At 38.6% G+C, this 72,089-nt stretch overlaps 3 protein-coding genes and 1 pseudogene across 4 annotated transcripts; 1 reads left to right on the top strand and 3 right to left on the bottom strand.

The window, feature by feature from the left end:
- On the bottom strand, window positions 28,078–32,011 carry LOC109231496 (uncharacterized protein ycf39). 2 transcript variants are annotated; one of them, XM_019397157.1, is made up of 8 exons: window positions 31,803–32,011; window positions 31,468–31,709; window positions 31,238–31,336; window positions 30,849–31,043; window positions 30,123–30,215; window positions 29,952–30,047; window positions 29,340–29,480; window positions 28,078–28,457 (listed from the first exon to the last, which is right to left on the bottom strand). In XM_019397157.1, the coding sequence occupies exons 1-8, from the start codon at window positions 31,945–31,947 to the stop codon at window positions 28,281–28,283; spliced, it is 1,188 nt and encodes a 395-aa protein (XP_019252702.1). In that variant the 5' UTR covers window positions 31,948–32,011; the 3' UTR covers window positions 28,078–28,280. The 2 variants fall into 2 exon arrangements, with proteins under 2 accessions (XP_019252702.1, XP_019252708.1); XM_019397163.1 differs by having other exon boundaries at window positions 31,468–31,706.
- On the bottom strand, window positions 33,878–39,400 carry LOC109231490 (uncharacterized protein At1g04910-like). Its single transcript, XM_019397151.1, has 10 exons — window positions 38,652–39,400; window positions 38,467–38,526; window positions 38,271–38,361; window positions 37,989–38,065; window positions 36,905–36,993; window positions 36,616–36,799; window positions 35,848–36,029; window positions 35,384–35,486; window positions 34,962–35,293; window positions 33,878–34,797 (listed from the first exon to the last, which is right to left on the bottom strand). The coding sequence occupies exons 1-10, from the start codon at window positions 38,853–38,855 to the stop codon at window positions 34,410–34,412; spliced, it is 1,710 nt and encodes a 569-aa protein (XP_019252696.1). The 5' UTR covers window positions 38,856–39,400; the 3' UTR covers window positions 33,878–34,409.
- Window positions 57,205–69,968, top strand: LOC109231483 (glycerol-3-phosphate acyltransferase 3-like). The gene is made up of 12 exons (XM_019397146.1): window positions 57,205–57,540; window positions 57,633–57,690; window positions 65,591–65,709; window positions 65,963–66,062; window positions 66,378–66,473; window positions 66,559–66,655; window positions 68,046–68,133; window positions 68,207–68,303; window positions 68,587–68,672; window positions 68,791–68,910; window positions 69,037–69,135; window positions 69,652–69,968. The coding sequence occupies exons 1-12, from the start codon at window positions 57,434–57,436 to the stop codon at window positions 69,698–69,700; spliced, it is 1,116 nt and encodes a 371-aa protein (XP_019252691.1). The 5' UTR covers window positions 57,205–57,433; the 3' UTR covers window positions 69,701–69,968.
- On the bottom strand, window positions 58,841–62,798 carry LOC109232122 (annotated as a pseudogene).

Genomic DNA, 72,089 nt, shown 5'->3' with positions numbered 1-72,089 from the left:
GACTCCAAATGGCCCAAATCTATTCAAAGTAATTGCATAATGTAAATATAACTTCAAGTAACCAATTCAACTAATTAATTCGAAGCTAACACGCAAAATTAAGAAAATTTCCCAAAAATTCTCCGGGCCCACGTCTCGGAATCGGGTAAAAGTTATGGATTATGAACCCCCATTCACTCACGATTCTAACCATACCAAAATTATCCAAATCCAATGTCAAATCCCCAATCAAAACTCGAAAATTAGGCCTAAGAACGTTTCCAAATTTTTTCCCAATTTCTCACCCCAAATCCGAAATTAGATGATGAATTCATGTTTAGATTAATGGGTTATAAGCAAAAAGGAGTTAAGAATCATTACCCGCAAACTCCCTCCGAAAATCTCTCCAAAATTCGTCTCCTACCGAGCTCCCAATTTAATTTTGTGATATGAACTCAAAACCCTCGATTTTGAACTTTATGTTCTGCCCAGACGCGACCTTAATCGCGATCGCGGAAACTCCCACGCGATCACGAAGAGAAACTTCACTGACCCCCAAATTAACCCTATGCGAACGTGATACACCCTACGCGAACTCGATGCTTGCGCTGCTCAGCTCTACGCGATCGTGATTGACCTCACGCGATCGCGAAGAGCAACTTCCACTCCTCAGCTGCCTCACTTCTTCCTCTTCGCGAATGCAGCGTAGCCACGCGTTCGCAATTCAACTTCTACCAATACTACGCATTCGCACTCCATTTCCCGCGATCGCGTTGAACAAAATCCCCCTGCCTCATCTAAGCCTTCGCGATCGCGAGCCTCCTCACGCGATCGCGATGAAGAAAAGTCTGAAACAGAAAACCAGAAAAGTCTGATCCTTCTCCAAGTCCAAAAATGGTCCGTTGAGCATCCGAAACACACCCGAGGCCCCCGGTACCTCAACCAAACATGCCAACCAATCCTAAAACATCATTCAAACTTGTTCCAACCTTTGAAACGCCCAAAACATCAAAACACCAATTTAACAACGAATTCAAGCCTAAGAACTCCAAAACTCACAAATTACGCTTTCGAACAAAAGTCTATCAAACCTCGTCCGAATGACTTGAAATTTTGCAAGAACGTCACATTAAACACTACGGAGCTACTCCAACTTTCGGAATTTCGTTCCGACCCTGATATCAAAATCTCACTATCGAACCGGAAACTTCAAAAATTAAACTTTCGGCATTTCAAGCCTAAATAAGCTACGAACATCCAAAACACCATCCGAACACGCCCCTAAGTCCGAAATCAATCTACGAAATTCCATTTCGAGGCCGTCTTCATACCGCTCCAACTACGGTCCAATTTCTAAAGCTTAAGCTCTCTTTTAGGGATTATGTGTCCCAAAACACTCCGAAACTCAAAACAAATCATCCCGGCAAATCAAAATAGCATAAACAAACACAGGGAAAGCAGTTAAAGGGGGATAGGGGCATTAATTCTTAAAACGACCGGTCGGGTCGTTACATCCTCCCCATCTTAAAACATTCGCTCGTCCTTGAACGAGGATAGAGACATACCTGAAGGGGTGAAAAGATGAGGATAACGGCTACGCATATCCTGCTCGGTCTCCCAGGTCGCCTCCTCGACTGGCTGACCCCGCCATTGAACCTTCACTGATGCAATGTTCTTTGACCTCAACTTCTGAACCTGCATGTCCGATATTGCCACCGGCTCCTCAACATAAGATAGATCCTTGTCCAACTGGACTAAATTAAAATCCAACACGTGCGACGGATCACCGTGATACTTTCGGAGCATCGAAACATGAATACCGGATGAACTCGTACCAAGATGGGAGGTAAGGCAAGCTCATAAGCAACCTCCCCAACACGCCGCAATATCTCAAAGGGACCAATAAACCACGGACTCAATTTCCCTTTCTTCAACACCCTTCATAGGTGAAACCCGAAGCAGAACCCGCTCTCTAACCATATAGGAAACATCACGAACCTTCTGGTCTGCGCAACTCTTCTGTCTGGACTGGGTTGTACGGAGTCGATCCTGAATTACCTTAACCTTCTTCAAAGCATCTTGAACCAAGTCGGTGCCCAATAACCTAGCCTCACCCAGTTCAAACCAACCCACCGGGGATCTACACCGCCTACCATACAAGTCCTCATACGGTGCCAACTGAATGCTGAACTGACAGCTGTTGTTGTAGGCAAACTCCGCCAGTGGCAAGAACTGATCCCAAGAACCTCCAAACTCCATCACACACGCACGAAGCATATCCTCAAGAATCTGAATAGTGCGCTCGGACTGTCCATCCGTCTGGGGGTGAAATGCTATGCTTAACTCCACCCGAGTACCTAACTCATGCTGTACGACCCTCTAGAACCGTGATGTGAACTGAGTACCTCTATCGGAAATGATGGAAACTGGAATACCATGCAGACGAACAATCTCCCGGATATAAACCTCTGCCAACCGCTCCGAACAATAGGTAGTACATACAGGAATGAAATGCGCGGACTTGGTCAGCCGATACACAATCACCCAAATAGCATCGAATTTTCTCAAAGTCCGTGGGAGCCCAACTACGAAGTCCATGGTGATCCGCTCCCACTTCCACTTCGGAATCTCTATCTGCTGAAGCAGCCCACCCCGTCTCTAGTGCTCGTACTTCACCTGCTGACAATTGAGACACCGAGCTACAAACCCAACTATATCTTTCTTCATCCGCCTCCACCAATAATGTTGTCTCTAATCCTGGTACATCTTCGCGGCATCCGGATGAATGAAATACTGCGAACTATGGGCCTCCTCTAGAATCAACTCCCGAATCCCCTCAACATTGGGTACACATACCCGACCCTGCATCCTCAATACCCCGTCATCATCAATAGTCACATATATGGCATCACCCTGTAGAACCTTTTCCTTGAGGACAAGCAAATGAGGGTCATCAAACTGACGCTCTCTGATACGATCAAATAAGGAAGACCGAGAAATCACGCAAGCTAGAACCCGACTAGGATCCGAAAGATCCAATCTCACAAACTGGCTGGCTAAGGCCTGAACATCCATCGCCATGGGCCTCTCCGCTGCTGGTAAATAAGCCAAACTCCCCAAACTCTCCGCCCGGTGACTCAGAGCATCGGCCACCACATTGGCCTTGCCCTGGTGATACAAAATAATGATATCATAGTCCTTCAGCAGCTCTAACCACCTCCTCTGATGCAAATTAAGATCCTTCTGCTTGAACAGATGCTGAAAACTCCGGCGATCAGTATAAATCTCACAAGGCACACCGTACAAATAATGATGCTAGATCTTCAAGGCGTGAACAATGGCAGCTAACTCGAGATCATGGACAGGATAATTCTTCTCTTGTGCCTTCAACTGTCTGGACGCATAGGCAATCACCCTACCGTCCTGCATCAATACCGCTCCAAGGCTAATCCTCGAGGCATCACAATAGACAGTATAAGACCTCGAACCTGTAGGCAATATCAAAACTGGGGCTGTAGTCAAAGCTGTCTTGAGCTTCTGAAAGCTCGCCTCACACTCTTCCGTCCACTGGAACGGAGCACCCTTCTGATTCAGCCTGGTCATAGGTTCTGCAATAGATGAAAACCCCTCAACAAATCGGCGGTAATAACCCGCCAAGCCAAGAAAACTGCGGATCTCTGTAGCTGAGGATGGTCTGGGCCAACTCTGTACTGCTTCCACCTTCTTCGGATCCACCTTTATCCCCTCACTCGACACCACATTACCCAAGAATGCCACGGAATCCAACCAAAACTCACATTTCGAGAACTTTGCATCTAACTTCTTTTCCCTTAAAGTCTGAAGCACTGTCCTCAGGTGCTGCTCATGATCTTCCCGACTCCGGGAGTATACCAAAATATCATCAATAAAGATAATGACGAACGAGTCAAGATATGGCCGGAACACACTATGCATCAAATTCATGAAGGCTGCTGGGGCATTGGTCAGCCCAAATGACATAACAAGTAACTCGTAATGACCATACCGAGTCCTGAAAGTAGCCTTCGGTATATCTGGTTCCCGAATCTTCAACTGATGGTAACCTGAACGCAAGTCAATCTTAGAAAACACTCGTGCACCCTGTAGCTGGTTGAACAAATCATCAATACGAGGCAAAAGATAACGGTTCTTCACTATAACTTTGTTCAACTGCGATAATCAATGAACATACGCATAGAACCATCCTTTTTCTTTACAAACAAGACAGGAGCACCCCAAGGTGATACACAAGGCTGAATAAAACCCTTATCAAGCAATTCTTGTAACCGATCCTTCAACTCCTTCAACTCAGGAGGGGCCATACGATACGGAGGAATAGAAATGGGCTGAGTGCCCGGCAACAGATCAATGCCAATATCAATATCTCTGTCGGGCAGTATGCCCGGAAGATCAGCTGGAAACACATCAGAAAAATCCCGTACTACTGGGACTGAATCAATTGTAGGGGTATCAATACTGACATCTCTCACATAAGCTAGATACGTGTCACACCCCTTCTCAACCATACGCTGAGCCTTAAGGAATGAAATAACTCTACTGGAAGTATGATCTAAGGTACCCCTCCACTCTACTCGTGGTACACCTGGCATAGCCAGCGTCACAATTTTGGCGTGACAATCAAGAATAGCATAATAGGGCGAGAACTAGTCCATGCCCAAGATAACATCAAAATCTACCATGCTGAGCAATAATAAATCGGCTCTGGTCTCAAAACCACTAAGAGCAACCACACATGACCAACAAATGCGGTCCACAATAAGAGAATCTCCCACAAGAGTAGAAACATAAACAGGAGAGCTCAAAGAATCTCGAGATACGCCCAAATATGGGACAAAATAAGAAGACACATAAGAATAAGTGGATCCTGGATCGAATAAAACCGATACATCTCTATGACAAACCAGGACAATACCTGTGACGACAGAATTGGAGGCGACAACCTCGGTACAGGCATAATGGGCATAATATCTGGCATGGCCTCCCCCTCTAGGGCGACCTCTACCTCCCCGACCTCCACCTCTAGCTGGCTTGGCAGGTGGGGTAGCAACTGGTGTTGTAATCATTGCCTGAGAACTCTGCGGGGCACGCTGTGGCTGAGAAGTCTGTGGAGGTGCACCCCTCCTAAGTCTGGGGAAATCCCTCACCATATGGCGTGTGTCACCACACTTAAAATAAGCTCTGGGAGGACGTGGCGGCTGTGACTGGCTCAGGCCAGGTCTGCTGGACTAACCACTGAAAGCACCCCGCGCGGGAGGCGCACTAGATACTGGAGGTGCATAATAAGGCTCCTGAGGCCTAGGAGGAGCTGGAATACCACTGGCTGCTGGAAGAGCTGAATGAATGGGGCGACTCATATAACCCCTACCATGACGAGCTGCAGTTGGAGCACGGGCACCAGAATAATGGCTCGACTCTCTAGACACCTTGTCCTCCCTCTCCTCTCTATCCCGAGCATGCATACCCTCCACTCTCCTGGCAATGCTCACCACCTGCTGATAAGAAATATCCATCTCCAGCTCACGATCCATGCTACACCTGATGTTGGGAATGAGACCCTCAATAAACCGGCGTACCCTCTCGCGAATAGTAGAAACCAAAGCTGATGCATGCCTAGCCAAGCTAGTGAAACAGACAGCATACTCCGAGATAGTCATAGCACCCTGGCGCAAATGCTCAAACTCTATGCGCCATGCGTCCCTAAGGCTCTGAGGAACATACTCTCTCATGAACATATATGAAAGTTGAGTCCAAGTCAGGGAAGCTGCCTCATCCATACTGTCTAACTCATAAGTACGCCACCACTCATAGGCGGCTCCTCGAAGCTGGAAGGTAGTGAAGGAAAGCCCGCTCGATCCTGATATACCCATGGTACGGAGGATACGGTAGCACTCATCTTGAAATCCCAGAGTATCATCTGATGCTAGACCACTGAATACATGAGGCTTGTACTTCTTGAACCTCTCAAGCCTCCGCTGCACATCCTTGAAAGTCGCTGCCCTGTCCTCGGACTGATCTAGGATGCAGGGTGTGCAGGAATATTCTCTGGGACCTGACCAACATGCACTCGTTGCTCAGGAGTGCGGGCGGCAGGATCTGTGCTCCTCCCTCGGCCTGAGATTTTGCTGCAGCAAGGGGAAGCAACCCTGCCTGAGTCATAGTGGTGTACATACTCATGAACTGTGCAAGAGTCTCCTGGAGAGCTGGAGTGGTAGTAACAGTAGGCGTATCAGGTGCCTGGCCTCCTGCTGGAACTGCTGGTGGCTCCTCGGTGGCAGCTCGCGCGGGTGCTCTGGCTGCACCACATGGGCGTCCTCGGCCTCTACCTCGGCCCCGACCTCTGACAGCTCCAGTAGGGAGCGCGGGTGCCTGATCATCTCTAGTAGCACGTGTCCTCACCATCTGTGAGAAAATAGAAGATAGATTTTAGAATTGTGATATCAAAAATCTCGCACGACAAGGAAATCAAATGAAGTGGAATTTTCCTAACAGTTACATAGCCTCTCGTAGATAAGTACAGACTTCTCCGTACCGATCCGCAAGACTCTAATAAACCGGCTTGTGATTCATGACTCCTATGAACCTAGAGCTCTGATACCAACTTGTCACAACCCCAGTTCGCCCTCCATGAACTATCATGACGGCACCTAGCCTGTACTACTAGGTAAGCCTAACAATTGCGGAAAAAGGGAAAACAACAGATAAAACTAATAAAAACTGCGGAATAAACATAATGAAGGTCTAAAATGCCGCTCGGCATATACAAATATAACTCTCGAACTGAACACTTCCCAAAATCCGGAATCTCATGAAATCACAAGGTGTTGAATAATTACAAGTGTCTAACTCCAGAATGTCTAAATAAAAGTAAATATAGAAGGGCTATAACTACAAGAGAGAATGGAGAGGGACTCCTCGGTCTGTGGACGTGGCAGATATACCTCGAAGTCTGTGAAGAATCGCCTCGCCTCAAGGATAGTATGGCCGAGTCGAAGAACCTGGATCTGCACACGGGGAAAACATGTGCAGGAAAGGGCATAAGTACACCACAGCGGTACCCAGTAAGTGCCAAACCTAACCTTGGTCGAGTAGTGACGAGGGAGGTCAGGGCCCTACCGGTCATATACAATAATATATAAGTAAAAGAAGCAGTATTAAAGTAACACAGGGTAATAAGAGTAGCAACAACTATACAGAGACAAAATAATCACAGAAGGAATACAGCTCAACACAAAGATAACAACCGGGGATCTCCCAGGATACCGTCCTGTAGTCCCCAAATGTAAATATCCAGTGGATCTCCCGGGTGTCGTCCCGTAGTCCAACCCATAGTGCGCGGGGATCTACCGGAATCCCGATTCGTAGTCCCAAATGTAAATACCTAATATTGGGGGAATCTACCCGGTGTAGTCCCGTAGTTCCAATATAAATGTGCAGGGGGATCTACCGGAATACAAATCCGTAGTCTCAAAGTGAACAGGCAGGGGGATCTCCCGGGATACCGTCCCGTAGTCCCAAAGTAAACACACAGCAGCAACGCGAGGAATACTCAATTCAATCCAAATATCATACCAAGGTAAAATAGGTATTTCTGACCTAGCATGCTGCACAGAATCAAAATAAGGCTGTTTGAGCAAGTAAAGCAATTAAGTCAATTAGACATGCTTCCCTATGCTAACAGTAGGCTTAAATTGCAAGTAGTATAAACAGGCTAGGAAACACAGTTATAGTTACTTAATGAAAACAGGATTTTCAACAATTAGCACAAGTACGCACTCCTCACCTCACATACAAGGCATTTCAAATATCAACAAAACCAAATCCTAACGGGAGTTCCCCCACACAAGGTTAGGCAAGCCACTTACCTCGAACCAGCTCAATCAACTCAATACCACGTTCTTGCCACGAGTATCCGACTCCAAATGGCCCAAATCTATTCAAAGTAATTGCATAATGTAAATATAACTTCAACTAACTAATTCAACTAATTAATTTGAAGCTAACACGCGAAATTAAGAAAATTGCCCAAAAAGTCCCTCGGGTCCACGTCTCGGAATCGGGTAAAAGTTACGGATTATGAACCCCCATTCACTCACGAGTCTAACCATACCAAAATTATCCAAATTCGATGTCAAATCCCCAATCAAAAATCGAAAGTTAGGCCTAAGAACTTTTCCAGAATTTTACCCAATTTCTCACCCCAAATCCGAAATTAGATGATGAATTCATGTTTAGATTAATGGGTTATAAGACAAAAAGAGTTAAGAATCATTACCTGCAAACTCCCTCCGAAAATCTCTCCAAAATTCGTCTCCTACCGAGCTCCCAATTCAATTTTGTGATATGAACTCAAAACCCGCAATTTTGAACTTTATGTTCTGCCCAGACGCGACTTTAATCGCGATCGCGGAAACTCCCACGCGATCGCGAAGAGAAACTTCACTGACCCCCAAATTAACCCTACGTGAACGCGATACTCCCTTGATGCTTGCGCTGCTCAGCTCTACGCGATCATGATTGACCTCACGCGATCGCGAAGAGCAACTTCCACTCCTCAAGTACCTTACTTCTTCCCCTTCGCAAACGCAGCGTGGCCCACGCGTTCATGATTAAACTTCTACCAATACTACGCGTTCGCACTCCATTTCCCGTGATCTCGTATAACAAAATCCCCCCTCTACCTCATCTAAGCCTTCGCGATCGCGAGCCTCCTCACGCAATCGCAATGAAGAAAAGTCAACAACAGAAAACCAGAAATATCTGATCCTTCTCCAAGTCCAAAAATGGTCCGTTGAGCATCCGAAACACACCCGAGGCCCCTGAGACCTCAACCAGACATGCTAACCAATACTAAAACATCATTCAAACTTGTTCCAACCTTCAGAACGCTCAAAACAACATCAAAACACCAATTTAACATCGGATTCAAGCCTAAGAACTCCAAAACTCTCAAATTACGCTTTTGATCAAAAAGTCTATCAAACCTCGTCCGAATGACTTGAAATTTTTCAAGCACGTCACATTCAACACTACGGAGCTACTCCAACTTACGAAATTTCATTCCGACCCCGATATCAAAATCTCACTATCGAACCGTAAACTTCAAAAATTCAATTTTTGGCATTTCAAGCCTAAATAAGCTACGGACACCAAAACACCATCTGAATATGCCCCTAAGTACGAAATCACCCAACGGAGCTAACGGAACCGACGAAATTCCATTCCGAGGCCGTCTTCATACTGCTCCGACTACGGTCCAATTTCTAAAGCTTAAGCTTTCTTTTAGGGACTAAGTGTCCCAAAACACTCCGAAACTCAAAAAAATTATCCCGGCAAATCAAATTAGCAGAAACAAACACGGGGAAAGCAGTTAATAGGGGATCAGGGCGTTAATTCTTAAAAAGACCGATCGGGTCGTTACAAGGTTAAAGTCTTGTTAAAAATAAGATACTACAAATATAAATATACTAATTAACCTTAAACTAAAGATGAAAATATTTTTCTGTTTTCAAATTGTAATTTTAAGTAAAAATTGACTAAAGCTCAATAAAAATTAAAGTTAAATAAATATTTTAAACACTAAAATAGCTCAAAAAACGTGACAGGTCAAAACTTACGTGCTTACAGCTGCCACACTTTGCTTGGAAACACAAAGTGTTTTTGAGCAAAGAATCAAGTAAGCGCCGTAATTGATTTCTGACCCGACATTTATTCAAAACAAAACAAAGATGGACAAAAGATTGTGACTGAGCCCTGGTATCTAGCTGCCTACATATCCTTGGCTATAAAGGAATCAAACCACATGTAGTTCACAAGTGAATGAAGTGATGGAGTGTGTGAAGAGGATGAGAGAGTCGAGTGAAGTATCGTTCGAGGCTCCGGTCCGTGGTCCTGTTATTACATCAAAATCAAAATCTAAAAGAACTAAACAAGCCTATCAGCTATGAATTACAAGATTCCTATCTATAAGTCTTCTAAAATTTGATATTGAGTCTTGAATGGTTCTTCATGAAGACTTTTAATTTGAACCTTGATGCTTGCTAGCTGCAGGTGCTAGTTCATTCTTCTACGGCTTCTTCTGATAAAAACGGGGAATGCAGTGCTCGTGACATCAGTCATGTCTTGAGCAGTTCACATCTTTCATCTGCTTCTGCATTTTGGATTCACTTCTTTTTTATTTTCTTTTATTCTGGATTGAAACTTCTTCTTTTGGTCATCTCAAACCCTGTGCCTCGAGGTAAAACCTGCTCAGACACCAAAACAAAACAAGCGAACAAAATTTTTCTGCCCTAGTTTTCACTAGGCAAATTTCGTGAGTTATTGGCAAAATTGTAAATCACCTACGCTATTGATGAAGGGTGCGATGGTCAGAATAAAACTAAAGGCTCGACTAGGATGCACGTCTCTTGTGAGATTGAGCTTAAGGAAAACTATAAACTGAGCTTGACTAATCTAAAAATTGACCCTATTCTTCGCGCAGAACCCCTGAACTCAAGAAAAACTAGAAATTAAAACTTAAGGAAACTAGAACTTACCCTATTCTCCAGGTGGGACTCCTGAACTACAGGATTGCTAAAGATTAACAACTTAAGAGAACTAACAACTGACCTTATTCTCTAGGCGGGACCTTAGAACTTAAGGAAAACTAAAGATTAACAACTTAAGGAAAATAAAACTGATCCTATTCTCCATGCGGGACCCCTGAACTCAAGAAAAATTAATGATTACCAACTTAACGAAATTGAAAACTAACCCTATTCTCCAGGCTGACCCCTGAACTTAAGGAAAACTAAAGACTAACAACTTAAGAGAATTAAAAGATGACCCTATTTTTCAGGTGGGACCTCTGAACTTAAGGAAAACTAAAGATTAACGACTTAAGGAAACTAAAACTGACCCTATTCTCCAGGCGGGACCCCTCCAAGAAGAACTAATGATTACCAACTGAACAAAATTGAAAACTAACCCTATTCTCCAGGCGGGACCCCTGAACCCAAGGAGAACTAATGATTACCAACTTAACAAAATTGAAAACTAACACTATTCTCCAGGCTGACCCCTGAACTTAAGGAAAACTAAAGACTAACAACTTAATCGAATTAAAAGTTGACCCTATTTCCAGGCGGGACCCTGAACTTAAGGAAAACTAAAGATAAACGACTTAAGGAAACTAAAACTGACCTTATTATCGAGGTGGGGCCCCTGAACTTAAGGAAAACTAAATATTAACAACTTAAGAAAACTGAAAAACCCTATTTTCTAGGCGGGACCCCTGTACTTAAGGAAAACTAAAGATTAACGACTTAATGGAACTAAAACTGACCCTATTTTCCAGGCGGAACCCTGAACTTAAGGAAAACTAAACACTAACAACTTAAGAGAATTAAAAGCTGACCCTATTTTCCAGGTGGGACCCCTGAACTAAGGAAAACTAAAGACTAAAAACTTAAGGAAACAAAAATTGACCCTATTCTCCAGGCAGGACCCCTGAACTCAAGGAAAACTAAAGACTAACAACTTAAGAAAACTAAAAGCTGACCCTATTTTCCAGGCTGGACCCCTGAACTAAAGACTGAAAACTTAAGAAAACAAAAACTAACCCTATTCTCCAGGGGGGACCCCTGAACTCAAGGAAAACTAAAGACTAACAACACAAGAAAATTAAAAGCTGACCTTATTTTCCAGGTGGGACCCCTGAACTAAAGGAAAACTAAAGACTGAAAACTTAAGGAAACAAAAATTGACCCTATTCTCCGGGCGAGACCCCTAAACTCAAGAAAAACTAAAGACTAACAACAACTAAAGAAAATTAAAGCTGACCCTATTTTCCAGGCGGGACCCCTGAACTTAAGGAAAACTAAAGATTAACAATTTAAAAAAACTAAAACTGACCCTATTCTACAGGCAGGGCTCCTGAACTTAAGGAAAACTAAAGACTCATCTCAACTAGGGTATGCCTAGGAGGTATGGTTCTTTTCAACTAGGAAAATGTCTAAGAGGTTAAAAACTTCTCAAACCCTTTGTGTTGACAAAATTAGGGCACGGCATCTGAAAAATTCAACCTTCCAAGCTTTGATTTGGGCATAGCTTTCATCCCTGTTTCGAACAAAGAAAACTTGTAAATTTAAAATATGGTGGTTGGTTTGTGGCCTTGACCTTGAGGGCGATTGGTCATTCACTTGCCATGATAACTTTGATTTCAACTTGGAAGACTTTGTTATTGACTAACCATTTTTCTGTCAACTCTTATCACAGAAAACACCTCTGACCCGTTCAAGCCGAAATCCGCTATTTGTTACATTGTGTCCATGAATTGACATTTACCGAACCTTTGCATTTCACATGAATCCCAAAGCATGTCAATAGTTATCAACTCAGTGCGCATGCCACTTTTTCAAATTCATCATACGAACCTATTGGAACTTTCAAATCTCGATTCCGAGGTCGTTTATTCAAAAGTCAGATCTTAGTAAATTATTCCAACTTGGAGCTTCCCAAATTAGAGATTTTTTTCCAAATCAACTTCGAACTTCCTGAAATACAATTCCGACCTCACGTATAAGTCATAATACATGAAGAGAAGCTACTCAAGGCCTCAAATAGCTGAATGACGCGCTAGAGCACAAAATAACTGATCGGTTCGTTACAGAAACCCACAGCTGGAAGGAGACTCCTTAAAGGAATGAATTGTAAAGAAACCATTGTTAAAGCAGGCAAATTAAAATTTTAATCGTAGATAAGTTAAAATATTGTATAGGAATAAAAAAAATCCTTAATTAAAGTTTGATAAGAGTTGAGCGGATTGGGTTATGATACAAATTTTAGCTCATCTTGACCCAAATCATCTCACCCAATTATCTTTTGGACGGGTTATTGACTCGACCCATTTTAACCCGTCCAAAATCAGCACCACTCGCCCATTTGACACCCCTACTTATCCTCTTAATTAAACTCCTCTGACCTCAGCTTTACTTAAGACAAATTATCTCCTCTTAATAAAATATCTTTCAAGAAGTTGAAACAAAATCCAAATTCTTTCAAGAAAATTCATTTTGTCCCTGTTCAAATCCTTAGTTATAGTAAATATATTGTCTTTTCAAATAGGCTTCCATTTCTTTCATTAACACCACTGAACAGCTGAGAATCGTCGGCTCTGATACTAAATGTAATGATTCCCATGTTGGAATCGTCATAAATTAAGCAAGGTAAAAGAAACAAAGAAAAAGAAAGCAAACGTTTAAAGAAAAAACTTAGATTTTCATTTCAGATGCTTTTTACAGTGAACCCTAAAAGAATATAAAAGCCTAGCAGTGAACTAACAATTACTGCAAATAAACTAAAAGAGTAGGACTAAAATGTAAAAAGTGGAACCTAAGGTGGTTATCGGGAATAATGAGGCTTGGCCTTCTAACTTCATTTGTTACATTCTATCCCCCTTAAAATAACCTTGTCCTCAAGGTTGAGAATTTGAAACTTGGGAATGGATGATGACTGTGATATTGCACCAACCCAATGATCTTCAGCGATTAGAATACTCCATATCTTTTGAAACTATGGAATGTTTACACTCTTCAAGAGTCTTGTCCCAATGAAAATTATTGCACTTATACTTCCAAAATTCATTCGTCAAAGTCATAGTGTAGGGAAAAAATGACACGAGCAGGGAATGATTAATGTTTTGGTCCAGTATCCACAAACTTCCTGCCAGCTATTGCAGGGTCCACAATCATTGAAAGATAAAAACTTTTGAGAGATTCCTTCACTCCATGGCTTAAAGTAGAGCCATTGATATTTTTCAATATTCCATGAAGGAATGTTTGTTCACATCCTTCCATATATTCTGTCTCAATCATTGAATATAAGGGTCGAATCATCATACTCATAAAAGTAGTTGTTCTTCCATAAGCTGGACCAATCATTTCAATTTCTTCTCAGACAAGTTTTTGCGTTCGTGAATGTATCTCATACCTATTTTTCTGAAGCAACAAGGATGAACCTTATAACACATGATTCTCAGATGGTGCTTTTCATCGGCGTTTCCTCTACCACCAAAATGTTTCATGTGTTTTCTGATGGCCACGGCCAGCACTAAGGTATCCTCTCTTCTTCCCATTCTTCCTAAATCTTGTTGATACTGTTTGTTGATCATTGTATGTAGGATCAGTCGCAACAGCTGTCACTAACACTACAAAACCATTATCCAACTGAACTAAATGGGAGTTACTGTAACAATCTGGCCGGTCGTTTCATGATTTACCGCTCCATTTTCCCCACTTCTGCTTCTTATTGCCTTGTTTAGCTGTATTTTGTGTTATCGGGTTGGTTGGCTCAGGTTCGGAAAGGTTTTGGTAAGGTTTGAGACACTTAGTCTCTTTTGAGTAAGCTTAAGTTGGAAAAGTCAATCGGATATTGACTTATATGAAAGAGGGCTCGGAAGTAAATTCCGATGGTTCCGGTAGCTTCGGAAGATGATTTGGTACTTAGGAGTGTGATCGAAACATGTTTTGGAGGTCCGTAGTAGATTTAGGCTTGAATTAGCGAAATTAGAATTTTGGCGTTTTCCGGTTGATAGGTGAGATTTTTATATAGGGGTCGGAATGGAATTCCAGAAGTTTCAGTAGGTCCGTGGTGTCATTTGGGATGTGTGTGCAAAATATCAGGTCATTCGGACGTGGTTTGATAGACTTTTTGATCAAAAGCGTTATTCGGAAGATTTTTGGAACCTTAAGCTTAAATCCGATATGTTTTGGTTGATTCGATGTTGTTTGAGGTGTTTTGAGGATTGGCATAAGTTTGAATAGTGGTATATGACTTGTTTGTGCTTTTAGTTGAGGTCTTGGGGGCCTCTGGGTGATTTCGGATGGTTGACGAAAGATTTGAGTTTGGTTTTGGCAGCTGAAGATTTCCCATTACTGTCACAACCGCACCTGCGGCTAGGGGACCGCAGGTGCGGGCTCGCAGAAGCGCCCAGATGTTCGCAGACATGGAATTGGCCATGTGGGGCTGGGACCGCAGAAGCGACTGCTCGATCTCACCTGCGACAGCGCAAGTGCGGCTTCTTGATCGCAGATGTGGAAATGGGCGCATTAGTGAAAACCGCAGATGCGGTGCAATTAACCGCAGAAGCGGAGGAAGGGCCGCATGTGTGAAAACCCTGGCTAGAAAGTATATAAACCCTCCTTCGCGATTTTCAGCCTTTCTTCACCATTTTAAATCGATTTTTGGAGCTTTTGGGGGATTTTGAAGAGGGAATCAGAGGGAACTTCGTTGAGGTAAGAATTTTGATCATAAAACACGTTCCTATGGTGTTATTTCATTAATTAGGCTTGAAATTTATGGAAATTTATGGGTAAATATTGAAGAAACTAGGGCTTGAGATTGGAGAGCTTTGAGTAAGGGTTTGAGGGGTCATTTATGGTCGGATTTTAGTACTTTTGATATTTATGAACTCGTGGGGAGATAAGGAGTTTATTAATGTAAATTTTATCGAATTCTGAGACGTGGGCCTGGGTGTCGAGTTTGGTTAATTTTGGGATTTGCGTTGTATTTTGATTACTTTCGAGTGGTCTTTGTTACCTTAGCATATTTTGATGGTTATGTACTGATTTTGGTTAGATTTGAAGCATCCGAAGGCCGATTCGAGAGGCAAAGGCATCGCGGGCTAGAGTTTGGACCGGATAGAGGTAAGTAATGATTGTAAATGCTGTCCTGAGGGTATGAAACCTCGGATTACACATCGTTGTAATATTTGGAGCTGACGCACACGCTAGATGACGAGCGTGGGGTCGTGCACCGTTGGGGATTGTGACTTAGTCCGTCCCGTATGACTGTTTAACCGCATATTTGATTGAAAATTGTTTGCTATCATAATGTTTTGGGCTGAATGCCATATATGGGCCTCGTGCTAACTGTTTGGACCCTTAGGGGATTTTTACTACTATTTCTCACTGTTTGACTTTATGTTTGTACTCAGTCATGCTATTTTCTACTGGTTTCATAACTCAGCCATGTTTACTCTGTTTTGACATCTTAAGTGATATTTCGAGTTGAGCATCATATTTTGCTGTGCCCGAGTGGCTTTTAGAGATTTCTGACTGAGTAGGGCCGAGGGCCTGTGTTGTGAGGTTACTATGGGATCGGGCTGCACGCCGCAGCGGTATTGAGTTAATTCATGATTATGAGGCCGAGGGCCTGAGTTGTACGCCACAAGGTGGCTTGATATGAAGCCGAGAGCCTGTTTTGATTATGCCACGATATGGTTTGATATTACGTTTGGGCCGTAAGGGGCCCCTCCCGGAGTCTGTACACCCCCAGTGAGCGCGGGTACCCAGCGTGATATGTGATATAGGCCCGAGGGGATGATGTTGTTATGTGTTGTTGCCCGAGGGGCTGATCCTGTTGACATTTTTGCCCGAGGGGCTGACTTATGCATCTATCTCTTCTTCCTGTTTTCATTTACTCATGTGAACTATTAAAAGATGTTTTAAAAAGGCTTTGCTGAACTAAGGTGTTTTTCATAAGTTTTCACTGATTTACTGCATTGTATTGGCTTTATACTGCCTCTTTGTAGCATTTTGTTGTGTTTTACGTATTTTTCTTATCGCTCAGCTGCCTTTACTTTTATTACTTACTGAGTTGGCGTACTCACATTACTCCCTGCACCCTGTGTGCAGATACAGGAGCCTCGGGTTCTACTAGCGAGGGTTGATTGCTTCTAGCGGGCTATTCGGAGTTCATTAGGTAGCTGCTCGGCATTAGCAGCCCAGTGTTTCTCCCTCCTATCTTTACTTTCCCTTGTACTAGATTCTGTAATAGACTGTGTATTCCTTTTTCCATACTCTTAGACTTATGTTAGATGCTCATGATTGGTGACACCCCGATGTCGGGCTGTGTTTATTTCCGCGTTTGTTCTATTTCACTTTATTTTGGGATTTATCATCTGTTAATGATTTAAATTGAATTATTATAACTGTTAAAAATGGATTGGGAGTTTGTGTTGGCTAGACTTGTTTCACGATAGGCGCCATCATGACCGGGTCCGATTCAGGGTCGTGACAAATTAGTATCAGAGCCTAGGTTACATAGGTCTCACGAGTCATGAGCAGGTTTAGTAGAGTCTCGCGGATCGGTACAGAGACGTCTGTATTTATCCTCGGGAGGCTGCAGAACCTTTAGGAAAACTTTATATTCTTGAAATTCTAGTCGTGCGAATCTGTTGATCCAAGTACTAAACTTCTGTTATTCTATTCTCTCACAGATGGTGAGGACACGAGCGACCGGTCAGGATGGACGACCACCAGTACCACCAACTGTGGCCACTAGAGGCCAAGGACGCGGTCGAGGCCGTGGTAAGGGCAAGGGTGTAGCCCGCACAACAGCTAGGGCAGCACCTGCAGATCCACCAGCCGCCCCAGTTCAGGATCAGGTCCCAGTTGTGGACGCTCCAGCAGCACCAGCTCAGGCACCAGCCGTGCCCATTGTGATTCCAGGTCTTCAGGAGGCCCTGGCTCAGATTCTATCAGTATGCACTAGCCTAGCTCTGGCGGACTCAGTTACTACAACCGCAGCTACTTCTCAGGCCGAGGGAGGCACTCAGACTCCCGCCGCTCGCACACCTGAGCAGGTCGTGCAGGGACTTCAAACACCGGGGGCACATCCAGCCCAGCCGGTAGCTGCTGTTCAGGACTATGTAGCTACTACTATGCCAGAGGACGAGCAGCGTCGATTGGAGAGGTTTGGTAGACTTCAGCCTCCGACTTTCAGTGGTGCAGAGGGCGAGGATGCCCAGGGTTTCTTGGACAAGTGTCAGAGGATTCTTCATACAGCGAGTATTCTGGAGACCAGCGGGGTCGCTTTCACTACTTTTCAGTTTTCTGGAGCTGCCTTCACTTGATGGGAGGCTTATGAGAGGCGTAGGCCTGTTGGTGCAGCACCCCTTACCTGACAACAGTTCTCCGTTCTCTTTTTAAAGAAGTATGTGGCACAGTCTCGCAGAGAGGAGCTGTATAGGCAGTTTGAGTGGTTGCGTCAGGAGAGATAACTGTGATGCGGTACGAGATGAGGTTCTCAGAGTTAGCTCGTCATGTTGTTTGGTTGGTTCCTACGAAGAGAGAGAGGGTTAGGAGGTTTGTTGATAGCCTTATGTATCAGCTTCGTATTCTCATGACCGGGGAGAGGGTGTCTGGTGCTACTTTTCCGGAGGTTGTTGATATTGCTCGCAATATTGAGTCAGTTCATCGCTAGGAGCGAGATGATAGGGAGGCCAAGAGGCCTCGAGGATCTGGTAGTTATGGTGGTGCTCCTTCAAGAGGCCAGTTTCAGCACGGCAGAGGTCGTCCATTCAGGAATGCTCAGTCAGCTCGCCCAGGTTATCGTGGGGCGTCATCGGGTCATGGTTCTCACAGTTCCCATCAAGGCCATTCATCACTCAGTGCCCTTCCAGCCCAGAGTTCGTCCCGTGCTCCATCAATTTAGGGTTCTTCTATGCCAGGTGCATTTTCCAGTCATTCCAGTGCTCGGGGTTCCCTTCAGTCCCCCTCTCTAGCACCCCTGGAGTTACTATGAGTGTGAAGAGTTGGGTCATATGTGGAGGCGGTATCCTCGTCGTCTTGGGGGTTCATCTCAGCAGAGGAGTCAGCCATCGGCCTCAGCTCCAGTTACTTCACCACCACCCACCCACCCAGCTAGGGGTCGCCCTAGAAGGGGAGGTCGATCAGGTGGCGGTCAGGCTCGTTTCTATACACTTCCAGCTAGACCCGATGCTATTGCTTCAGATGTTGTAATCACAGGTATTGTCTTAGTCTTCCACAGAGATGCCTCTGTATTATTTGATCCTGCTTCCACTTATTCTTATGTGTCATCATACTTTGCTCGTTATTTGGATACGCCCAGTGAGTCTCTTGTTTCATCTGTTCGTGTATCTACTCCGATGGGCAATACTATTATTGTAGACTGTGTGTACCGGTCATATGTGGTGACTATTGGGGGTCTGGAGACCCGACTGGATCAGTTGTTGTTATGTATGGTTGACTTTGATGTGATATTGGGCATGGATTGGCTATCTCCGTGTCATGCTATTTTGGACTGTCATGCGAAGACAGTGACGTTGGCTATGCCGGGTATGCCACGGATTGAGTGGCGAGGTTCGACTGATTATGTTCCCAGTAGGGTAATCTCATTCTTGAAGGCCCAGCGTATGGTTGGGAAGGGTTGTCTTTATTATTTAGCCTTTGTAAGGGATGTCGGTGGAGAGACTCCTAGTACTGATTCTGTTCTTGTTGTGAGGGATTTCCCCGATGTGTTTCCTGCAGACGTGCCGGGCATGCCACCGGATAGGGATATTAATTTTGGTATTGATCTGGTGCCGGGCACTCAGCCCATTTCTATTCCATCGTATCGTATGGCACCCGCGGAGTTGAAGGTGTTAAAGGAGCAGCTTCAGGAACTCCTTGATAAGGGTTTTATTCGGCCTAGTGTGTCGCCTTGGGGTGCGCCTGTTCTATTTGTGAAGAAGAAGGATGGCACGATGAGGATGTGCATTGATTACATAGGTGTTTAACGGGCGGGCTGGGACGGGCTGTACACAAAAAAAATAAACCCGTACGGTTATCGTTCCGGGCTGTTAGCGGGCTGAAATAGCGGGTTGTTAGCGGGTTGTGTTTTTGCGGGTTTTATTGGGCCCGTACAGGTTCGGGCTTAAACGGGTCGGACCAGGCCGGGCTTATTATTTTTTTGTAAATTTTATTTTTCTTATTCAATGTTATTGATACTTAAGTGTTCGCAAACTTTGAAGAATTAAATTGTAATTTATCAATTATTAGGGGTGGGAGGGCTATTTTCTTAACGGGGGAGGCCGAAATGGCCATTTGTGCAAAATATAGTCGCTGCCCAACGGTCATTCTTGAATTTGACCGTTGGAAACGTTCCACAAAATTAAACAAAATTAAAAATTTGTAAGGATAACGGGCTAAACCGGGCTGCAGCCCGTTAAAAACTCATTAACGGGTTAGCGGGTTTCGGTGCTCCGGTATCCAAAATTTGTTCGTCTAAAACCCGCTCCCCGTCCCAGCCTGCCCTAATATGCTACAATAACGGGCTGAATCGGGCTGAACTGGGCTAAAGCGGGTTGAAAACGGGTCAGCCCGGCCCGATTAACAGGTATAATTGATTACAGGCAGTTGAACAAAGTAACAATCAAGAACAACTATCCTTTGCCTCGTATCGATGATTTGTTTGACCAGCTTCAGGGAGCGAGAGTGTTCTCCAAGATTGATCTCCGCTCAGGTTATCACCAGCTGAAGATCAGGGACTCGAATATTCTCAAGACAGCTTTCAGGACCTGATATGGTCATTATGAGTTCCTGGTGATGTCTTTTAGGCTGACCAATGCCTCAGCAGCGTTCATGCATTTGATGAACAGCGTGTTCTGACCATATCTCGACTCGTTTGTCATAGTTTTCATTGATGATATTCTGGTGTATTTGCGTAGTCAGGAGGAGCACGCGGAGCATTTGAGAGTTGTGTTGCAGAGATTGAGGGGAGGAGAAGCTTTATGCAAAGTTCTCCAATTGTGAGTTTTGGCTCGGTTCAGTGGCATTCTTAGGGCACGTGGTGTCCAGTGAGGGTATTCAGGTTGATCCGAAGAAGATAGACGCGGTTCAGAGTTGGCCCAGACTGTCCTCAGCCACAGAGATCGCAGTTTTCTTAGTTTGGCGGGTTATTACCGCCGGTTTGTTCAGGGATTTTCATCTATCGCATCGCCCTTGACCAAGTTGACTCAGAAGGGTGCTCCATTTATGTGGTCGGATGAGTGTGAGGAGAGCTTTTAGAAGCTCAAGACTGCCTTGACCACAGCTCCAGTGTTAGTATTGCCATCAGCTTCAGGTTCTTATACCATGTATTGTGATGCTTCGAGAGTTGGTATTGTGTGTGTGTTGATGCAGAAGGGTAGAGTTATTACTTATGCTTCTCGTCAGTTGAAGCCTCATGAGAAGAACTACCCTGTTCATCATTTGGAGTTGGCTGCTATTGTTCACGCGTTGAAGATTTGGAGGCATTATTTGTATGGTGTGTCCTGTGAGGTATTTACTGGTCATCGTAGCCTCCAGCACTTGTTTAAGCATAAGGATCTCAATTTGAGGCAGCGGAGATGGTTGGAGTTGCTAAAGGATTATGATATTAATTTTTTGTACCATCCGGGGAAGGCCAATGTGGTGGCCGATGCTTTGAGCCGAAAGGCGGTGAGTATGGGGAGTTTGGCATATATTCCGGTTGGGGAGAGACCTCTTTTAGTTGATGTTAAGGCCTTGGCCAATCGGTTCGTGAGGTTGGATATTTCGGAGCCCAGTCGGGTATTGGCTTGTGGATTTCTCGGTCTTCCTTATTTGATCGCATCAGAGAGCGCCAGCACGATGATGCCAGAGATATGACCATTGGTGATGATGGGGTGTTGAGGATGCAGGGCCGGATATGTATGACCAATGTAGATGGGCTTCGGGAGTTGATTCTGGAGGAGGCCCATAGCTCGCGGTATTCCATTCCTCCGGGTGCTACGAAGATGTATTAGAATATGAGACAGCATTATTGGTGGAGGAGAATGAAGAAGGACATTGTGGAATTTGTAGCTCGGTGTCTCGATTGTCAGCAGGTGAAATATGAGCATCAGAGATCGGGTGGCTTGCTTCATCGGATGGGTATTCCAGAGTGGAAGTGGGAGCGGATCACCACGGACTTTGTAGTTGGGCTCCCACGGACTTTGAAGAAGTTCAATGCTATTTGGGTGATTGTGGATCGGTTGGCAGAGATCTATATCGGGAGATTGTTCGTTTTCATGGTGTCCCAGCTTCTATCATTTTAGATAGGGGCACTCAGTTTAATTCACAGTTTTGGAGGTCGGTGCAGCAAGAGTTGTGTACTCGGGTTGAGTTGAGCACGGCTTTTCACCCTCAGACAGACGGGCAGTCCGAGTGCACTATTCAGATATTGGAGGACATGTTGCACGCTTGTGTTATTGATTTTGGAGGGTCATGGGATCAGTTTCTACCGCTCGCAGAGTTTGCTTATAACAACAGTTACTAGTCGAGTATTCAGATGGCTCCATATGAGGCTTTGTATGGGAGGCGGTGTAGATCTCCAGTTGGTTGGTTTGAGCCGGGTGAGGCTAGGCTATTGGGTACAGACTTGGTGCAGGATGCTTTAGACAAGGTGAAGGTGATTCAGGAGAGGCTTCGTACGGCGCAGTCGAGGCAAAAGAGTTATGCTGACAGGAAGGTTCGGGATGTGTCCTACATGGTTGGTGAGAAGGTTCTGTTGAAGGTTTCACCCATGAAGGGTGTTATGAGATTTGGGAAGAAGGGTAAATTGAGTCCTCGGTTCATTGGGCCTTTTGAGGTACTTCGGAGGATTGGGGAGGTGGCTTATGAGGTTGCTTTGCCATCCATCTTGTCGAGTGTGCATCCGATATTTCATGTTTCTATGCTCCGGAAGTATATTAGGGATCCGTCTCATGTTTTGGATTTCAGCACGGTTCAGTTAGATGATGATTTGACTTATGATGTGGAGCCGGTGGCTATTTTGGAGCATCAGATTCGAAAGTTGAGGTCAAAGGATATAGCTTCTGTGAAGGTGCAGTGGAGAGGTCGGCATGTTGAGGAGGCTACCTGGGAGACCGAGCGACAGATGTGGAGTAGATATCCTCACCTATTTGAGGCTTCAGGTATGTTTCTTGACCCATTCGAGAACGAACGTTAGTTGAAGAGGGGGAGGATGTAACGACCCGACCGGTCGTTTCATGAGTTACCGCTCCGTTTTCCCCATTTCTGCTTCTTATCTCCTTGTTTAATTGTATTTTATGTTATCGGTTTGGTTGGCTCAGGTTCAGAAAGGTTTTTGTAAGGTTTGAGACACGTAGTCTCTTTTGAGTATGCTTAAGTTGGAAAAGTCAACCGGATGTTGACTTATGTGAAAGAGGGATTGGATGTAAATTCCGATGGTTCGGATAGCTTCGGGAGATGATTTGGGACTTAGGAGTGTGATCGGGACGTGTTTTGGAGGTCCGTAGTAGATTTAGGCTTGAATTGGCAAAATTTGAATTTTGGCGTTTTCCGGTTGATAGGTGAGATTTTGATATAGGGGTCGGAATGGAATTCCAGAAGTTGCAGTAGGTCTGTGATGTCATTTGGGATGTGTGTGTAAAATTTCAGGTCATTCGGACGTGGTTTGATAGACTTTTTGAACAAAAGCGTAATTCGGAAGATTTTTGGAACCTTAGGCTTGAATCCGGTGTGTTTTCGTTGATTCGATGTTGTTTAAGGTGTTTTGAAGATTGGTATAAGTTTGATAGTGGTATATGACTTGTTTGTGCTTTTGGCTGAGGTCCCGGGGGCCTCGGGGTGATTTCGAATGGTTGACGGAAGATTTGAGTTTGGTTTTGGCAGCTGAAGATTTCCCGTTGATGTCATAACCGCACATGCGGCTAGGGGATCGCAGGTGCGGGCTCGCAGAAGCACCCAGATGGTCGCAGATGCGGAATTGGCCATGTGGAGCTGGGACCGCAGAAGCGGCTGCTCGATCGCACCTGCGGTAGCGCAGGTACGACTTCTTGATCGTAGATGCGAAAATGGACGCATTAGTGAAAACTGCAGATGTGGTGCATTTGACCGCAGAAGCGGAGGAAGGGCCGCAGGTGCGAAAACCCTGGCCCAGAAAGTATATAAACCCTCATTCGCGATTTTCAGCCTTTCTTCACCATTTTAAATCAATTTTTGGAGCTTTTGGGGGATGTTGAAGAGGGAATCAGAGGGAACTCCATTGAGGTAAGAATTTTGATCATAAAACTCGTTCCTATGGTGTTATTTCATTGATTAGGCTTGAAATTTATGGAAATTTGTGGGTAAATATTGAAGAAACTAAGGCTTGATATTGGAGACCTTTGAGCAAGGGTTGGAGGGGTCATTTGTGGTCGGATTTTAGTACTTTTGATATGTATGAACTCGTGGGGAGATAAGAAGTTTATTGATGTAAATTTTATCAAATTCCGAGACGTGGGCTCGGGGGTCGGGTTTGGTTAATTTCGGGACTTGCGTTGTATTGGGAATTGTTCCCTTAGCATATTTTGATGGTTATGTACTGATTTTGGTTAGATTTGGAGCATCCGGAGGCCGATTCGAGGGGTAAAGGCATCACGGGCTAGAGTTTGGACCGGATAGAGGTAAGTAATGATTGTAAATGATGTCCTGAGGGTATGAAACCCCGGATTACACATCGTTGTGCTATTTAGAGGTGATGCACATGCTAGATTACGAGCGTAGGGTCGTGCACCATTGGGAATTGTGACTTAGTCCGTCCCGTATGACTGTTTTACCGCGTATTTGATTGAAAACTATTTACTATCATAATGTTTTGGGTTGAATGCCATATTTGGGCCTCGTGCCAACTGTTTGGACCCTTAGGGGATTTTTACTACTATTCCTCACTATTTGATTTTATATTTGTACTCAATCATGCTATTTTATACTGTTTTCATAACTCAACCATGTTTACTCTGTTTTGACATCTTAAGTGATATTTCGAGCTGAGCATCATATTTTACTGTGCCCGAGTGGTTTTTAGAGATTTCTGACTGAGTAGGGCCGAGGGCCTGTGTTGTGAGGTTACTACGGGATCGGGCTGCACGCCGCAGCGGTATTGAGTTGATTCATGATTATGAGGCCGATGGCCTGAGTTGTACGCCACAAGGTGGCTTGATATGAGGTCGAGAGCCTTTTTTGATTATGCCACGAGATGGCTTGATATTGTGCTTGGGCGGTAAGGGGCCCCTCCCGGAGTCTATACACCCCCACTGAGCAAGGGTACCCAGTGTGATATGTGATATAGCCCGAGGGGCTAATGCTGTTCCGTGTTGTTGCCCGGGGGGCTGATTCTGTTGACATTTTTGCCAGGGGCTAACTTATGCATCTATATCTTCTTCCTATTTTCATTTACTCATGTGAACTATTAAAAGATGTTTTAAAAAGTCTTTGCTGAACTAAGGTGCTTTTCCATAAGTTTTCACTGATTTATTGCATTGTATTGGCTTTATACTGCCTCTTTGTAGCATTTTGCTGTGTTTTACGTGTTTTTCTTATCGCTCAGCTGCCTTTACTTTTATTACTTACTGAGTTGGCATACTCACATTACTCCCTGCACCCTGTGTGCAGATACAGGAGCCTCGGGTCCTGCTAGCGAGGGCTGATTGCTTCCAGCGGGCTATTCGGAGTTCACTAGGTAGCTGCTCGGCGTTTGCAGCCCAGTGTTTCTCCCTCCTATCTTTACTTTCACTTGTACTGGATTCTGTAATAGACTGTGTAGTCCTTTTTCCATACTCTTAGACTTATGTTAGATGCTCATGACTGGTGACACCCCGATGTCAGGCTGTGTTTATTTTCGCGTTTGTTCTGTTTCACTTTATTTTGGGATTTATCATCTGTTAATGATTTAAATTGAATTATTATAACTGTTAAAAATGGATTGGAAGTTTGTTTCGGCTGGCCTTGTTTCACGATAGGCATCATCACGACCTGGTCCGATTTAGGGTCGTGAGAGTTACCATCAAATTGGGAAATATATGTTAAAAAAGACATCTCAAGTGTTTTGTAAGTATTTGGACACCCTTTTTTATCAACAAAAGGTTGACTAATGAAGAAGGATTAGGGGTGGTCTGGGTCAAATTAGAAATAAAAAAAATTTGGGGTCAAATTTAAAATACTAAAAATAAAATATAAAAACCATCTTCTAATCCACGATTTTCCATATTTTCTCTTTCTTCTCTTTTCAAAACAACACTCGATTTCCCCCTAAACTTTTCTAACTTTTCTCTCAAATTCAATCTCCAAACTCAAGAGTACAATAGGGCTTCAAAAATCAGCTCCATTCCGTTCAAGTTTGCTTTGAAGTCGAGATTTCATCATCAAGGTAAGTTTTTTTTTCTTTTTTTATCATATTGATAAACCCTAAACTTGTTATTTCAACCTAAATTAATTTTTGGGGGTGTTTTTGTATCTTCTTGTTGTTGTATAGTTTTTGTGCCTAAATTCTGGAGTTGTTGTGTAGTTGATATTTTTGACCGAAAATTTGATATTTTTATGTTGTTTAATTGTAGTCGTTGATGTGGTTGTTTCACGTGCCCATAAAATTAGTTGTTGTGATATTGAAACAGCTATATTGTTCTATTTTGGGTTTGTGGAAAACTTTTTTGCCCGGATGTTTCAGACTCAGTTGAGCGTTTCATGTTGTTAATGTTGTTGTATGTTGTGAAGTTATTGTAATATTTCTCTGGGTTTGATTAATGATATTTTGAGCTGAGTGTTTGAAACATCTCATTAAGATGTTTGAGGCTTCATATAAGATATTTGAAACATCCGTAAGGATGTTTAACGATCCATGAGATGTTTCACCAAAAGATACATGATTATCACAATGAGATGGTTGATTATTTTAGCGATTAAAAATATCATTGATAGAGACATTCAAATAAAGAAGTTTGGAGAACTATAATACGAACATTGCTAGCTTGCTTTCAAACTCCATCTAACTAGCTAGAAACTTAAATTACTATATCTTGCTTAGCATTTGTAGATGGCAGAAAATTAATTTTACCTCATAAGCTCAATCTTGTATGACCATTCAATGAAGCACCTTTAGAGATATTTGAAATATCTCGGTAAGATGTTTCAAACATCTTAATGAGATGTTTGAAACATCTTATATGAGACTTCACACTGAGATGTTTTACCAAAGAATACTTAAATATTTATAGTTTTATTTTTTTATGTGTTAGGAATAAATTATTTATTTATTTTATTGGTGGTCGTTACTTGTTTGTGTGTGCAGATAAAATGGCAATGGGACGTGTGTCAAAGAGAGGTGAAAGAGGAAAAGATAAATCTCCTTCCAAAAGATCTAGCAAAAGAATTAAGACATCTCAAAAGGATGAGCTACAAGAATCAATTGTAGCTGAAGTGGAAGTCAAATCTCTCCGGGTAGTAGAAGGAGAGAATACTGGAGAAGAAGAAAAAAGAGAACGAAAATGAAGAGGAAATTGAGAAAGAAAATAATGAGGAAACAAAGAATGGACTAGGAGGGAATGCTAGAGAAGCGGAAACAGATAAAGAAGAAGAAGAAGAAGAAGAAGAAGAAGAAGAAGAAGAAGAAGAAGAAGAAGATGATGACTGTAAAGAGATCTTTTTTATTATTAAATTAATTATTCCTTTGCCTTTAATTAATCAACACCTTTAAATCATGTACAGGATGAGATGCCTGAGGATGAGTCTGACACTTGCGAGGTTGAAATCTTAAAGCTTCGATCGGAACTTTCACCCTTAAAGTACAAGACATTTTTAGATGATAATGAGACCTTCAACCTGAAGATCACTATGAGATCTTCATTAAGATTAGCAGGTATGGGTGAGTTTCGAAAGTTGTTGCAGGATGAGGGCCTTGAAAACAAGTTTAGGAGTAGTCCTTTCGGGCACTTTTTGGATTTGCCTGAGAGGCCACTATTTCAAGCATCTATAGTGCATGGCCTTCTACTCCATAGAGTATTGTGTGAGACGACCCAGAGTTATAGTTCGATTATAAAAGTTTACCAGTTTGCTTCGACCTTCGTGAGTACACCATAATGACTGGACTCAACTATGGACATTCTTACACGAATTCGAAGCTTAAAAAGAACCTTCTTGATGGTGAAGAATTGTGAAAACTTATTGCCAAAAGAAAAAGGTCTGTAACTGGTAAAATAGTGCTTGAGTTGATCAAATCTGAATCCAAAAAAAAAAAAAAATACAAGTATGCATTATGCTTGATTTGGTTTGTCCACTGTATTTTATTGGCAAAGGATTCGAATATAATTTGGTTTGTCCACTGTATTTTATTGGCAAAGGATTCGAACTGTGGTGTGTCCGAAACTACAGTCAGATTGGCCTCCACAGAAGAGGCTTTCTACAGTTATCCATGGGGCTGAAATAGTTTCCGGTTGACTATTGATTATTTTATGAAAGATATGAAAGAGTGTCAACAATATAAGGCTGACTCGTATAATCTCTATGGATTTCCATGGGCTTTCATGGTAACTAAATAAATCGTATAACCTTTACAATTCATGAATACACGAGGAACAATCTAGGAAAAAAAGAAAGAAAGATTGCAAGTTCCAAAAGGAGCATGCCTCTGCTGATGTATCCCTGTCACAGTGTATATTAATTTTACAACAACATAAACAAGTATTCCTCTCAAAAGAAAATATCTGTTTGCTTTGATTGAGCCTTAAGGTCTTTCAACTTCTTCAGTATGTTGGTAAAATAATCCTGCAGATATTTCTCCAGTGAACTGACGTCTTTTGCATCCACACCGAGAAGGCTATATGTCTCAGTCATAGGAACTGAGAAGACAGTATCGCTTGTCAAAACCTGGAAATTGCCACCAGACCGAAAACATTAGCTGTCTTTTGCCATCTAACACTCCAGCAAGGGGGAAATGCACAATTTGTACATGAGTTTATCCCGTATTATATTATTTTCTACTGCTTAGACACAGATTAGAAGCTGTTGCATACGAAAACATAAAAAGAACGACATGGTCTTTACTAGTAAAAAGTGCGAGTGTGGCTGTGCTTCAAGTAAATATGAGTAACTTCTCATGGAAACGAGAATTTGGAAAATCACGTAAATCAATCAAAACAAGCACTATACCTCAGTGTGAATTGACTTTGCTAATTAAAGATCAAAAGTTGTTCTGGTAAAATGTCACCATAATCTGAACGATAAACTGTGCAATTAAATCTTTTACTTATTATAATGCAGATTTGTCAAACATGGAAACAAAGTAAAAAAGCAAAAATTCCGTGGCAGCTAAATTGCGAAGGAATGATGGAACAAAGAGAATACAATCTGTATATATGGTTATCTATTCAATGGACACTAAGAATAGCACATTCTAAAATTTCATCCAAACTCCTCATATTTAAAAGCGTTACCTTTTGAGAATAGTAAGAATAGCATATTCTAAGACTTCATCCTTGCCCCGTCACCCCAACTCGGCAGTTGTTAAAAGAGTTACATTTTTCCCTAACTTAAGAGTAGGATGATTTTTTGGAAAGAACATCGCAAACAACTAGAAGAAAGGAAGTGATCTAGTCGAAGAAAAGAGATGATGTAGCAGATACACTGAACAGCCGAAACAAGAAGATAGAATTGATATTCTAGTCGCATCAGACTGCATTTTCTAACGAAGAAACGCTCCTTAACCAAAGATGAAAAAATACAAAATGTAAAGCTAGAAGAAATTTCAACCTCTGAAAATGCCAATCTATCAGCAACATCATTTGTCCACTCAAACAACCGAGTCAGCTGGCGTGTCAATCGCAAAACTGAGACAGGCACTGTAGTCACATTGGCATCTTGGCCGGCAAGTCTCTCGCACAATGTTATCACCTGATTCAATGAGTATTTACTATAAAGAAGGTAATAAACATCAACCAAACAGGAGAAAACGGAGAGAATAACAGAGACAGAAAAAGCAACAAAAAAGTAGTTTACGAAATGAAAAGGAGCTTACTCTAGCCTTTGTGGGAAACTTACTTCAAGAGTTAGGGTATCTAAGTTCAAAATAATTAGTAATGGTTTGACGATGGGAAACGATATTGTGATTTAGAATACGTGGATTGACCTTTTTTCTTATTGTCTAGTATATATAAAAGATCTAGAGTATCTTTAGCAGAAAGCTGATGGCCTAACTCCTAAGGAAGCTTCAAAATGAACTTGGTTTTGAGTTAATTAAGCTTTTGATATTAACAGCATCCGGTGTTGCTTACCCCAATTCCAGAAACAAAAAGTACCACAAAAGACTACATTGTAAATTGCCAAGGAAACTAATAGTAATGCTTAAAATGGAAATCCACTTACCTCTTGGGTTGTCCATGCCCGAGGGCCAGCAAAAGTGAGAAGCTTCCCGTTAATATTCTCATTGCGTAAAGCTATGAATGTCAAGCGAGCAATATCCTGAAAGCAATGTAGTATAGAATTATTCATCAATTACGTTAAATAGGCTCAAAAGAAAGTAAGTGGAAAATTTACTTGGGTGTCCATGTATGCTATTCGAGTGGGAGCATCAGTTCCCCATACAGATTTCTCTTCAAGTATAGGCACTGCATATTGACCGATAAGGCCCTGGAGAAAATGAAAATAACTTTTAAAGTACTAAGACAATGAATAATATGACTAAAGGACAATAGACATGGAAAAGTAAATATCTGTGGAAAGAACACCTTATCGGTTGGATTAAAAACTAATTGTAGCAGTAGCTGTGACTTTTTTCCAATCGGTAAGAGTTAATGAATAAGAACAAAACGAGCACTCCATTATAAAGTTCACAGAGGGCATACCTATGCTCACAGTACCCTAGGTTCTCTTTCTAAGGTACATAGTAGTAGTTCATAACTCAAACGAACCTCTCAACTTTGTCAATAATAAGAACATAACATGACAAGCTTTTCTGCTTTTGCATTATGAATTTCCAGTCGCAACATCTAGTGCTTCAACTAGTATACTGATGGGCTTTTGCACTCTAAGGTGTCCATTTAGGATGCCCTATCATTAAGTCCGTGATTTGTACATCTTTTGAGCTTAAGAAATGCTTCCTATTTTCAATAAGTTTACCAAAATATTTTCATGAATCTAACTTATTGCAATACCTTTAAAGAGTTTTCACATTCAATGATATTTGTTTCAGCATTGTGGTTAAAATGTACAAATATAGGGCATACTTTTAGCATGAGTAATAAAATCATTAGAGGATGATACCTGCATGAAGCCACATAGCCGAATTACGATGTGGTTGAGGCCTGAATCCCGGAGAAACTTCTCTGTACAGTGTTTGATCTCCATAAGGGGAACTTCAGGATGCTTGTCGCAGTTGTGAATGGAGAAAAAGATAAATTTTTGAATGCCCATGGCTTTAGCACATTGTATAAGTGCAACTTTTCCTTCCCAATCTACCTAAAATGAATGGCTAAAGTAAATAAGCTTTATAAGCCACAACAACAATAATGTAAATAAGAGAAAACAGTAGTGGCAGCATGACAATTATCAAGGCAGTTAAATAATCAGAGCAATTTTCATTCTAATGAGAACCTTAAGTATAATTTGAAGTAAATTATTCACCCCCTTTTTTGCCCAGTAGGTATGCTTACAGTCTTTATAGGCTCCTCAGGACGTCCAGTAGCACAATCAATAACTGTATGGATTCCAATCAATGTTGCTGGAATTGTTTCAGGTTTGCTTAAATCCGCCTGTCCAGAAATCAGTTTAGCTTGATAATTACACAATTTTTTTAAAATTAAAGAAACAAGAATAATCTGGAATAACAAGGACAAGAATGAAGGGAGTAGGAGGTTTAGTAGTTGGCAGTATTTGTACTTACATTGACAACAGTGGCGCCCCAATCACGAAGAAAATCAGCAGGAGCAGGCCTAGGCCTGACCAGACATCTAACATCGTACCCCTCGTCCAGTGCTCTTCTAACTACTTGCCTTCCCAATGTACCTGTCGCACCCACAACTAGTATACTAGTCGGCCTCACTGGCGTTCCGGGAGCTAAATTCACCGCAGCTGGAGCAGCCTGAGCGTTGCACACCACCTTAGGTACCGAACAACTTTTGCCTACTGTCACCAAAGAAATTAATAAACCCAAGAAAATTAGTGGGTGATGTTGGAATCATGTTTTGTTAACATCCCAAAAGACTGTAAAATAATTACCTTTGTTGGTGTAGGTGGGAAAATTGAGAGGGGAAAGAGTAGAATCATCAAACATGGTGCGCCATGACAAGGAAGAGAGCTTGCGGGAGGAAAGAGGACTGAGTTTAGTAGGGGTGGTAAGCTGGGCGTAGAGGGTGGAAGCCATTAGAGAGTGAGAAATCAAAGAATGGAGATTTGGGCAAGAATTGTTGCCAACTGTATAACTGATAAATATAGAATGGGAAACAAAGAAGAAGCCACGTCGTTATCTTATTCTTTGGTTATGGATTGAGTGATTATGTATGGTTCCCCGCCTTCCACCTCAGCTTTCCCGGGTTTTAAACTTTAAACCCTCAACCTTCTTCAATTTCACTTTCTACTGCTTACTACCTTCATTCTTTTGATAGTGACATTTCATTACAATGAGAAAATGTTGTTTCGTAACAGCTACGTACATTTTTAGTGCTATTTTAAAGAATTGGAAGTCAACCATTTATTAAGTATAATTTTTTTTTGTTGGGATTAAAATAACATGATGCATACGGGAGCTAACAATACAAAGTTTGATGGACGATAAATCAGAGTATAAAGGAAAAGGCCAATACATATACGGACTCTTAAAGTTGCCAGAAAATCTCATTTAGACACTTGAACTTAACTTTGTTCCAATTGGACACAATAATATGTTCATCACCATACCTATTAGGCACAACTAGCTCACTTGGCACATAACGTGGGTCGCACAACATTTTAGCGCGTGAATGTTATTGCATGTGGACTCTAATGGTAATATTTTAAAAACAAATTAAATATATACCTATTTAGACCCACGCGACTTTACATAAGCCCTAATTTCATTCCCTTTCCTTTAGTTCTGCCCCAATTGCTTCCAATTTAGGTCGAGAGACATCTTCTTATTTCCAATTCTTCTTCGTTTCGTTGTAATTCTTCTGAATTTCTTTCTAATTCTTGCCTCTTTTCTTCGTCAAAGCAGTTTTAAATTGGAAAGGTAAGCTTAATTCACATAAATCGAAGAGAATAAACTGGAAATACAGTGAGAATCGAAGGTAATTGATGGAATTTTTCTAGGGATTTTTCGGACCTCTAATCGCCATTCTTCAATTGGGGTTAACGGGGAGAAAGAGTAATGAGCGGGTCTTTTAATTTAAATTGGGGTGACTACATAGAAATCTGATGTGGCGTATTAAAACAGTTGGCATCTTTTAATTAGTTAGCTTTCCACGTTAGTTGCGCTTAAAAACACGCGCTTCACTTAATATAACACATGACCGAGTTTTGAGCTAGTTGTGCCTAATAGGTATGGTTATGAACATAGTATTGTGTTCAATTGGAACAAAGCTAAGTTCAAGTGTCTAAATGGGATCTTCTGGCAACTTTAAGGGTCCGTATATGTATTTGGCCAAAGGAAAAATATACTAAACTATGCAAAATAACTTATTGTGGTTTGGTCAATCGACTTACATATGATCTATCACTAATATAAAAAGAGAAAACAAAATTTTTGAGGGAATAATCTCCCCTAAACATGATTCTCGTAAAGAATACATTGTGTAGATTGTTGTTGTTCTTGTTGTGAGAAGAAAACATCAATTTATGGTCCTCCAAGAAAAGAATAAGACATATGAAAGTGATTTATTAAGAGCCTTTTTGCCTTCCATCAATAAATAGAGTCCTATTAGATTAAAATTTCAGGGCAAAACACTAACAAATTTTGTAGGTTATTACAAATGAATACATATATAGAAATAATTTAAACGGACTTTGTCTTCAAATGTGTAGCAGAAGAAAAAAAAAACTGCACTAAAAGCTCTTGTATTCCCAAAATGGCCACTGTAGAAATTGAACCCACTGATAACCAAGCATAGACAGAATCATACTTGTGAAATATGACCTAACGAAATGAGTACCATCTCTTGGTGTAAACGTGAAGAAAGTAATACTATTAGAAAGAAAACAAACAGAACAAAGTTAATGGCTTCTGCGATAATATTATACAAGTAGCTTCTCTCTATTTTACCACAGGCCTTAACATGAATGTGACTTTGTGAGTTATGAGCACGTCGATATCCTCAAAATTCCAGTGGGAAAATCATTAGTATATAAACAGTTGAAATACATTTAGACTAACTAGCAATGACTGATTGAGCTGAAAATAAATTCAAAGGAAAATCTGAGTACTATATACAACTTAATTTTCCTCAAAAAAAAAAAAAAAGGAAAAAACCCTATAAACATGAAACGCCAACAAAAGGAACCATCAATCAATAATCCAAGAACGTATGCAGTATAAAGTTGGTTTTTTCCAACTCATCCTGCAGTGTTTGTATTTAAATGCATATAATTTCAATGATTCTCTTGCCTTAAAAATCTGTACTCTTCAACTAGCAAAACTGGAGAACTAAACTCCTAAACTGCACTTGGCCTTATATACAAATTTCTGCTCAATACCATTATCTTGGTATCGACCAATGGAAGCTAGTACTCAAAATGAGAACCTGCCCCATCTGCAACTCGTCTTTTATCCGAGAAAATCTCTTCCATTTCTGACTGTTCTGTTTTATAAGGTCTGCTCGAATCTGCATCTCCGTCTTTAGCAAGCCATCTTCCTTAAATTTCAAGTTCATTTTCCATATATTCTGTATCAGACCATTCTTGCTCTTCTTCACTAGTCTGACCATCAGTCACTTCAACCATATCTCTCCTAGCAATATTAGTAGAAGAACCGGTATCTATTTCAGAGATGATAGAAGGAGTTCCAAATAAACTTGCATCTTCTCTATCATTGGAATCAGAATCTGCACAAATGCATGCTGATGGATTTTCATGAAACTCTCCCCTGCCTGGTTTTACCTCCATTGGCTCTCCCATAAAACCTATTTGAGACGTTCGAACTTGTGAGGCAAACTCTTCCCATGTCATGTTATTTCGACTAAGGAACAACTTATAAAGCTTCTTAGCATTTGGGCGGATAGTTGGTTTGTGACCAAAATATCTCCTGCAACACGAAAAGGACGTTTAAGAAGTTTTGCCCTTTCCCGGATTAACAGACTAGCAAATAATGTAACATGGTGTTTTGGTAAAGAATATGGCACAGCCTATCGTTTAAATTTTTTATCAAATCAGCTAACTGATTCAGGTCGAAAACACCAAGTAGCTTACCTTCTTCCAGCAAGCATTCTTGCCATATTACCGTTGTTATTGGACACGAATACATCACTCTCATCACAAACCATGAAATCTAATGCAGCCATCCTAGAAGAGAAGGAAGAGAATGGTGCCAACTCCTCCTTGCTAGCAATTGTTTCTTTGGAATAAAAATTTGGAAATAGAGCCTTAAGAGGAGCCAATGTCTCCTCTCCTCCATAAATTTCTCCAGATGCCACATAAATATGAACATCATTACCGAAACCAAGTGCTCTAAGCATAAGGCCAATTTCCTCAGGAGTGAGAGGGCATTTTCCATGCCTTCGTTCCTTATCTGGGTTTCTTGCCTGCAAGTTATGCCAAAGAAGCAATACAATATTAACTATAAGTAAGGGCAATATATAAACTAATGGTTACTAAAATAAGTAGAGACTCACATGTAACGTCTTCCACCTCTTCCGTATTTTACCTAGTTCTTTCGTTTCCTTGTCCCCTCCACCGTAATAGCATCCAGAAAATGCAAGCATATCTGGTTCAAACCTAGCACGTCGTAAACAAGTTTTTAGCAAGCATATTCCAATTTAGAATATTGACTTAGGTCATGACAAGATCAACATTCATATCCTAAAGGAATGTCATTGAATCTGAAATAGCACCAAAACACACATAGGTAATCCAGTTTAACAAATCCGCAATATATACAACACCAATATGGCTGAGCTTTTGCCTTTCTATTACATCACCAAATCTAGGCAACAAAAATCAATTTTGAGTACGAGTGGTTTGCTGTTGTTGTTGTTTTAAGAAAGATATAAAATTACCTTTTTTTAAAAAAAATTCATGAACAAAGAAAAGAACATTTGCATAAAACATCTTTGGAGATAAATGTTAATCAAATTACCTCAGATGCAAGGCAACAAAGTGCTTGCTTTTCATTCTTATCCTTTCAACCAATTTTCTGCCCATTTCAATAATGGGATCAGTAAATTTCAATGCATGAAAATTGACTCTACATCTCAGCTTCTGCATATCTATATCCAATCGATTGGAAAGCCTGTAATCAAATTTTGTTAGCTGAACAGCCTGCATCAGAACAAAGCAAAGAGTCAATAAACTGAGAATCTGCGTCTGAAAACAAACTATTTAATCTAGATATGTTTAAAGGTCCAGTAGGAGAAACCCGAAGAAAACAATGTGCAATAAATCATACAGCTACTCTGTACAATAAAACGTTGAATCTACCAGTGCGGATGGTGCAGATTTCAGCTTAAAAAAACTTAAAGTTCATGGATGATTCACACAAAAATTCTGCAGGTTGCCTACTCAATTACACAGACATCGTCAAGAAGATAAGTTTGACTTGCAATTTTTCCTGGAAATAAGGTGGAGCTTGCGTTGTATGGATAGTAAATCTGCGTCTAGCTTTCAGTAGCTTGAAGTTTCAAATCTTGAACTACTATGACTTGGTTGTGCATTAGAGCAACATGGATGGGGAAAATACTACATTTCAGCACGAGTTGCCACATACATGTATAATGCAGCAAGAGTAACAGAATACTAAGAACTTAGGGAATCATGTGATATGCATATATTTCATGTCATGGGATGATATCATGTTCTGATGCACTGGATAAGGCAAACATGCCCCTTTAATCTATAAAGGACTTACATGCTTTTTCTTTAAAATAGGCAGGATGCGAGTTTGATAACACTTGGCATTGCACTTCCTTGGAACACGCGTTGTATATGGAGTTATGACTTTATCTCCAATTCTTGGAATATCCCTAATAATTTTGACATCTTTTGAGAGGTGTGATATAAACCGGTCGACATCAAAAATTTCAGAGAAGTTGCTGCACGAAGAAAGAAATGATTAAGCCTCATGAATACAGTACACTATATCAAACAAAAAGATGGCTCACAAAACGCCTTTGTGCAAAGATTATTCTAAATAAAACCTTGAATCTTTCCAGTAGGATTTCTGGTCAAGTTTTGGAACTACAAGGACGGCATTCAAGATATGAGCTGCAACAACTGCATCTACAATCTGCATCCAGCACGAATATGATTTGAAACTCAAATTTGATTTAGCATTCTCTTAAATGTAACAGAAAATAATTAGAGTTGCCAGGGCCAAAAATCTGCTCTTTCTATCTTTGGTTTAATATAAACTTTTACATTGTCCAGAAATGGACTTGCTGATTCATGATAGCAGGTAAGCAAGACAAGTCAGTGTCAACAGAAAACTAGATCCACCACTACAAATATAAAGACCACGAATAAGTAAATTAATTGGATCCTTAATTTCTTTAACTGCTCTGCATCAATAAGCATCAAAATGATGCTGTTAATTAGTTCCTCTGAGGTCAAAGGAAGGAGATTCAAACAAGGTAAACTGATGGTAAAGGCTAAAAATTGGAACAAGGGATCCTTTTGGAAAATTATGGGATCAGGGAGCGGACCAGCGCAACTCTCTTGACTATTCATTCATGGTATTATTCAAAAGCTACAACTCGCTCTCCCTATGTTGTTGAATGTTACAGACTTACAGGTAACAATAATAACATTTTGCTTGTGTGCTGACGCACCAAATCGCCATTCCAATTTCCAAGTGAAAATATTCTTGTTCTTTCTTAATTTTGATAGAAGCTAAAATACTAATCAAATTGCATTTTTCACTGTACCCATGCAAAAAATTGGCAATTAACCAATTCAAACGAGGTCTTATAGTACATTCATAAGGGAAGATGTCATTCAGGTATCAGCAAGAACACGGTTTAATTAGAGGTTTAAAATTTTGAACACTTGAACTTATATCTTACCTAAGTCTGAAATGTTTTCTTTTTTCTCAAAAGCTACCAAAAATGCAAGTATGTACTGTATCTTAAATGCAGTGAGGTGTGACTTGGGAATTAAATCCATCAAGGAAAAACATTAAAACGACATAAACTATGGTCAAGCATTTCCCTCTGTGGTGCCTCTTCATGTTGTTGACCTTCAATTAGGAAAAAGATTAGCATGAATATTAAAAAAAGAAATTACCCCAGTTCTCTGTTGATTCAAGCCTCCACTAGTTGCAATCATCAAGTACCTATTGGGATGAGTATTAACCTCTGCACCTGCAAATGTTACAACAAGGCTACACATCACACGAATATACAGAGTACAGAACACGTTACGAAGACCAAAAGCAGTCAACTTTTCATTAACTTTAAGACTAAATCAAGATTCAAAGGTGAGGATAAAACAATAAAGGTGAATCTTTTCTCAACAAAATTCACGTATAATTACAAAAAGGCTAAAACAAAATTGAAATGGACCCACTTGGAAATTTGTCGCTGGAATTACTGCAGCCGTGGTATAATATTGATTGCTTAGAAGTCCATATGTCTCCGCTTAAACTTCCTCCACCCATCTACATATTCAAAATCAGGAAGAAAATATTCAAACAAAGAAATTAACCATCTTTTACGTATATATGGAAAGAGTCAAAAGTGCAATATCGGTAACGCTTGCTCACCGGAACGCGAAAGACGTGTTCTTTTTGCAGGTTCATCTGAAGCTCCGTTCCGTTATTGAACTAAACGCAGTAACAAAACAGGTAAAAATCAAAACAGACCCAGAACAATGATAAACAGAAAATAGAAAAAAAGGTGACATAATGGTTGATGAAATGAATGAGAATATTATTATGTAGATACATACCCAGATGGGATTGATAAGGTGATGGTGTTGAGAAGTGATGGGAGGAGAAAAAAGCACAAAGAAGAAAAGAAGACCGCCGGATAAAGCGGAGAGGAGCGGAATGAGGTGGTGAATACGGCGGCGTCTTTTGAATATCAGAGTGTGGACAATGATTTGGAGCAGAAGAAACAATTTTTCATGGCTGCGTTGTTTTCTCCTCTTCATATTTGTATAATAATACTAGTAATGAACAAAGTAGCTTTTTTAACAGAGTGTATATAGGCTATAGGCTATAAGCTATAGGTGAGAGTTGAGTAGAAGGAAGAAAATAGGAAGTGGTTGATGATGATGATTTTGGTAGAGAGAAATAGTGGGAAGTGATTTACTAACAACATTTCATTTCCAAAGAGAGGGAACTTCGTTTCCGGCAGCTATTACGTCTTTATTTTGGGGTTGGCCGTATGACATAGACAAACAACATATGCGTCACATTGGATGGAGCTGCTCTTCCCTTAATCAAAGGTATCGAGTTCGAACTCTGAATACAGAAAAATATTTGGTAGGGAGCGCTATTTTCCGAATGGGGTCCTATCCGACAAATACGGATCAATGCGAGTACCGGACACCAGATGAAAACCAAAAAAGAAAAAACATATATAGCATCAAAATGTGTATTTCATTCACCGTATTCACTTTCCCCCAGGTACGGCAGTTTACCTAAAGTTTCTGTGCTTTGTGCTTTGTTTCCACCCACTATTCTATTTTTATATATACTCCCTCTTTGAAAGTGCAACAGTGACACACCTTATTTCTAATTATGTGAATTCACATATTCATTGGTTATCTTTTTTGTGAGATAAAATGTACTAGTATATATTTAGTAATATTGGATAAAAAATCGAGTAGTCTCCGATTTTAAAGATAAAGCCGAGGCTAGAGCTATACCTTCTCGAAAGTATTCCTTCTAGAGATGTGCAAAGGTTAAATTATCTATTATTTGATCTCAAGTCAATTCAATTTCTTTATTTAAAAAATAATATATACTATATGGAGAAACTATGCAATACATGTACTTAAAATGTATAAAGTAGAAGACAAATGACTTATTCCATCAAATAGTAATACAAGATGAAATATTAAAAGGCATAAATTTTAATAATAAAAATATATTTTCCAATGTTTTAAAATTTGTTTTACTCTCTCAAAGTAATAATGACATCTAAAACAGAACGAGTATAAATTGGGATTCTAATGCTACCGTGTTTATTTGTATTCAACCCATTGAACTTTTCAAATGTTCATTAGTACTAAAATAAACCCAACCCTAGATATTTTCTCTTTGCCTCGATTAAGTCGAACGTAAATTGTCCCACAAATTGGCAGAAATCTATGCTCCCATCACCAATAACTTGCTCAGTATACAAATCTATGTGAAGCAAATTAAACTTGTCCAATGATTTCACAAGCAAATGGGTGTAATTCTCAACTAATTGTTTTTTTTAATTTTTTTTTTTTAATTACACTCTCCGTTGATCCTCTGTTGGAGCTATTTGGTGACCAGAACCCACAACTTGAGGTTGCAGGTGGAAGGTGCTGACCATCGGAGCAACCCCGTCTTAATTAATTGTTCATATTGTGTTATTTGGCTCTTACTCTTTTCTTTGTCTTAATTATACAGAAAGTTACTTGTGTCAAATTAATTATTTTAAGTTATAGAAAGTACAACTCGTAGTTGTTATTGGTTAGATTACGAGTGATTTTATTTTGTGTCTCACACAACTTACACTAGTGTGAGGCCTCTTTTTATCTCACATATTTGTGGACCCATATCTTACACATCTGGGTCCACAAAATTCTGGAACCCACACAGTTGTAAGAGGCCTCACACAACTAGTATCTATTATGTGATGCTTGCTTGGACGCAAATCCTTTTTCCTTTGGTTAAGTTTGTGGGACAAGCATTCAAGCAAAGATCTTTGTAAAAGGCAGAAAAAAGGTACATCTCGTTCTTCTAGGGAACCAAGGAGCTCACGTGCTCCACTGTCTTTCTAATCTTGTTTATTGGATTTAATGATTGTTTATAGATTAATTAATTAATTTTTTTGTAACTCGGCATTTATTTTTATGTTATTGTCAAAACTCAAACTGCATTTATGCTTGGCACGATTCTGAGTTTTCCCGTAACTACCAGTGCCCTGGACTAGACATTTCCGTTCATCAATTTCAGAGTCTGGATTAGTTTAAATTTATTATTAAGTGCGTAACTAATAGGTTAGCTGGTCAAAGTCAAAATATCCCAATTAGTAACGGCAATGGAAGCGGTCGCCACACAAAATTATGATGTATGTACACCTTGGACTGTAAAATAAAAGGATTAAAGAAAGTGATGAGGGTCGTTGGGCTGACGTGTACTTATATATATAATTTGGATTAGGTGTTTCAGAAGTTGTTAAGTGGGATGGTGTGTTCTAATTAAGTAATGATTAACATCTTAGGTTGTACCTAATTATGCATCCCCACATATACAGTCAAACATCTCTATAACAATTTCATTTGTTCCGAATATTTTTGGATGTTATAGCAAAATACTGTTATATAGAACATATATTATAATATAAAATGAAAATTGATTCCGGTAAAACTTGATTTTTATAGTGAAGTGTTGTTATGTATGGATGATGTTATAGAGAGGTCTGACTGCATAACGCCTAAAAACCACATATGCAATCATGTAGATTAGGATTGGCTGATTAAGTACTAGTCGTAATCCAAGATTCAACTTAGTCAAACACATATTAAGATACTTGTATAATGTTGGGTTGAGCTGTTTTATGGGAATCATGTTTAAGTCTGACAATATTGTGGTAGTACAACTGAACATGTTATAAGATTGCCCTTTAAAATAATCTATTTGGTGATGGGGTTTGGTGAATTAATGTGTTGAGGCTGTTGAAACTCTCCCATCCATTCACAAGTTGGAACAAAAGAAATCTAACCAACAGTATCTATTGCATTAATAAAAAAGTTATATATTGAATTCCTTAGTCTTGCTGGTTGAATATTAGATGGGGTTGAAACCAAAATTAGCAAATATTTATGGAAGTTTGATGAAAGCTCTTCTTGGAATGTTCAAGAGCTAGCTGAGGACAACTTAAGATTCTATTTTTAGATTAGTGTTTGTGTTTCGAAATTTGTATTATTGAGTCGATTGCTTCATACTGAAGTCAACATTATTAATGAATGGAGAAGGTGATTATTTATGGGAAGAACAATTTAATATTTTGATGTGATTAATTACCTACTCACAAGTTGTTATCGTTACTCTTCAATGAATGTATATATGAACGTGGTTTTCCTTTGCAACTACAAATGCATAGGTTCGTTCTTCCTGGGTTTGTTCGTTCATATAGTCTTTATAGAAAATTTGGGTTACTTACGGATGGAGTGTTTAGTTATAAAATAGAAAAATCATATCAAAATGGTATGTTATCCGGTGTTTATTATCACTATGGGAAAAAATCATATTAAACCCTGTACAGTTATCTAGTTATCTATCATTACTTATTTATATAATTAAGGTCATTGAATGATAGAATACAATATAGTTAAAATCAATTTGATGATATTATATATGTTAATATTTCTACAGTCGTTTGTGAATATATAATATTACGATCAACTCAACATGCCATGGCTATATAGTGAAAATATAATTATGTGATAAAGGTATATATATAAAAACATATCATGTATATTTATTTATTTGGTATAAACATTTAATGCGAGTTCGTTTTTACTGCTTCGTATTCTACAGACTTAGAGCGTATATATTTCAGGGACATTTCAAATTTTGAACACTGTCCAGGAGTCCCGAATCTTGAGCTGCCTGCAACTCCAAGGTTGAAGATAGAAATGTCGGTTCTTTGATTCTTGTAAATGAGGACCAGTTTTTTATTGGTTAATTGCTATTTTAAACGAAAGAGCCTCTGCCTTGGATTCTGCATGTCTTTAAGATTCTACTGCTTAGGTAAAATTTAAAAATAGTCAGATTAACAAATGGTAATTAAAAAATAGCTATGGTTTCAAAAGTTATTGAAATTTAGTTATTTTTTATGTAAAGATAAATCTGAACAAAAATACTGTTCAAAATCCGGAAAATATTCCAGCATAATATACTGAAGTTCCATTTTTTACATATGAACTTCCTGCATAATATACTAGAGTTCCAATATAATATACTGGAGTCCCAGCAATATATTGGAAGTTCATACACAGGTGCTCCAATTTCCAGTATATTATGCTGGAACTTTCCGTATGTTGAAGTTCCAGCATAATATGCTAGAAGTTCATACAAAGGTGCATCAATCTCTAGTATATTAAGCAGGAACTTTCCGTGTTGTAGCAAAATAATAATTTTTTTTCATTGACTTTGCAAATATTGATTATTTTTCAATTATCACTCCGAAAACTACTTAGCCCGTACTATTTTCACTAGTTACTTATGTATTATACTAGTATAGTAAGTTCAAAGTTGTGGGGTATAGTTGAAAAAATGTAGTCCTGACTCGTTTGTCTTAACTGTTTAATTAACTTCATCCAATATATTTGAACTAGTAACGGACAATTTTATAATAAATGCCCAAAGACAACATACAAAAACAGAAACATCTTCCCGTGAATCTGATTACTTGTTTACTGAAACAAGTACCTCTGCACTTCAAAAAAAACATTAATTAAATCAGATAATTACAGGGATCACTTTCAAGCACTCATCATGGGCAATTGTTTGCCTTGGTCCGTAAGCCGAGCTGAAATTAGGATTTTGATTTAGAGGGGATTTGGATTGGCTGGTCAAATCAGTTTTTACGTTTTTGTTTAATTTTTTTAGTGTTTGACAAGTTAAAAGCTGTTTAAAATAAGTTAAAAACTGCATAAAACAAACCAAAAGCAGTAATAAACTAGACAATTCTAACTTATTACTTTTTAGCTTAAAGTTATTTTTGCTGAAAATCTACTTTTTTAAGCCAATCCAAACGGCTCTTAGTCGATGCAATGTAGCATTGCAATCCATATTTTTGTGACATTCGATATCTATTTTGCATATATAGATATTTCTTTAAAATTGTTATACATATATTTTAAGTTTATATCCGCCTCTTTCAATTAAAAGAAAAAAGTCCTGAAAAGATGCCATGCGATGTGATTTAAAACTTGATTCTTCTATAAGTTTTTAACTTTCAGAATTCTCCGAGAACTTACAAATTGTAGTCCTGGAAAAGAAAAGGGCTTTTTTCACTTTTAGCCCGCACCAGAAACTATTTATATTCGGTAATCGAAAAAATGTATAAAATTTGTATAATTTTTATATGTAACATATATAATGTACATCTTCTATATTATTATAAAAGCATGAATACGATGTCGGTTTACAAAAATAACTTTATAATATTAAGCATAATATCTTATAATAAAAGGATATAACCGGAATTCTAGACAGTAGCCTTATAATCCTATTAGTTTTAGGACATAATACTACACGTTAAGAATCCTTCATGATTATCTTTAGGAATCCTATTAGTATAATTACTTTCGGGAATAGACATATAATATTACAAGTTAGCAATCACGGTAGTGTCAGAATTCAATCTCATTATCTCGACATTACCTCTGTCGATACTATAAAGAAGTCAAAAAATGATGTGTCTAATTAAAGCAAAAAAAAAAAAAAAAAAAAAAAAAAAAAAAAGAAGAAGTGAATATGTATTAATGATTTGATGGATAGTTAGGAACCCAATTTTTAGAAGAAAAGACATACGTTAATAAACAACTCAATACATTACCACTCTATAATATTGCATACCAAGAAAAAATAAAAGTAATGTTAAACAGACTGCATGAAGTATTGAAATTGAGAAAAAATTCCTATGATAATACATTATTATATTTGAACTGCTTTCCTACTCAAATAATTTTTTTATTATTTTTTCGTGGAATACAGAAAATTATGCCCAATTATTAAAGAACAACCAAGTAAATTTTTAAGAATATAAATGTGTGAGAAAGAAAAAGAAAAAGGTTGATATGAGTCAATACCACTAATAATTTTACAAACACAAAGATCTAAAAGTGGAATGTCATATCGATATTTTTACTCTTTGAAAATAAAATATATGATGGATAAAACTATAATTACGGTTAAATATTCAAACATGAGATGAACTAATATTAAGAATCTGAACCAACAGAAAATAAATTATTTTTAATGTTAAAACGAAATTATCAAATCTTTCAATTAATTATTTAGCAAGAGAATCCAATCAAATTATTTTTAAGTTCATCATATGAGTAATATTATTTTTCAAGTTAAAAAAAATCTTATGGTACATAACTTTATTCCATAAAAAGAGTGTTAGAGATTAAAAAATAGATCATAAAGTAAAAAAATTAGTATAATATTAAGAAGGTCATGCAAGTGTTTGGGGAAGCACAATCAAAGCTAAATTCTAAACAAGAATAAGCTTTCAAGACTATATTATAAAAAGTCGACTTTGGTATAGCGAGATTATCCTTTGTAGTTGCCTCCGGCAGAATCGAAATAATATTCCTATGTCATGCATTACTTGCAAATTGTTAGATCAAGAAGCATGATATTGTTAGCAACAAGAACAAGTGGTGTACCGACAACGATTTTATTATGAGGCCGTACAACTCATTTTAGATTTGATATACCTCTTCAAATAATTGAAATAACCATCACAAATATATCAAAGCAGAGCAATAGTGCTACTTTATAAGGAAAGTAAAAGTGATAATATGGGATGAAGCGCTTTTGGCTAAGCGTCAAAGATCGAAACAATCGTCCAGAGTTTAGAGATATATAATGGATATCAATGAACCGTTTGGTGAAAAGTTAATAGTTTGGGAGGTGATTTTTGTCAAGTACAATCAGTAGTTCTAAAATTGACGAAAGCAGAAACTGTAAAAGCTAACTTGCCAATATTATAACTATGGCCTCAATTGAAAAATATTCAAATGACAAGAAATATAAAAGTAAGAACAGATCCAACATTCAGTGACTTCTTGCTTCGTGTCGGAAATGAAAAAGAGTATCCAATAAAAAATAATTTGGTCTTCTATAATACTTGATTATCAACCCCAATAGAAATAGTAGTGCATTTAATAAGGAAAATATTTCCATCATTAGATTAAAATGCAATTTGTTCAAATTACATGATAGAAATTAAAGAGCTATCTTAGCTAGCAGAAATGAATATGTTGATCAACAAAATGAAAGGTTGATTACTAAGTTATATGATAAAAATAGAATATTTTCAGTTTTGACTCAGCAGAAGATGATACCAACAATTACAACCAAGAAAAATACTTAAATACTTTAATACCAAATAGCCTTCTACCGTACATGTTTGTTGTCAAGTTCATTATTTTTTACGTATGTTAGTGTCACCATATATATAATAGGCTAAGTTATTGATCTTCCATTGCATGTAGGTTCATTTTTTGAAGAAAAATATGCCCGTCATGCTACTGAAAACTTAGATCCATTGAATAACTTATGTAATAGTACACATATGGTATATAGAAATTTTGACAATAATATCATAAATGCAGAATGTATGATACTCGTTAATGTGCTTCTAAGTATGTGTTTATTGAACTTTCTTCTTCCGAAATAAATATCCTTTTAAATTTGCGTGAAAATAATTTTCAGTATGTTTATGTTTTGTAATTATAATAAATAAAGCATAAGGACCAACATCCTAAATAGTGGACTATATTTACAACAATATATTTTCTTATACGAATAACTATATGTTGTACTTTCAAGAGAGATATCAATATCGACAACAAGAGTTCTGGTTATGGCAGAGCAACCAAAGCACTAGAAGGAAACATATACAAAAAACATCGTCTATAAAGAAGTGCTCGGTAAGATACCATCACATTAGATACCTTTAAACTACAATACATAATTATATACTTAACATGACTAAAATTGATCATTTGTGTAAGTTCTGATGATTTCCGTTCATTTTGAATTCACGTATTATGCCAATGTAACAATATTTTTGGCACTTAGATGATTGTTGTATTATTATATATAAAATTTCTCTAATTAAATAAATTTCATTGTTCCTTTATATAAATAAATATTTAAACCATCATGTACCATTAGTAACGTGCAACGCACGTTTATAGTTACTAGTATATACAAATATATATATATATATATATATATATATATATATATATATATATATATATATATATATATATATATTCAGCGATTATTTTGAGAGAGAATATACAGTGTCATTTACAATAATCAGGTTAAGGACCCAGGATTGAAGACCAATCGGATATCGTAAAAATTGCACGGGGCACCCTATTTGGTCGCACCCATTTAACCTATACCCATTTTTTTAAAAGTTTTAACTTGTACCCACTTTTTAAACTTCAACACCCTTTCTCCTTCTCCTTCTTCTCCTTCGTTTTCTTCTTCTTCTTCTTTCTTTTTTTTAAACAACTTCGTTTTCTATTAGTAAAAAGGGTGGACTGTGTTATTAAACGTAACAGTCTTGTTTTCCTCAATTCTGGTTGAAATTTTGTCAAGAAAAGAATGCAGTATCTTCTAACATCAAGCTGCTTCTCTCAATATATGTATCCTTTCCTTTGAGTAGACTTTCTTGAGCTGTCGTTAATGTAGTGATAGACACTCAAACTTTGTTTTGTAACTTGGATGCATTATCTGTTGCTTGCTTAGAAAAGTTTGCGCCGCTTACTTTTAATTGCAGTATATTGCTAATCTTTTGCTTTGATTTTGTATTCTGATGATGATAAGTGACTCTAAAAACTAATGCTATTTTTTGTTTTCTTCCCTTCAACTTTTGGTGACAGTAATACTTGTACGACATAGTAGTTCCGTAGAAGAAACCAGATTAGCATTTTCATGTGTGAGACAAGAGCAAATCAGAAAAACTTTCGCCAGTTACAAACAAATACTTCAGCTCTAGAGCTGAAGTTCGCCAGTTACAAGAACAAAAACTTCAGCTCTGGAGCTGAAGTTCGCCAGTTACAAAGTTCGCCAGTTACAAAACAAAAACTTCAGCTCTAAAGCTGAAGTTCGCCAGTTACAAAAATAAAAACTTCAGCTCTAGAGCTGAAGTTCGCCAGTTACAAAACAAATACTTCAGCTCTAGAGCTGAAGTTTGCCAGTTACAAAAACAAAAACTTGCTACTTCAGTCCTGTCTACTAGAATGCTGAAGTTTTGCGTGATTTTCTTTGCTAATTCAACCCCGTATGCTGAAGTTACGCGAAAAAGTGGGTACGCTTACAATTTTTTTTGCAAAGCAGACACAAGTTAAAACGTGACCCAAAAAGCGGGTATAGATACAAATGCCCCTTGGATATCTGCAGTGGCCCACTTTAAGCTACAAAGTTTCAAGTCAAAGCCCAACCAATTGAGCCCACATAAATTTACACAGTTGGATCCTCATCAACTGCGAAGCCCAAGAGATTACTTGGGCCTCTCCTCATTTAGCTTTACCCCATTTTAATTCAACTCTAGGAAATATCAACTAAAATAACTGTGGACCAAAATTTCAAGGGGAGGGGGGGGGGGGAGTGGGAGAGTTGTTGGTATGCTTATTATTTGCTAAGGTTGTATGGTGGACCGGGCCCGGGCCTAAGTGGGCTAAACGGGTCTGGGCTTCACGGTCCCGGGCTTCGTGGGCTCAACGGGTGGGCCCAGCCCGTGACGGGCCTAAGCCCATATGGTCCTGGGCTAAATGGGCCGGGCTCGTGGGCTTAGCGGGCCTAACGGGCTTTTTTATTTCTGGGGTTTTTTTTTTTTAAATTTTTTGTATTCAAGGCAATTTCTTGTAAACCATATATGTATGTATATATATAAATTGCTCTTATGCATGGCTATATAAATATATGTAGTATATATAATATAGAAATCTAATTATTAAAGTGCTTGACGAAAAAGTAAAATAACAAAACAATAGTAAAACTAAATTGGCATGCATAATAAATTAATAACAAAGTACAACATGAGGCATAAATACGTCTAATAATTTTAAAATAACACAAATTGTTGAAAAATCTTAAAAGACGAATTTGCGGATAAATACCCTCAACACAATACTTTATATGCATCCTTAAAATGCCTGTGGTACACCCTGAACGAAAATTTAAGACTCTTCCACAGTTCTTGCACTTTAATATTTGGCCTTCTTCATTTTCTTCAAGCACTTCATAGTATTGCGAAACAAATAAGCGCACTCTTTTCGAACGAGGCATGATTTAACTTGAAAATTGAGATTGAGACTTGAAGTCTTGAAAATTGGAGATTGAGAGATTGAGAGAAATTTAGATTGAGAAATGAGCATTGATTATTGAAATGAAGAAGAGGGAGGGGGTATTTATAGTGTTAGAGAAGGTTAGTTTTGTAAATTGGAAAAAAAACGGCTATTTGTGCAATATGACCGTTGGTGGTCATTGGGGGTGGGGCCCTCATTTTGAAAAATCTTGTTTTGTAGTATATATAGTACTACTTCTTCAAGTATATATAATATATATATAGTATACTAGTATAGTATACTATATATTGTATGTTATTTATATATATTCCCTTATATATTTTCTTGTAGTATATATTGTATGTTATGTATATATATTCCCTTATATATTTTCTTGTAGTATATATTGTATGTTATGTATATATATTCCCTTATATATTTTCTTTTAGTATATATTGTATGTTATGTATATATATTATAGCTTATAAATAATTGCAAGTTAAAGACAAAAAAATATTGCAAAGAGATATTCAAGGGCATGTCTTATAATTTTTATTACCAAAAATGGCATATCTTTCTTAGTCTTCTTCCCCCCAATGGAATGAGCACAACAAGGTACTAATATCACCATTAAAAGGAAAAAAAACTAAAGAAGATATGCCAAAGTACAAGTTACACCATAATCTACATTGTATCTCTAACAAATCTCATAAATCCTTCAAGGTTCGGAGGAGGTTCCGTTGGTGGTGGCGGAAAAGAAGCTTGTTAATCACCACTTCCGGGCGAAGCAACATCCTCCGCAAGTTCCGCTATCATTTCTCCATAAGCTTCGTCTATCTCCGATTGTGATTCTGCAAGTCCAAAGTTTCTTCTTTCCGAGCGGATCCAATCACTGAATAGTACTGATTTTTCCAAGCTCTCCCTCATAGACGCTCTATGATTACCTATTTAAAGTCTTGCTTGACTGAAAACGCTTTCTGATGCAACTGTTGAAGCTTGAATAGATAATATCCCGAGCCATCCTTGCAAGAACCGGAAAATGTTTTTCCCTTGCCTTCCACCATTCCAAAAGATCAAAGGTGCCGTCTGGATTCTCCTTTTCAAGTCCCTGCGACAAATAAACTTGAAGCTCATTTAGATGTGAAGTCTCATCAAAATTATCACCTTGAGAACCCATAAACTCCGTCCAAGATTTAAGTGTTTTTAGGCCCGCAGCTCTTTTGGATGATTGTGAACTAGACGAAGTAGGGATTGGAACATTTGGCCTAGCATGATCTAACGCAAGTTGATAAGCATTATAAATTGTTTGAGCATTTATTTTAATTGAGGCTTTTGCCTCTGCAAGTGTAGAAAACCATCTTAGCTAATTCTTCACGATCTTTATTAGGATCGTAATATAAAATACCACCGGTCACAGTGTTAATTCCTGATTGAACTAGATTTGAACCTGTACTAAGGTTAACCGCAGTATCTACACTTGTCCCCTCTTGCTGCGCTTTCATTTGTAAATATTTAACTTTATCTCTACCGTGTGTTTGTATGTGCCTAGCCAAACTACCCGTACCGCTACGGTCTCCAGTATATTTATGCGCCAGCAATTTCCCACAAGTTTTACACTTAGCCTTATTTTGTTCTCTTACTTGAGTAAAAAAATTCCAAACTATTGATGTTTCTAGGCATTTAGAAGGTTGTCTATTAAAAGTAGGGGTTTCTACAGGTGAGTCGGGCGGGGCATCTGTTGGGTTATTAACAGGACTAGTAGGTGTATCATCTAAATCCGGTTGGGTTTCATCTACATCCTCATTTCCTCATCATTTTCTAAGATAGTTTGATTAGGATAAAGAACATTCATAACTTCTTCATTTAATTGTTCACCTGGTGCAACATTATGGCAAAATTCGCTATCGAAAAATTGAAAACAAGGGTTATCACTATCAAGAATAATAGGAGCAGCAGGACGGGTAACAGGTCTGGGTCGGGGAGCCGAGGGAAGGGTAGTAGGTTGGAGACTACTTTCACCAATTTTAGCTTTTCCCTTACCACCAAACATTTTTTCAAAGAAAATGCCATATTAATTACAATTATGCAAACTAAAACACACAAAAATATATTCTTAAAACTTATGAGTTGGAACGAGTTTACCGAATTGCCGAACAACTTCTTGAAAATTGAAAATCGTTGAAGACTTGAATACTTCAATTCACCAACTTCACAAATTTTCACGAAATTGCAATAATAAAATAAGCAATTATAGAAGAGAAATTAGATATAGATTGAGAGAGATTGAGAAAGATTGATGAATTGGTGAGTAAAAATGAAAGAATGAGGGGGTATTTATAGTTGAGAATTGGGAAAAGTGTAATTATATAAAGTTTGGGGGCCAAATGGCTATTTTTTAAAGTGGCCAACGGATAAATTATGAAGGCCAACGGCTAGATTTTAAAAATCTGACCGTTGGTCTTTTTTTTAAAATTTTTTTTTAAAAAAAAAATAGCCGTTGGAGCCCGTTAGGCCCGGTTGAACCGGCTCAGGCCCGCCTGTCGGTCCCGGGCTTAGCGGTCCCGGGCTCGTGGGCTTATAGAAGTGAACCGGCCGGCCACGAGCCTCCTGCACCATTGGGGACCGGCCCACCAGGACCGTTTAGCCCGTTAAGACCGCGGGCCCGGTCCCAGCCCGGCCCACCATACAACATTATTATTTGCTAATTAAGGAGTACTGATTTGTTTATCTTTGGCTGACTTTATGGCTAGGAATCTAGCATTTGATGAGACAGTCTATTTTAAGCTGGCATGTTTGACCTTATTTTAAATTATAGTGGAGTAATGGATGTAAAGAAAGTAAAAACGTGTTTTTTTCTAAAATCTATAGTTGAGTGACATAATTTATATATTTTAATAGTTAAACTAGCATAATTTGAATTGTATATTTGTATACAGCACGAAAACAAAGGTAAATTTCGTAAAAATTGCACAGGGCACCCTATTTGGTCGCCCCCATTTAATCTATACTCATATTTTAAAAATTATTTAACCTGTACCCTAATTTTTATAACTTCAGGCTCCTCCTTTTTTCTGCTACCTGTGCGCTCCTTTCTTCTTCCTTTCTTTTCATTGAAAAACTGTAGCGTGGAATTATGTATAACGAACATATACATAAAGGAAAAAAGGAAATCTTGCTTTTCTTTCTGTACGATGAGGGCAAAACAGATATGTGAAGGAAGAGATCTTCATCGTCTGCTGTATACGAATGATATAGCATTGGACCTCCTGATTTTGATGTTGTCATTGCAATTTTCAGCACAATGTGCCTAAAGCCAATGGATCCCATCCCATGACTCGAATATTGCTGGCCTGAGTTTACATAGTAATGTAAAACTGCAGTGTTACTTGATGAACATAAATGGTGCAATTTATGAAATTTTTCAAGCTACTGCTACAAACTTAATAAGATCATATCAGGTTTAGGGAAAGCTTCTTTAAGGCAGTAGACCTATAACGAGTTTGTGACTTTAAATATAGTCCATAAATCAGCTGAAGTTTAGCAAATATAGAACAAAATTTCATCTAAAATATGCTGAAGTTCAGCAAATAGAGAACAAAACTTCAGCTAGTAGAATGCTTAAGTTCAACAATTACAAACAAAAAGTTCAGCCAACACTAAGTTTACGCGAAAAACTTCAGCCAAAACATGCTGAAGTTCAGCAAATGTAGAACAAAACTTCAGCTAGTACGACTATAAGACAAAAACTTCAGCTTATTTTAGTGCTGAAGTTTTTACAAATGAACTAAATAACTTCAGCATTTTCTGCTGAAGTTTTTGAAAAAGCTTTATGATAAAACTAATGAATCCAGGACAAAACTTTAGCTTATTTAGTGCTGAATTTTTTACAAATGAACTAAATAACTTCAGCATCTTCTGCTAAAGTTTTTGAAAAGAGCTTTACGACAAAACTATTGAATCCAGGACAAAACTTCAGCTAAAACATCGCTGAAGTTCAGCAAATAGAGAACAAAACTTCAGCTAGTAGAATGCTTAAGTTCAGCAATTACAAACAACTTCAGGCCTGTCTACTAGAATGCTGAAGTTTGCGTGATCGCATTTGCTACTTCAGGCCCGTATTCCTGAAGTTTACGCGAAAAGTGGGTACACTTGCAATTTTTTTTTTCCAAAGCGGATATAAGTTAAAACGTGACCCAAAAAACGGGTATAGATGCAAATCCCTCAGTTCCCCATACTTAGCCTTGTGTTTGTTTACCCAAAAAACCCAAATCGTTACTCTGGCCTTTGGAATTATGCCCAAGCTCCAAGACTTGTTTAAATTGGAAATTTTACCTCCTATAGCAAAGGTTTACACCATATTTATTATAAATAAAAATTCTTTTAAAATATTATTTTCTATAGCTATCTTTTATTTTTATAACAAAATATGTATTTATGGTATGCACTGCCCTTAAAGCATTAAATATGCTGTCTAATATTTTTCTCTCTCATTCTTTCAGTTATTCTCCCCCAAATCACCGCACAGTATATCTAATTTCTCTCTCCACGACCTCTCTCTCACAACAAGTTTATCTTCCACATTGTTGAACCACGATTATCCCTGTTGTCTTCCCCAAGCTTTATAGTTCTCTCACAGCGCCATTGTCTTTCTCAATTTTCAACTTTTTTTTTTCTCCAAAAAGTTGTGGTAAGTGTTAAAGTTTTTGGATTTTTTGCCGGTTAAAGCTTCTTCGTTTTCCCTTCAACAGTTTTTTTAAAATATTCACCATTGTTATGTTTTTTGCCGAATACCCACTAAAGCACTCAATTTCGAATGGGCCATCTTTAGATTTGCAAATCACTTAAGAGGAACCTGTATTTGAAGGTTCGTCAGCAACCAAGCCGAAAGGAGAACAAAAATATGCAATGACCCTAATTGTAGATGTATTTATATGTATTCGAGTCCGCATACATTAATTTTTAGTTTGTACTGATTTTTATTTTGTATAGTGATTTATGACTGTTGTATTAAGATGTATTTATATGTTTTGAGTTCATACAACAACGTTTTTAAATACATTGTTAGTTCTATCATTTTGATGTTATCCATCAATTAGTTATGCATTCAATCTAACTGTATTCATCTGTATTTTCAACCTAACTGTATCCATCTGTATTTAAAATAATAATACAGTAAAATACAGTGAAATCTCTCAACACAAATTCAAAATCAATGAATACAACCAATGTAATCTACTCAATAAAGCAGTAATACCATGTCTTAGAAATAAATAAAATATTGTGAATACAAAAATAAACTTGAATACATTGGACACAGTAGTTGGATACAACAGAATACAAACACTAGGTTTATTATGAAATACGCAGGCAATAGGTTAACAATGCAGGTTGTATCCGGCATAAATACATGATGTATTCATACACAGAAAATCGAATTTCAAAATCTTTCTATAGATACTTGTATCAAATTCTGAGCAGAACCTCGAACAATGTCAGGAAAAAAAAAATTCGAACTGTATCAGAAAAAAAGATGGACTGAAACTCTGAAGAATGCTCTGTTTTTTGGTGTTTAGCGTCTATAAATCTTCTCATTAATTAGATTGATAATGTTATGTGTTATAATTGATTTAGGTGAGTTGTATTAGGAGTGTATCCCGTTAAATTAGCAGCTTTCTGTTATTAAACAACTGGAGAGACCTATTATTACATTGATTGCCGTTACTATATTCATGAATACATGGCGTGAATACAGCGGCTGACAGTTGAACTGCCCTATTTTTTAGCCGATTTTTTCTACTGTATTCATGAATACAGTAGCTCGAATACATCGAATACATTACCATAACAACTGAAAGGTAACTACGGAAAGTAATTATGTATATGGTAGCTATAGAAAGTTAATAGCCACAAAACAATAATCATTTCTGAAAATTCCTCTTTAAATTTTTGGAACTATGATTTTGTACCCATTTTCTTTTCAAAAAATCTTGGACCCATTTTTTAAAGAAAAACAGGCTGCATAGTAGATAATTTCATTTACACCATATGAATTCATATTTATATTAAGTGTTGTGGAGTTGTGGCGATAAATTTTCTTGATATTGCATAATCCAAATCCAAGCTCAAGAAATTTTCTTTATACTTATTTCATAATTAAATCAACAATGCATAATTGTTTGCTGAAAATAAATCTCAACTTTAATCAGGACGTGCCTTGTGATTTTTATTTGGGAAATTGAGAAACTCTGTTTGGAGTTAAATATTTATGAATTTTAATTACAGAAAAATAGAAAATTGTAGAATACGGAGGAAAAAACTTAATTAATCCTTTAAGTATGGGCATACGAATATTTTTGTCCTTTATCTATACTAGTGAATATAAAACATCCTTTATTTTTGTAAAAGTGGACAACTTTGGTCTATTCTTAACAGAGTTGTTAAAACTAACGGAAATTTTCTTTTACGATGATAAGTGGCAATGTGGAAGATGTAAACGGGAATTTCTTATGAGAAGAGAATGGTACTTTTGATCTTTATAATTTCAAGAATGATATTTTGGCTAATGCTCAAAGAATTATTCTAAAATAAATTATTCTTCTTCTTTCGGGGATTTTACGAGGAACGGCGAATGAAGGAGATATCAGTAAGTGTGAAGTTTTAAATTATTTACTTTTTCAATCTCTTTTTTGTTTTATGTTTCTTCTCAACTAAAATTGTGAAAGATATAAAAAATATTAAAGGTTGAATCTTTAATCAACGAAATTTAGTTTGACATTTATGTAACCCAATTTACCAAGACATGCGAGCTATGATCTATGTGTTTTACTTACGTTTTTGGGTTAGAGAAGGAAAGATGGAAACCTTCGTTAGAATCGTAATTTGCTATGCATTTTAATCTTTTACTTGTTATGAATTTTCTAAAAGGAGAGTTTTGGTAGCAGTAATTCTTCACAACGGACTGCAAAGCATAAATGGTCCTCTTCTCTTTCTTTAGTTTAGTTTAGGGAAATTTTCACAATTACTTACGAATTTATATAACATTTCATAATCTACAACTTATATTAGAATAACAAATTCTACAACAAATGTAGAAAAGATATACTCTAAAAACACGGTAATTTCTCTATTAAAGGAGAGTTCCATTCTAGAAAGTATCCTTAATTAGTCCCTAAACATTCTCCAATTTATTAATTAGTAATTATCACAACAAACACAAAGTTACCACTATAAGCACCGTCTCATAACAAATGCTATATACTCCATAAAAATAGGTACGTACTCCATCTTGGGAACTTTCATTGTTTCAATTTCATTCACCATAACGTATACTTACAGTGGGAATACTGTACATGTATTTGTTTTGTATGTATGTGTATAATAAATACGTTACATATTTGGTATAATATTCAATATATATTACGTACATATAGTATACATCACATATATTTTATATTTGGAGCAATATATCACATATACATTTCATATTTGGTATACTATTCAACATATATATATATATATATATATTTACACACACACATTCATATATACATATTTATATATTATATATTAGCAGTAATATACCATATTTATTATATTGGTATCTTATACCAAATATATATTATTAATATACTATATTCATAGTTAGTATAAGAAAATCCTTGCGTCTATTAATCTTTCTTCTGCAGTTGAAGAACTCCGTATAGAAGGGCCTCAGCAGTAGGCGGCAACCTGGAACATAAATATCGACTGGGACAATCCTGTCACAGCCTCACACAACAGAATATGAGTAATGGTAGTACCCTCCACCATTTGCACAACTCCCCGTAGAAATGACCCACCTTGGCTTTGCCTAGTATGAAGGAGATAAAAGAGTTGGTAAAATTGAAGTGATTAATTCTATGTTAAATCGAAGTATTTTTAGGAGGCAATTTCTATTTTCAAGTTTTAAAATGAGATATTCAAGGGTTATTAAAGTGGTATATAATTTAATTAAAAAGTTAAAAAATTATAATAAATTATATTTTATGTAATTTTGTATAAATAGTTATAATTTATTTAAATAAGTCTTAAAATTGGTTGTATTTTGTGTAAATTCCTCTACAAAGTTTAACTCTTGCCGTTGATTTTAGGGCTTTCCCCTTAGTTTTAGTAGCACTGTTATATATTCACTAGTATATTTTAGAGATAAATCAAAACTGTGGACTTTTATAAAGATAAAGGATGTTATATATTCAAAAATACTTGTATGCCCATACTTTCCCTCATAGTCTAGAATAGGAGGAGGGGAGACAGAGGACAAGTGGCAGAAAGGCTTTGGATTGCGTGAGTAGAAGAGAGGGTAGCTTAGCATCTTGAAGTGAGAGAAGCCCAATGAATGCTGTGTGTCAAAACCTTATTTCATCAAGTCGGGCATAAAATAGAGGGATACTGAAGTCCTCAGCTTGGATCCTCGATACCTTCGGAGGAACGATTCTATTAGTATGAATAAGCTAAAAACATCAAGCTCCGAATTGGACTTGGATCGACCCAATCTCGAAGACTATCTTCCAACTGGATCCATCCCAGAACCCCATGGCAAGCTTCGCCTGTAAACCTCCTGCTCTTCCCTCTTCCTTTTTTTTCCCTTCACATGTTCTAAGTTTTAATTTATTCCCCCCCTTTGCTTAATTTCTATTTCAGGCGTGATTTGATTGATATTTCTCCCACCCTGACTGAGGCTGCTGGTGCCATTGTTGACGTGAGTCTAATTTCTCTTCCTTCCCCTTTAATTTACTTGTCACCACTTCCAATCTTTGTGTTATATCCATACGTGTTATACTAATTTTACACTGACCATGACTGCAAATTTACTGATTGTTGCACTTCCATCAAAAATTGGCCTCTGCTTTTTTTGCATTACTTCAAAGAGTTTGTTTTGGAGCTTGTCCTTATAGTTTGAGAAATTTTACTTATACCCATCCGCGTACTTTCTGATCGCTATGTCAATTGCTTAATTACAGACCACCCTGAGTGCAAAATTGCTGATTCTTGCACTACCAAAAACAATTTGACCTCCATTTTGTTTCAAAAGCTGGAGAATTGAAGGAGAAAGGAAGAAATGCTATTGCTAAGCTAAGAAAACTAAAGTAAAAATAAAGACAAGGTTTTCATTCATAAGCCTCTGAAAGGGCAAAACTCAGTACATATAGTGAATTAGGAGCTAGGGACTAAACTATAATAAAGGAAACTTAAAATGGTAATTAAATAATAAGGTAAACTAGTTAAAGTGGACTTAAATGCAAAAAGCAAAAGTTGTTCCACCGTACAACCTAACAAGCCCATTACAAGCTCCACCAGTAGCTCCAACCTTTCCCATTTTAAATCGTATCAGTTCTCCCCCGTTAAGAACTTCCTTGTCCTCAAGGAAGAAGAGATGGAAAAACATCCTCTCAAAGCATTCATATCTTCCCCGATCAATGAGTGCCAACCCCATGCAAACATTATGCACTCTTCAACCCATGAAATCAGTCGGTTTAATCTTTTTCTTCTGTGGCTTAGGAGACATCCAACGATCTTTGTAATTGAGTAGGACCGACAACTGTTTCCTGAAAAAATCCTTAGCTTGATGGTCGTTTATTCCTCTTGATTTAGAACTAGTTTCATAAGTGGCATGAATAGCTTGTTTTAGTCCCAAATATACCTCCCATTCCCTGCCAGCTTCTGCTACTTGCAATCCAACAACAACAAGGTCATGCTCAAGGAGAGCTCTTGCCTTTACAGAACCAATCGATGCATATACACAAACTGTTTGGTCAAGAATCCCTTTTGGATCAATCTTCATATGCCTTACTGCTCTAATAGTGTCACTCATGTCCTTAGGAAGTTGAATCTGTATCTCAACCTTCTCACCATCAGTGACCCACTTCCCCAAGCCCATATGTTGAAATAGGAAGAAACATTAATAACAAAACACTTCATCTGGCCATACAGTGTCACCCCATCATCCTCCAATGCATTCCATGTAGATTGAATCATTAATTGCCAATAATCTATATTCCTCTTTATTTTTTTTTTTGAAGAAATTACAAATTACATGATCAAACATCTAGAGCTCATTGCCAATGGTGGTGCACATGGGTTCTATTTATCAAGAAATCACAATATTTCCCTTTGCTTCTATACATCTCTTCGCTTAAGAAAATAAGCATCAACCTAAAACGAAGATCATTTCCTTTTACTTGTTGTTATGTTAATCAGAAGTTGCGTTTCAAGAATAAGTGTTCTTGAGTAGAAGCTGGTCCGATTTCTTCTTCTAAACTTCTCAATCCGTCACTAACCCCAGGCACAGTGCCATATCCATAGACGTTCCTAGTTTCTAAATTCTTTGCTTCAACGTCGGCATCCGATACTGAAGACTTTCTCCTCTGAGATGATGCAACACTTGGGAAAGTGATCCATGAAGGAGCCCTGAATTCGAATATCTGATCCTCAGTTTCTGCAACATCTGTTGTTTCTGAGGTTGATCGATTTGAAGAGGACTTCTTGTGCAATCTGCTGCTTCCTAGAACAGCTTCCATTGGCAAGATAGGCTGATCATTGCTCGGACTACCCATCAATTGAGCAAGTGCTCGCTCCAATGCTGTCGTGACTTTGTCCATGGATGGCCTCTCCTTCCCTCTCATCCTCACGCATTTGCTGGCTATATTAGCAATTCTTCTTAGAGCTTCAACATCAGAAGGCGGTTTCAAGACTGGATCTAGGATTGCCTGAATATCACCAGCTTTGATTAATGGGACCGCCCACTCGACTACATCATATTGCATGTCAATGGCTTTCCGACCAATGAGAATTTCTAAAAGCAAAACGCCAAAGCTATAGACATCGGATTTTGTTGTAAGATAATGTAGTCGGTAGTACTCGGGATCAAGGTACCCTAGCATCCCTGCTGGCAACTCAGCTAATGGAGAACTGCTATTAGCAGGTCCAAGCAAGGAAAGGCCAAAATCAGCAACTCGAGCATTGTGTTCTTCGTCCACAAGGATGTTTGAGGACTTGATGTCTCTGTGAATCACAGGTGGACATGCGTAACCATGCAAATATTCGATTCCCCGAGCAGCTTGGACTGCAATGGTTACCCTTCTTATCCAATCTAATTGATCCTTCACGGTGTTGTTCTTTCCATTTAGATGTTGATGCAAGGAGCCATTAGCCATGTACTCATATACTAACAGTCTTTCACCAGCTTCTTCACAATAACCTAGCAAATTGAGCAAGTGAGCATGATTTAACCTGGACAGCAAGTCTAGCTCAGTGTGGAACTCCTTTGAATTCTTCTTCATATCAGAAGACATTATAGTTCTCTTGACAGCAACCACAGTACCGTCCTTCAAAAACCCCGGAACACACACGAAAAACTACCCTTTCCAACCTGTGATTCTTCTTTGAATCCCCCACGTTGCTGTCTCAAGCTCTTNCAACACTCACCAAGAATACTGCAAATGCAACCTCAGCAACGATGACTGGCAACTGGAGTGACCAAAATTTAGACTTCTTCTTTCCAGAAATAGCACTGGAACAGCTTGAAAAGCAGTCAGCAGAGGTACAACTTGAACAATTATATGTGCACCGTCTATCAGTAGATGAAGTGCATTCAACCTGTTGATACATTTCAGCAGGGCAGCCATTGGTGCAGGGAAGGCAAATGCGAGAATCGGGAGACTTGCAAGCTGCACTTCCATTGTTAAACTCATAGAAGCCAGAAGCACAAGGCCTAGGCTTGCAGATTCCAGGAGAAACAGCCAGTGGTAGAGATGAGGGAAAGCCAAAGCCCCAACAAACAGGCAAGAGCGAAATTTCCGCCAGGATTCCACAAGTGAAGTAATCGCCAGCTGCTATCTCATAAAGCCTAACTCCACTAGGAGGTGGTGTGCCTTTCTTGACGCTGTAACCCCAGCAAGCGACTCCACGATCATAGCTCTTAATCCCACAAGCATGAAACTTACCACTGACAACGGAAAGAATTGGATCGTTAGGGGTCAGTTCGATATTGAGTTGAGCGGCAGAGAATTCTTGTTCAAGATTCAAGCTCCTTCCCCAGCAATACACTCGAGCGTTTACCCCCTCTAGGACATGATATCCCCCAGCTGCAATCTTGATAATTCTCAAATCTTTTGGTGCTAGGCTAATAACCTGGCTGCTAGTCTCATCACCCCAGCAGAAAACACTTCTGTTGAGAGAGAACAAAGCACAATTGAACTCTGAACCAGCAGAAATAGAGTGGATCTGACCCTCAAACTCATTGTTTCTTGTCATGTTATAACCCCAGCAGTCCACCAAGGAAGTGTTCCTACGGTTCCCCATTAAGGGTTTCCTTAATCCACACAAGTGATTTTCACCAGCTGAAATTTTCTATGTATTCGGACCCTTTGATAATGGGCTGAGGCACTCCCATTTGGACAAAACTGCTTCTTCCCCAACAATAAGGCTGGGAAGAATCCATCAGAAGCCCACACACAAAGCCATTCCCAGCAGTTAGACCAATAAAAGCGAAATGAGCAGGAGTTGAATAGACTATAGCAGATCTGGAGCCATAGCAGCTCACCAAATGAGACGACTTTAAGCCGCAGAACACAGAACCATATTCACCATAAGGTATGGCAATTGAAGACATTTATCCCAACCCTGAAACTTTCCCCCATAAAACCACTAGGAACACAAAAGCGTATCTGTATTTCCACATTACTACCAGACAGGAGCCAAACTTAAACAACAAATAAAACCAGTAAGTGTTTATGGTTGAGACAAACCATAGCCCAAAAAAAAATCACAACTTTACAGCCAAAAACCTACTAAATATATAATAATACCCTCTCATGACCTCCCCTGCAATTCAGCTTTCCTTTGTCAAGATCCCCTACCCTGTCAAGAAGCAGCTGCAAATATTTTTCAATTCAAGAAATATACTTGAAATCTCCAATATCTCATTTTTGAATCTGCTCATTCTGTAAATTGAAACGATTATGTCAAGCTATGGGTGGTTAGAGAGTGGGTGGGGTGGGGGGGGGGGGGTCCTATATTCCTCTTGGTCACATGATTAAGATTTATAGCTTTCTCACCTCCTCCAGCATGGCTATTCTGCACATTGTAATATTTAATATCTACACCTTTATGGAAAAGCAATATCCCCATGGTAGCATGTAACTGATTATCATCTGGAGGTATGGTATATTCTTCTATATATTTCACTAAGCTTTTTCCATGTGCAATTATCAAAGTCCTGTCCAACAGACCGGGTTCTATGGCATTTACTCTAAAAGGGGTAGAGAAATGCATTGGACATTTTGACTCCACATATACACAATTGATCCATCGCTAAGAATAGTTGACTTAAGGGCCACATGGAACATGTCTTCAATTGCTTTCTTGAAAAGTAATACCTCATTATTCCATTGAGGTACAATGGACTCAATTCTCATGAATATAAATTGCACATAGCACAATATCTTTGCCATATCTTCCAATAAAAAATTGCCTTGATAATTGAAGTTTATAGAACTCTTTCAACTCAACCAACGGTAATGAATATTCACCCTCACCCCATGAAGCAATAATATCATATTTAGTTATACAATCCATCCCAGTACCTCTCATTGGGGATACATGTTGAAGCAGCCCTCCTATAGTATTTGCCAAAAGGAATATACCTTTACTGATAGCCACCATGTATTCCTGGTTATTAAAGATGTCTACCTGTTCTATTCGGTCCTGTGCAATTTCAGTAATTCCCCCACCTACAACGTGCGGCACAAATTTAATAGGTAGAGTATCATTCTGGTACTCCTCAAACTCCAATATTGCCTTGGACATTGAACAAAAAACCATACCAGCCTTCTCTGATATTTTGTTGTGGTTGGTCATAATAGAGTAAAGCCATTTTATCTCAAATGCCACACCAGTCAAGTTGTGGCTATTTCCCACCAGAAGTGAAATTGCTGTAAGTTTTTCCTCCTCAGCTCAAGACCAGACTCAATTTCCACCATGTAATAATACTCAAACGCCTTTCCGGAATTTAGTTGGATACCTTTGATAATGCTTCCAGCTCCAAAAGGATTTGCGTAACTGTCAACAATAATACAAACACCAACCTGTCCTTCTCTAATCAACTGTGCAAAGAGTACTTCACCTACTCCATTTGCTTTTAGGACTTGCACTCTAAGAGGTTCGAGCAGCTTGGCACCTTCCTGTTCACCTTTCTGAGTTGCCTTGTTCCTTTCAAGTGAAAAACCCCTTCCATCATCAACGTATTGTCTATCGCCCACTAGTGTGCTAGCAATCTTACCCATGCCCCATTCATGTTCAGGGATATTTTCCAGTAATGCACGCCACATCCCCTTCCATAAGAGTCTTAGAACTGCATCAAAGATCTCAATACAGCATGGTGCAGCAACTTTAGCAAGAGTGTACTGTAATAAGGAATGATCATCTTCCATTGGATAAATTGCCATGTTTTTAGGTTCAGAAGTAGCAGCATTCACATTTTTAGCAACTGCTGCATCCTCGGAAGTCGTATGTTTTCCTCCATTTTCTTGCTTCGCAGCTTCTACTGTACTCCTCTTTGCAGCTGCTTCTTGCCTCACTCGTTCCTTTCCCTTTGAAACTCGAAGTGCCTGAGCAACTTCAGGATCCAAGCCCGGATCTACACCAATTTCAAAACTAGTGAACTTGGAATTCTCACTTCTGTAGCTTCGATCAGGCCCAATTACAAAGCTTCTAGGATCAGCAACTACATTCTCTACCAGCTGGCTACGAGCTGGGACAGGGGTTGCATCTGCAAACTCAATAGCCTCTTCAACCAACTCACCATTCTTCTTATCTGTGACCTTTAACTCCAATTCTTCGGCTAGATTGTTCTCACACAAATACTTCTTCAAGGCAGCGATATGATTTCTCATGGTGTAGCGACTCTTTTCAGCAAACGCAATGACAGCGACAGCTGTAGGAACATGAGTAATCAGACTGCTATCTTTGTTGTCCACCACATTAGTAGTCTCTTCCTCAACACTCTTTGCTTTTTCTCCCTCATCTAGAAGAGCACCTTGTGAATGTGAATCATGTAATGTCGAAGCAGTTTCCAATTCCTCATGCCTTGTTGGATTCAGTTCCAAAACTTTAGCCTCAATAGTTGAAAGCTTTATCTCGACCACCACCTCATCATTCTCCTCAACTTTAATCAAAACAGATTTCTCAACATCAATATCAGTATTAGAAGACTTCCCTACAACATCCCCTCCTTTATGAATAACCTGTGAATCATCTAAAACAAAAGCGCGTCCTGTTTCTTCGTGCTTCGTCATCTCCACTGTCCCGTCTTTTGCCTCCTCTATTCTAACTTGAACAAATGAAACACTTGCCTCTATGACTGCTTCATTTTGCAGATGATCGTTAGAAAGAGAAGCTAATTTGTCAAAAGGCACCACTACTTCATCCATTGGCATTTTATCAAACACCTTCTGCGCACACACAACATGTGTTGATACTAACGAAGGAAGCTCAGTTTGTCTCTTCATTGATCCTAGCTGCAGCTTAGAGGGTAAAAATGATTCATCCTTTAATAGCTCAGCTTCCTTAGAACTCCTTTCCTCGAGCAAAGGTTCTGTTATCCCAAAAACAGTTAATTTCTGTTCATCGTCTGCCATTCTCGGAACTAGAATCCTTGTCGGAATATCACCTCCACCAACAATAGTTGGAATCTCTCGGTCACTCGAAAAATCGATGGGAGTAAAAACATCAACAATGGTGTTAACATGTAGAAATTGTTGTTGAGACGAAGAGAAAGGTGGGAATACTCAGAACTGCTGTTCAAAGAAGCCATGTTATTGTCGGAGAAGAAACCCATAGCCGTGGTTCCTCCTGGTACCACGCCGGCAGTCCAGTAATTAGGAACAACAGTGAAAACACGTATGGCTGATAAGCATATTAGGGTTGATTGTAATGCTGCTGGTACCCACTAGAATAATTTCCACATCCCATATTGCTATACCCATAAGGATTAGTATAATCATAGGGATTATTACCTTGATACGTTGCGTTGCTGAAATCCTGCGAAAGAATTGCAGGTAAAACAGGTCGTAAAGAGTTATGGGCAATGAACTTAGAGCCATAAAGAGGGTTTTGGAACGCCATTGATGACTACCCACAGAGCGAGGATGATTGCTCTGATACCACTGTTACAAAAGCTGGAGAATTGAAGGAGAAAGGAAGAAATTCTATTGCTAAGCTAAGAAAACTAAAGTAAAAATAAAGAGAAGGTTTTCATTCATAAGCCTCTGAAAGGGCAAAACTCAGTACATAATGAATTAGGAGCTAGGGACTAAACTATAATAAAGGAAACTTACAATGGTAATTAAATAATAAGGCAAACTAGTTAAAGTGGACTTAAATGCAAAAAGCAAAAGTTGTTTCACCGTATAACCTAACAAGCCCATTACAAGCTTCACCAGTAGCTCCAGCCTTTCCCATTTTAAATCGTATCGCATTTTGTTTGGATTTTGTCAGAAACTTTTATTTGGAACTTGCCCTTTCAGTTTCAGGAAGTTTACATGTACCCATTTTCATATACGTGCGCCCATTCTCATTTCCTTTTCTATTTTTTTTTGCAGGATTCCTTCACCAGATGCTTCAAGTCAAATCCACCAGAACCTTGGAACTGGAACATTTATTTGTTCCCTTTATGGTGCTTGGGGGTTGTTGTTAGATATGGGATTCTTTTCCCTATAAGGTTTAGCCTCTTTCATTTCTTTTATTTCTCCTCATTTGGGTCCTAATCATAAACTAACTTTAATCACCTACCATGGCCGTGATAAATGCACTTCCTCTATATGAAGAAGATGGAATTTTAAGTCCATACACTTCTACTATGCAACTCATCTGCATGAAGGGGTTTGTCAGTTATGGATCTATTGCAATAGTTGTTTACTACTCCGTTAAAAGAAGCTCACTTTTGTCATCCTTTGTTTCTAATGCAATTGCAGAGTTATTGTCTTGACAATAGGATGGATAATATTTCTCTCTTGCTATATCCCTGTGCATCTCCTGCTGAAAGGGCACGATAAGTTCAGGAAAAAACTTGAGGTATCTCTCTTGCTACCAGTTTACTATAGTTTTCTCTTTTATTTGGCTAGTTGAGGCCTGTGCTTTGCTTGGCATTTGCTCGGACTATATATGATGATGTTTGCCGTCATCCTTGGCCTTGCTCTGGAGAAAGATTATTGACATTGAGACAAACATTACTTCACCTGGAGTAGGAAAAATTGGCTTTATATATATAGAAATTCTCTATTATGAATAAAGATGTCTAGACTTGCTTATGTCGCTTTTGTTATTCTCTTGAAGAGTGTCTATAGATACTAAGGTTTCTGGCATCCTTGCCTTGCTTAATTTTTTCAGAGGTGTCTGGTGGAGTTGATATGCAGCTTCTTTGTTGCATCTTGGACTGGGGTTGTCAAATACCATGGCCCACGGCCTAGCATACGACCTAAGCAGGTATATCTTTTGCTATAATTTATATCTCATATGTGAACCATCTTTACTGATACATCTCAAGTTGCCCTATGCATTTTATTGACAGGTTTTTGTGGCGAATCACACGTCAATGATTGATTTTATTGTCCTAGAGCAGATGACTGCATTTGCAGTGATCATGCAGAAGCATCCCGGATGGGTTGGTAAGATTTTATCGTATTCGCATTGTTTGCTCTTCCGTTTTGTCTCTCTGTCAAAAGTTGCTGACCCTTGATATGAAGACATGTATATTAACAACCAGACCAAAATATACCATCATGCCATGGAACATTTCTGAAAGTTAAGGCCTAATAACACCTTCAACAGTTTAACGTCAAGTTATTGGATTAGAACCTATAACTCAGTTAATGATTCAGGAATAGGGTGTTGGATAGGAATTTTGCAGTTGTTGGAATGATAACTGCATAAGCTAATTAGCAAAAGTTTGGTGCAGAGTGAATGCGTTGATTTGAACTAGAGTTGAACTTGTTTGCTAGTAAAAAATATATGGAAGGCAAATATTGAATCTTAGGATAACTATAGTTGGCTGTGTAAATTTCCTCTTAACTTCTTGTCATGCTAATAGACCACTTTTTAAAAAAAAATGATTCTTCTTAGGTAGGAGTTTGTGGATGTTGTTCTGCTAACTGCCTTAGGTAATAGCACAAGTTCGGTGCAAACTGAGTGCATTTGATGTGGAATTAGAGTTGACTTGATTTGCTAGTGAAGGAATTTATCGAAGGCAAATATTGAAGCCTAGGGTAGCTATAATTTTCCTGCCCTCATGCTTTTGGCTTCAATCAACAAAACCAGGTTTTTTAGACAGTAGGAATTATTGATGGTTAAGAGAGTTTTAGCTTGACTAAACTCCAGGTTATCTTGTATGGCTACCCCTTCTCCTTATCTCTCTTTCACTGGGCAAGCAAAGCTTGTTAGTGTCCTTTACAACCAGAATTCAAAACCTTGTCTGTACGAGCCTAGAAAAGACACTTCGCCTGTTCATATTTTAATAAAGTGGTTGTTTCTGTGAAGTTGGAATCTTGTATGCATTTTGTCTTATTAAATCGCCAGGCCAATTATAAAAACAAGTTACCCATTTCTTCTTTGCTACCCTGCTGGTACAGTCTAGGCCAAAGTTTTGTCTAATCACTAAATTTCTAACATTCCATTTGCTTAAGTTCAAACCTTAGGAGTATAAGGTGCTATATACCCATCCCCATTGAATTTGGTCAACAGGGGCAACCCAATTATGACTTCTTGTACTGTCCTTCACCTTGTCATAAACGATGGGCCATTCGATTATCTTAAAATATTTGAATTGTGTGGCTTAACTTCATCTGCTTTGTTAGTTGACACCTTGAAGGGTGTTATGTTACCTTTCTATAGGCACTTGAGAAGAAATATGACACGCCTTGAGAAGAGATATGATTCGCATACTTAGGGAACTTTGGGCCGCAAACTTGTCTTTGTACAACTTCAAGGCAAAATTTATCAAGTGATCTTGTATGTCTCCTCTTCTGTACAATTTCTCATTAATAGTAAATATTTTTGCAGGACTACTACAGAGTACCATTTTAGAAGGTGTTGGATGTATCTGGTTCAATCGCTCAGAAGCCAAGGATCGTGAAATTGTAGCACGAAAGTACGTGATGTCAAAAGAATCATTCTGGACATTCTCATTTTCTACTAATTTTCTTACAGATTTTAGTTTTCAGGTTGAGGCAACATGTTGAAGGGGCCGATAACAACCCTCTTCTTATATTCCCCGAGGGAACTTGCGTAAATAACCACTACACTGTCATGTTCAAAAAGGTTGGCCTAATGAATTCACTTGTTATATAGAATTTTAAAGGGTTGAGCTCTTCTTGACCCAATTTTAGGTCTTTTATGATCAGTTCTTTCTTGTGAGTAAGTGGTTAAAGAGTGAAACTGAAAAGTAAATTTTATGGTGTTTCTGGTCTTCAGTATTAATTTAGTATCTTTAGGGTAAAAAGGGTGATATTACAAGTTCCCCCCCCTACCCCCCCCAACCCCCCCCAAAAAAAGTGTTTAAGCTAATGGTTTTGGTCTATCCTTTTTCTTGCATGATGAATAGGGAGCATTTGAACTCGGTTGCACTGTTTGTCCTGTTGCAATCAAGTACAACAAAATTTTTGTTGACGCCTTTTGGAATAGTAGAAAGTAAGGTTTTCTTAATCCAAATTACTTATCTGGTTTATTATTCATCTCGTTATACTCTGTCTTCTCTCATGTTTTCTGATTGCTAGTTTGAAGTATGACTTTCTTCTATTAATTGCAGACAATCCTTCACAACCCACCTCTTGCAGCTCATGACATCTTGGGCTGTTGTCTGTGATGTTTGGTACCTGGAGCCTCAAAACATAAGACCTGGGGAGACGGCAATCGAGTTTGCAGAGAGGTAAATTTCCATTGGGAAAAGCAGTAACCACTGTTCTAACAGGGGCAATTATCTTATTAGCAGTGAGATATTAATTCTTGGAATGTACTCCTATTTAAGAAAATTCTTGCCATCCTCTCTTTTCAGGGTGAGGGACATCATTTCTGCTAGAGCAGGTCTTAAAAAGGTTCCTTGGGATGGATATTTAAAATACTCTCGTCCTAGCCCCAAGCATCGAGAGAGGAAGTACGTTTCCTATATTACCCCCCCCCCCCTCCCCCCTCCCCCAAAATTGGTATAGACTTTAAACTTTGTGTTGCTTTGTACTGTTTACGTCTACTTTGATTTTTGTAGTAATAGAGCTGATCCCTTACCACCTCCTCAAAAAAAGAGCAGATCCTTTACCTGCTATGTTTCCCGACTTTAATTGTTTGGTGTATTCTTATGTCTGCGGATGATGGTAGCTAAAATCTAATTTAATCTCTCTCTCTCTCTCTCTCTCTCACACACACACACACACACACACACACACACACGCGCGCGCGCGCGCGATGTCCTGTGGACTTTTATGTTGATGGTGTTACTGTCCACTATCCTTTTTCTTATTCTTCTAGAAGGAAGTTCCGTTAGTTCTCCTGCCACTGACATTGTTGTCTTTGTTTGAATTTCCGATAGGCAAGCTCTAGCGATACTAAAATGCAACTCAAGCATTTAGAGGTTATGTAAGTTTGAAATCACTGTTTGTTTGTTTTGTATCTGCAGGCAACAGAGTTTTGCAGAATCAGTGCTGCGTCGCCTGGAAGAGAAGTAGAGAATTGGATGTATGCTTTGTCTCCATGTTCACCTTTGCTTCGAGTTTGATCTTATTCTTAAGTTTATTTTTTTGTGGCCTATAGGCTATAGCTGTTCAAATTGGAATAGTGGCACAATTTGGCTTTCATCATTTTCATTAACCACAGTAAAGAGAATATTAGAACAAACTTGCTAAGTCTTAATGGTTTTTACTTTGGATGTCCACGCAATATACAATATAATTTCTTGAGGCTGTTCAAAGTGTTAAACTTTGAGTCTCTTTTTTACTCTTGTGCGCACTATAGAAGCCCTTTTGAGTGGTGTGTGGAGAAGTTGTTTATTGGATGTAGGGACTGATATTTTATCGTTTTCCAAACTTTGAACGGGCAGACATCAGCCGTTCTGAAGAAATTTCTCAAGTGGCCATTACTCTTTTGATGAGAATCTTTGTTGGACTTGTGGAATTTTCCTTTACGAAGAAGAATCATGTTTGGATGGATAACTGCTAAAACATCCGATGAGCCATTTGATAATGGCATAGTACCACTAGACTATGCCAGTATCTCTTTAAAAAAATAGATTGTATATAAAAGAAAGGCTTATGAACTGGTGGAATTTTATTACTGCAGTAGATCCTTCCTATGGTGCACTCAGAGGTGTGACTTAAAGGTTGATAAATCTGGTGAAAACCTTGAAGATTGAGGTTCAAGGTTAGGAAGCAGGTAAGTGATGAATATTCGAGGTTCGCAAGTTGAAAAAAAACACCGTTAAACCTTGGTAAGACTGCGTGCGATAGACCCTTGTGGTCCGCCCCTTCCCCGGATCCCGCGGGAGTTTAGTGCACTAGGCTGCCCTTTTAAACCCCTCCGTTGATAGAATTATATTAGTCTGGCTGTTACTGTTGCCAAAAAATTTAAAAATATTAGCGCTGAAATCTTCTGCACGTGGCTATCCCAGTCATTGTGGTTGCCTCCACGTTAGTGAAATTAATTGTTGGCTGCAGAACTTTGAGACAATATAAGAGAATCCGAGAAGAATTATGATAAAGAGTTATCTGAATTGATGTGGCCTCAAGAGTTTGTTTGATTTTCAAAGTTTAATATAATTCTTTTTGGTGGGACTATGTTTAATTAATGTGGCTAAGTTTGAAACCCAAGGTAGTCTCTGCCTCGTGTTTTGAAGTGTTAGCTTTTATTAAGGTGTCTTATGCTTGAACTTAGCTGAGCAACAAGCGCTGCAGCCTTTACATTACAAAGGCATTTCTTACTAATTCCAAAGACTTAAAAAAACATTAATCTGCTTGAGGACCAGGATATGAGTTAGAAGACAACAACGTCCTGGACAGAGGTTGTCGGCTGGTCAAATTTTCACATATGTTTGGCCTTTCATTATTCTGCTAATATTCCTTGAGTTCTAAAGAAAATCCCAACCTTTTCTGTGTGTACATGTTTGATATTCCATCTTGTATCCTTTCTAAAGTGTCGATTTCCTTCTTTTTCCCTAAAGAGTAGTTGTAAATGAGCGTCAAATTTTATCTGTATCTGGCTCCTGATGTGACACAAGTGCTCGGGCATTTTGTAGGAGCAATTCGGATTGACCTTTATATAAAATCTTTATGATAAACACATTATCTGCGCACACACGTTTTGGCTTTCGGTCAAAGGGAAATTTTCAAAATCTCGAGAACTTTGTAATAGGACTATTCATCTTTTAGAATTTCATTTCCACGTGAATGTGGGGTTCGTTACATTTTCTTAACGTCTATTGCTTGAATTTAGAATAGATATAATGTCCCACTCTCTCTCACTATTAAAGAAGGAATTCAATGCATTATTATTATCCTATGTTCAAGGTGGTGGGCTTGGTTGATATTCCCTCTTTCGCATTTTATTCACTTACGTTACTTTTATTATGTTCAACGGTTTTTGGGTATTAGATAATTTCTTCTCTCATTTTAGTTGACTTTAATTAGTCTATGAAATGATGGTTATTCGAATAATTTAGAATGACAATAATTGAAGCAATAGTTGGAATTAAAAGTAGAGACACTAAATTTGAATTAATGGGAATGAAGTTGCTATTTCAAAAGATATGTTGCTATGTTTTTCTAATTAAACGGATCAAAACAGAGAATATGCTTAGTATAAATGAATGTACGTTGTACCTAATTATTATGACGCTTATTCATAAGGAAAGGATAGGGTAATACGTTATGTGGCTAAATAGAAACTATTCAGCTTCACTCTACATAATTTATCAATGTGCCTGCCCTTGAATGATGATGACCATGGCCAAGTGAAAGTTGCTTCTACTATATTATAAATTTAAATCTGTTATTAGAGTATAAATGTATTTCTTGAGGAGAAATATAACGTCTAACTAGACGTGAAATCTAAAATTCTAGATAT

The sequence above is a fragment of the Nicotiana attenuata genome, chromosome 1, assembly GCF_001879085.1.
Source record: "Nicotiana attenuata strain UT chromosome 1, NIATTr2, whole genome shotgun sequence".
Classification (NCBI taxonomy): Eukaryota; Viridiplantae; Streptophyta; class Magnoliopsida; order Solanales; family Solanaceae; genus Nicotiana; species Nicotiana attenuata.
The sequence above is the reverse complement of the archived record's forward strand: the minus strand, read 5'-3'. Positions and strand labels throughout refer to the sequence as shown.

What these genes read in the sequence shown, in the direction of transcription:
- LOC109231483 (XM_019397146.1), top strand. Translation starts at nt 57,434, where the DNA reads ATGAATAAGCTAAAAACATCAAGCTCCGAATTGGACTTGGATCGACCC. An exon ending in CTAGCATACGACCTAAGCAG is followed by an intron (nt 66,474 to 66,558) that starts GTATATCTTTTG and finishes TTTTATTGACAG; the next exon opens with GTTTTTGTGGCGAATCACAC. An exon ending in GAAGCATCCCGGATGGGTTG is followed by an intron (nt 66,656 to 68,045) that starts GTAAGATTTTAT and finishes ATATTTTTGCAG; the next exon opens with GACTACTACAGAGTACCATT.
- LOC109231496 (XM_019397157.1), bottom strand. Translation starts at nt 31,947, where the DNA reads ATGGCTTCCACCCTCTACGCCCAGCTTACCACCCCTACTAAACTCAGT. An exon ending in GGGGCGCCACTGTTGTCAAT is followed by an intron (nt 31,337 to 31,467) that starts GTAAGTACAAAT and finishes ATTTCTGGACAG; the next exon opens with GCGGATTTAAGCAAACCTGA. An exon ending in GGCTATGTGGCTTCATGCAG is followed by an intron (nt 30,216 to 30,848) that starts GTATCATCCTCT and finishes CATTTTCTCCAG; the next exon opens with GGCCTTATCGGTCAATATGC.
- LOC109231490 (XM_019397151.1), bottom strand. Translation starts at nt 38,855, where the DNA reads ATGAAGAGGAGAAAACAACGCAGCCATGAAAAATTGTTTCTTCTGCTC. An exon ending in AACACGTCTTTCGCGTTCCG is followed by an intron (nt 38,362 to 38,466) that starts GTGAGCAAGCGT and finishes TTGAATATGTAG; the next exon opens with ATGGGTGGAGGAAGTTTAAG. An exon ending in AGAATGCTTGCTGGAAGAAG is followed by an intron (nt 34,798 to 34,961) that starts GTAAGCTACTTG and finishes TTCGTGTTGCAG; the next exon opens with GAGATATTTTGGTCACAAAC.